This window comes from Delphinus delphis, chromosome 3, assembly GCF_949987515.2.
Source record: "Delphinus delphis chromosome 3, mDelDel1.2, whole genome shotgun sequence".
Taxonomy (NCBI): Eukaryota; Metazoa; Chordata; class Mammalia; order Artiodactyla; family Delphinidae; genus Delphinus; species Delphinus delphis.
This window is the reverse complement of record NC_082685.1, coordinates 10,340,390-10,401,837: the sequence shown is the minus strand read 5'-3', so window position 1 is coordinate 10,401,837 and position 61,448 is coordinate 10,340,390. Positions and strand designations below refer to the sequence as shown.

At 53.8% G+C, this 61,448-nt stretch overlaps 2 protein-coding genes across 4 annotated transcripts; one reads left to right on the top strand and one right to left on the bottom strand.

Moving 5' to 3' along the window:
* The first annotated feature begins 13,565 nt into the window (after positions 1-13,565).
* On the top strand, positions 13,566-21,496 carry DCAF15 (DDB1 and CUL4 associated factor 15). Its single transcript, XM_060007861.1, has 13 exons — positions 13,566-13,697; positions 15,283-15,380; positions 15,470-15,605; positions 16,244-16,350; positions 16,430-16,569; positions 16,655-16,825; positions 19,003-19,437; positions 19,543-19,634; positions 19,743-19,871; positions 19,964-20,049; positions 20,284-20,388; positions 20,466-20,581; positions 20,969-21,496. Exons 1-13 carry the CDS (start codon positions 13,566-13,568, stop codon positions 21,022-21,024), a joined length of 1,803 nt encoding a protein of 600 aa, XP_059863844.1. The 3' UTR covers positions 21,025-21,496.
* A 47-nt stretch (positions 21,497-21,543) lies between these two features.
* Positions 21,544-53,313, bottom strand: RFX1 (regulatory factor X1). Of its 3 annotated transcripts, XM_060007860.1 has the most exons (21): positions 53,084-53,313; positions 45,932-46,319; positions 38,850-38,959; positions 38,527-38,610; positions 37,513-37,620; positions 36,468-36,584; positions 35,263-35,358; positions 33,699-33,793; positions 30,109-30,475; positions 28,107-28,288; positions 26,964-27,083; positions 26,758-26,873; positions 26,413-26,531; positions 26,221-26,330; positions 25,620-25,771; positions 25,448-25,545; positions 24,190-24,339; positions 23,887-24,095; positions 23,300-23,453; positions 23,171-23,216; positions 21,544-23,021 (listed from the first exon to the last, which is right to left on the bottom strand). In XM_060007860.1, the coding sequence occupies exons 2-21, from the start codon at positions 46,251-46,253 to the stop codon at positions 22,852-22,854; spliced, it is 2,925 nt and encodes a 974-aa protein (XP_059863843.1). In that variant the 5' UTR covers positions 46,254-46,319; positions 53,084-53,313; the 3' UTR covers positions 21,544-22,851. The 3 variants fall into 3 exon arrangements, with proteins under 3 accessions (XP_059863843.1, XP_059863841.1, XP_059863842.1); XM_060007858.1 differs by lacking the exon at positions 53,084-53,313 and having other exon boundaries at positions 45,932-47,480; XM_060007859.1 differs by lacking the exons at positions 36,468-36,584; positions 53,084-53,313 and having other exon boundaries at positions 45,932-47,480.
* Between the last annotated feature and the right edge of the window lie 8,135 nt (positions 53,314-61,448).

Genomic DNA, 61,448 nt, shown 5'->3' with positions numbered 1-61,448 from the left:
GAGTCATCTCACCCGAGGGGTGAGAGAGCTGGGGTATTGATGCTCCAACTCCCTCCATCAGTCACTGGTTGAGAGCTGCCCCAAAGGGATCTGAATTCCCTGGCAGTTTGGGTAGAGTAGACTCCATCCCTAAAGAGATATTACATGCCTGCTGGTGAGGCCAGAGGGGGGCATGGTAGGCCCCAGACAGCACCAACTACAGGGGGCTTGGGGGGGGGGGTCAAGCCATGGGGTGATGGAAGTGAAGTATATCAGGTGGGAAGGAAGAAGGGACTAAGATGTGGAAGAATGATGGAGACAGAGGGTGTCTGTATTATTAATCCCTCTTCCACAGAGGAGGAAACTTGGACCCAAAAATGTACTCATTTGACCACGTTTCCCAGGACTGTGTGGCCTCAGGAGAGGGGTCCCTCAGGGCTAGGACAGAAGACGTGTCTTAGCTTTGACCAGAAGAGAACAATGGGCCCACTCCAGGCTCTCCCTGTGGGACTGACCACCACTAGCTTGGACATTGTGTAGAAGACCCCTTAATCTCCCTAGCCGCGTAATGCGGCCAGCCCCACAGAGTTACTGAACTACTGCACTGATCCTAACCCCAGGGAAGTGGCAATGAGAAACAAGCTGTGTGAGTTTCTGGCAGGCCTCTTAAAGTTGCGAAGGATAGAGAATCGAAGCCAAACTAACTAATACAAACAAGGGTACTTATTAACTCATGAATGGAAATGTTGAGGGGCTGTCCTTCAGGCATAGCTGGATCCAGGGACTCAAATGACACCTTAAGGATGGAGTCTCTCTCTACCTCTCAGCTCTACTGGCAGGATTCTCTGTGCAGTGCCAAGATAGCTCCAGCTTTAGTCCTGCTGAAAGCCCCAAGGTTATATGTCATTGGCCTAGCTTTGGTCACATGTCCATCTGGAATCAGTCCCTGTGGCCACAGAGAGATGGAATGTGCTGATTGGCTAGGAACATAATCACCACTCTTGTAAATGACCCACTGGCCTTATCTTCCTGCAACAAACTCCCTTCTCTACACTCTGCAGTGCCCAGCCCAGTCCAGCCCATCCCAGCTCTGCCCAGCCCAGCTCAGTCCTCCACTGCCCTGCCCTGCCCAGGAGGGAGTTCTGCAGGGACAGCAAAGGAGTATGGTCCACCAATGTAGAGCCTGGCAGAATCAGCATTTAGTACACCTTTATGAAATACATGCAGAATTGTGTCTGTATGTGTGGGGAAGTTTGCATGGGGAAGGGCTGTTGGTGTCTCTTGGTTTCCCTGAGGCTCTGATCTCAGAGTAGGGATGACCGTGGAGTCAGCGGGTTGCAGTAACACCGTGAGCAGCTAGTGCAGCAATCTGGTCTTATTTTGGTTGGTGGGAAGAAGAGGCAGGGTTGATGTAGGAGGGAGCAAGAAGCTGATGGAAAATGTAGTTTTTTCCCAATTAGAAGAGGAAAGGAGGGGTCTTAACTCAGTAGCAGTTAATGATCCCAAGGCACACCTTGGGCCTGCCCCTCCTCATCCTATGATGGCATCCAGCCTTGAGACACAGGCTAAGGCCAAATTCCTCAGTCAGCCTTCATCTGGCTGATAAGTCCCTCAGGATCTGGACCCAGTCCATAAAATTACTGATATTTAGACAGGCATATGGCTGTCTAGAATAAAGAACTACATTTCCTAGGCTCCCTTGCAGGTGGATGTGGCCATATGTAAGCAGAAGTGGTGTGTACAACTTTGAGGAAAGGGGGGTGCTTTTCTGTTTCCTACTGATGGAATGTAGATGTGATGGCTGGAACTCCATCAGCCATTTTGGGCCATGACATTGCCTTGGGACTAGAGGCCTTGAATGGTGGAGCAACAAGATAGCAGGAACCTGGGTCTCACATACCATGGAAGGCTGTGCTACCCATGGACTGACCAGTGTTTTGATCACCTCCTATTGACCCCGTTGGTGAAAGAGGAATCACATGCCCTAAATAATACAAGATGGCCAAACACATGACACCTAATATGGATAGACGACATCATCTGATGATTAGTTAGTCACATTCACAGGCCAGAATTGGAGGAGGGCACTGAGCCCCATGGTTGGGGGTACACTCAGCAGCTGAACCAAGAAGCAGGGGCTGTGGGAGATGGGCTTGGTAGTGACAAAAGGGAGGGGTGCCCTCTGGTTCCCATCAGAGGATGTGATTGTCTTGTTTGAATAATTTCTCAGTCTGGCAGAGAGGTGAAACCCATGGGGTGTTTCGAGGACCACATGGGGTGTGGCTGGTCTGGCTGATAGAGAAACAAGTCAGGTGGTTGGGGGTGGGGATGCATATCTGACAAAAGCAGGGAAACACAGTTAGACGTTTGAGGCCCTACGAGACTCAGAGATATCAAAGCAGCCCCTGGAATTTCAGGCTTTTCCAAACAACCAGCGCCAGTCATTTTGACCAGGCATGAAAAAGAGGTATCTCTCTTGTTTAAGCCACCATTTCTCTCTCTTTTATTTCTTCTCTCCCCCACCACCCTTTTCTTTTCTTTTCTTTTTTCTCTTTTTTTTTTTTTTTGGCTGTGCCTGACTAGGGATTGAACCCACACTACCTGCAGTGGAAGCGCAGAGTCCTAACCACTGGCCCACCAGGGAATTCCCTCCCCTCCTCTCACCTCACTGTAGAGACACGGCATGGATTATATCCACCAAGGAGAAAGTCTAGAAGGAGAACAGAAGGGAGTCCAAGGGAGACCCCCGAGGGATGCTTACGCTTGAGGGGTGGGCAGAAGAGAAGCCAGCGATGGCCATGGAGAAGGAGGGTCAGAAAGGAACCTGAAAGTATCTGGTAAAACTACAGATGTGCCTGCCGCATACTCGTTGGTGATGGTTAAATGTGTCAAATATAAAATCATATGAAAACATTTCATTGGGTCATGGGACCCCCCAGATTAAACATCCTTTCTGGGCACATCTGTGAGGATGTTTCCAGAGGAGCTTAGCATGGGTTATCAGTGGACTCAGTAAACTCAGTGACCCTCCCCAATGTGCCTGGGCATCACCCAATCTACAGCAGCTCTGAACAGAATGAAAGACGGAGGAAGGAGGAACTCACCCCTTTTCTCTTGTCCTGCCTGCCTGCTTGAGCTGGGACATCGGTCTTCTCTTGCCCCAGGACTGGGATGTACGCCATCGGCTCCCCTGGTTCTCAGGCCTCAGACTGGAATTATGCCACCGGCCTTCCCGGGTCCCCAGCTTCTAGACAGCAGCTTGTGGGGCTTCTCATCCTCCATAATCACTTAAGTCAATTCCTCATGATAAATCTCCTTTCATTTATATAGATTTTATATAAATACATGAAAGGATACACATACATATATATGTAAAAGGATATATATAGCAACTGTATTATATATGTCCATATAGACTATATATACACATATTTTATATATATACGCACGCACATTTTATATATGTGTGTGTGTATATATATATATATATATATTTCCTTGAACTGCATGCGTCCACTTATACACGGATTTTTTTTCACTAAATTTGTGCTACAGTACCACACCATGGTGGGCTGAATCTGTAGATCTGGAAACTTGGATCTATAAGGTTGAAGGGCCAACTGTAAACTTATACGCGGATTCTTGACTATGCAGAGGGTCAGCGTCCAAACCCTCACACTGTTCAACGGTCAAATGTATATACGTGTATATTGGGCAGGCAAGATCATTCCACACAGCAAACAACCCCAACAGTTAGTGACTAACATCAGAGTCGGTCATCCCCACACCGCGATCTCAATAGATCAGCAGCAGGGGCCTCGGAGCCACAGTCACTCTGCGATCCAGTCCAACAGAGACCGCACTGGCTTGAACAGCAGCCGCTGCGTGGCTGGCGCAGTTGAAGAGAGAGACTCCCCAACACTTTCTCAGGGCTTCCACTCTGAAGGGCCCCTCTACCCTCCTGCTCGCGTCTCATTGGCAAGGATTAGTCACGTGGTCCTGCGTGACCGCAAGGAAGGGAGAAATCGACGGGGGGCTGGGCGGGGCACCGGGCTGGCGAAGAGAAGCAAGTGGAATATTAGGAATATTACCCTCTCTGCGACACCCAAGGACCAGCCATCTCTTCTTACACAGCCCCAACACGTAGGCACAGGGACGTTCTCTGCAGGCGCGTTAACTGGAATAAGAATTTTCTCTTGCTCTCCATCTCACAAGGCTGGCAACTTCATTTCCGCAGAGAACCCCCCCCCCCCTCACCAAATCCCCTGATCAGAAGCAATTTTTTTGACTCTGTTTCCTCTTCCCTGCCTTATTTTTCTTCCTGGCATTTCTCACATCCTAATTTATATTTCTGCCCACTGGCCGTCTCCCCCACCTGAATATTAGCTGCATGGAGGTGGGCACCAATGTCTCCCCAAACCTAGAACAGTGCGTCTTGAGTGCCAGGTGATCCATGAACATGTGTTGTGTGAGCGAGTGAAAAAAATCCCGTAAGAGGGGAATAGATAAACAGACAAAAAAAAAAAAAAGTGTCCTATTAAAATAATAGACAGCAAGATCTAGGACGCACAAGGGACTCTACACATATTGTATTCATTTCCTGTGGCCATTGTAACCCATGACCACAAACCAGATGGCTTTAAACAACATCAACAGATTCGTTTCAGAAGTCCAAATTATTTATTTGGACTTGTGGAGGCTAGAAGTCCAAAGTCGAGGTGTTGGCAGGGTTGGTTCCATTCGGAGACTACTTTGTCTCTCTTCCAGTTTCTAGTGGTTGCTGGCAATCCTTGCTGTTCCTGAGTTTGTAGCTGCATCACGCAAATCTCTGCCTCAGTTTCCACGTGGCCTTTTCTTCTCTCTGTGTGTGTGTCTGTGTTTCTCCTCTTCTGTCTCTTTTAAGGACGCCGGTCATTGGATTTAGGGCACACCCGGTTAATCCAGGATAATCTCACAATCCTTCATTTAAGTATATCTTTTTTTCCCAATAAGGTCATACTCACATGTTCTGGGGGTTAGGACGTCAGCACATCTTTTTGTGGATCACCATTCAAACCACTATATGGATTAGTGTGAGTCGAGCTAATCTCGTGAAGAAAAAAAAAAGTTGCAGAGCCAGGCTAACAATAGCGATCATTTTCATAAACTGAACATTTTCATAAGTTGGCTGTCTCTGAGGGGAGAACTGGGTGGCAGTGCTGAGAGGAGAGGGGGCTTGCCACCAAATATCCTTGTATATCTGTTGAATAAAAAATTTGAGATATAGATGACATACAATAAAAATGAAAATATTTAAAGCATACATGAGTCAAAACTCATTTCTGCCACTGGAGACTATCATACTAAGTGAAGTAAGTCAGAAAGAGAAAGACAAATACCATATGATATCACTTATGTGTGGAATCTAAAATACGACACAAATGAACCTATCTATGAAACACAAACAGACTCACAGACATAGAGAACAGACTGGTGGTTGCCAAGGGGGAGGGGGTTGGAGGAGGGATGGAATGGAGTCTGGGGTTAGCAGATGGAAGCTTTTATATAGGATGGATAAGCAACAAGGTCCTCCTGTAGAGCACAGAGAACTATATTCAATATCCTGTGATAAACTATAATAAAAAAGAATATTTAAAAAAAGAATGTATATATATGTATAACTAAATCACTTTGCTGTACAGCAGTAATTAACACAACATTGTAAATCAAATATACTTCAATTCAAAAAAAACCTCATCATTTCGAAACTCAACATGGATGCACCTGTGATGAAACCATCACCATGGTTTAGTGAATGTTTCCATCACCCCCAAAAGTATCTTGATGCCTCTTTGTCAGCTTTCTCTCCCTCCCTCCCTTTATTCCCCACCCCAGGCAACCACTGGTCTGCTGTCACCATAGATTAGGTTGCATTTTCTAGAAATTAATGTAAATGGAATCATAGAGTGTGTACTTTTTGTTGTCTGACTTCTTCCATTTGGTAGCAAGGTTTATCCATGTTGTCAAATGTAACCATAGTGGTTTTTAAAAATTATCTTTATTTTTTAAATTAAGATATAATTGACGTAAAACATAGTTTTACGTGTACCATCGTTCGTTCTTTTATATTACGTGATAGTATCCAGTGAATGGATAGACCAACTTTTTTTAATCACATGTTGATGGACTTTTGGCTTGTTTCCCATTTTTGGATGATACAAATAAGGCTGCTGTGGACAGTCATATATGAATCTTTGAATAAACATATGTCTTTAAAAATATTTATTTATTTGGCTGTGCCAGGTCTTAGTTGCAGCACGCGGGATCTTCGTTGCAGCATGCAGGATCTTTAGTTGCAGCATGTGGGATCTAGTTCCCTGACCAGGGATGGAACCTGGGCCCCTGCATTGGGAGCGCAGAGTCTTAGCCACTAGACTACCAGGGAAGTCCCAAACATATGTCTTTTAGAAACTTCGGTAAATATGTAGGAGTGAAGTGGCTGGATTGTATGGTAAGCGTACATTTAACTTTTTAAGAAACTGCCAAACTGTCTTCCAAAATGGTTGTGTCATTTTCCACTCCCACCAGCAGTCTAAGAGAATCCTAGTTCCTCCACATCCTTGCCAACACTTAGTGTAGTCAGTCTGTTTCATTTTAGCCATTTTAGTGAATGTGTAGTGGTACATCATTGTGACTTTATTTGCTTTCCCTTAATGACTAATAATGTTGAGTAACTTTTTATGTGCTTACGGCCCATTCTATGTCTTCCTCCTGCTGAATTTTCAATCGTGTGAATATAATACTTATTAAAAATCAAATGATTGCACCCATTAAGTTGGCTTGGATCAAACAAACAAACCAGAAGATAGCAAGTGTTGATGAGGTTGTAGAGAAATTGCAACACTTGAGCACTGGGAGGAATGTAAAATGGTACAGCTGCTGTGGAAAACAGTATGGCAGTTCCTCAAAAAATTAAACATAAAATTATGTTCCAGCAATTCCACTTTTGGGTATACACCCAAAAAAACCAAAACAGAGAATCGAACAGATATTTGCACACCATGTTCATAACACCACTATTCACAATAGTCCAGTGTCCATCGGTGGCTGAATGGATAAACAAAATGTGATATATTCACACAATGAAATATTATTCAGTCCTAAAAAGGAAGGAAATTCTGACACATGCTACAACACGGATGAACTAGAGGACATTATGTTAAGTGAAATAAGCCAGTCACAAAAGAACAAATACTTTATGATTCCACTCATTTGAGGTCCTTAGAGTTTCAAATTCATAGAGACAGAAAGTAGAACAGTGGTGGCCAGGGGCTGGGGAAGGGGAAATGGGAAGAGATGTTTAGTAAGGACAGAGGTACTGTTTGGAGTGATGAAAAAGTTCTCGAGATGGCGGTAGTGATGGTTGCACAATGATATGAATTTACTTAATGCCACTGAATTGTACACCTAAAAATGGCTAAGATGGTAATTTTTTTTTTTTTTTTTTTTTGCGGTACGCGGGCCTCTCACTGTTGTGGCCTCTCCCGTTGCGGAGCAACAGGCTCCAGACGCGCAGGCTCAGCGGCCATGGCTCACGGGCCCAGCCGCTCCGCGGTATGTGGGATCTTCCCGGACCGGGGCACGAACCCGTGTCCCCTGCATCGGCAGGCGGACTCTCAACCACTGCGCCACCAGGGAAGCCGTAAGATGGTAAATTTTATGTTATATACATTTTACCACAATTTTTAAATGTGATAAAAAATTTTTTTTACTACAAATAGGCAAGCTTAAGTGGTGGTTTCTTTAATAAATTGTACTTGTTACAAATATGTGTGTAATATATATGTATACACATACACATACAATTTAAGTACAGACCTGCCTGACAGTCCGGTGGTTAAGACTCTGCACTTCCAGTGCAGGGGGTACGGGTTTGATCCCTGGCTGGGGAACTAAGATCCCACATACTGCGTGGTGTGGCCAAAAAGTTAAAAAAAAAAAAAACTTAAATACAATGAAACGAATGTATTTATATATGTATATATAAAAAACTTAAGTACACTGGAATACAAAATGTATATGAAATGTGTATATACTATATACAATATGTATACAAATTGCGTATATTTATTAAAAAGAAATGTTTTGTACATATTGTATTAGTTTGCATACAGGTTTGGCCACAGTAATTAATAGTGGCTTCATGAGGGCATCTTGTATCCTTCTTCTGATCCCATGCTTGCCACCGCCCCAGCAGGTGGACCCCTCCTCAGAAGCTACCATGTTTTTCTGTAGGTTCTACACATACAGAATCTACATATCTTAAATGTGTGTCAACCACAAGTCCATGGAAGCAGTAACAATGCCATGATGGGAGAAGGAAACACAGAGAGGGCACCAAGCTTGGGGGAGGAGGCTTCCTAAGGGAGGTCACACCTTTTTATAACTAGAATACGGATACCTTTCTTGATTGGGATACTCCCAGCAGGGATGAATGACACATCAGTGCTGTGTTTCTGACCTGGTAAAGGACACGTCTGAAGAAGTCTGACTATGTCAAGTGTTGCTGCAGATGTAGAGCAACCGGAATGCTCATACACTGTTGCTACAGGTGTAGATTGGCACAACCACTTTGGAGAAACAATTTGACACACACCAGCAACTCCACTCCAATGTATGCACCTCAGATAAAGTCTTGCACAGGTTCCCTGGGAACCCTGTGTACAAAAAGGCTCATAGAAGCACTGATCATGATAGCCCTCAAACTGGAAATAGCTGCACTTTCCACCAGCAGGACTATGACTAAATCAATCATGGGGCATTCACTATATGGTAGTGAAAATAAATGCATCCCCAACTACTCACAATACGGATGAATCATAAGAGCATATTGTCGAGTGAAAAGAGCAAGTCATAGGAGACCCCCACCATTATGAATCCATTTATATAAAAGTACAAAACAGGCAAAACAAATAATATATTATTTAGGGATATAAACATATGAGAGTGATAGAACAAAATTCCAGAATATTGTTACCTTGAGGAGGAATAAAGATAATGGAATCTTCAAGGATATTGGTAAAATTTTTATTCTTATACAAGGCATATACATGTATTTAAAATTATTATTTTGTATATTCAATATCTGATAATTCACATTTATCAACATTTGATAAGATGACTATGGCAGATTGTAATTTCCAAAGGTGGCCGTAACAATAACTCAAATGCCATGTGCTTTTAAAAAATATATTAATACTTTAGGGCTTCCCTGGTGGTGCAGTGGTTGAGAGTCAGTCTGCCGATGCAGGGGACGCGGGTTCGTGCCCCGGTCCGGGAAGATCCCACATGCCGCAGAGCGGCTGGGCCCGTGAGCCATGGCCGCTGAGCCTGCGCATCCGGAGCCTGTGCTCTGCAACGGGAGAGGCCACAACAGTGAGAGGCCCGTGTACCGCAAAAAAAAAACACACACAAAAAAAACCTTTACTGCATAGTTATTTAAATTTTGGGACCGCATGATTTTCTTACAATATGTCCTTCCATTCCCCCATTAAGAGGTGGATTCTATGTCCCATCCCCTTGAATCTGGGTGAAACTTTGTGACTAATGCAATCAATAGAGTTTGGTAGATGTTATACAATGCCACTTCTGAGCCCAGATCATGAAAGGCGATACAGATTGCTTCTAGTTCTCTCTCATAGGACTTGCCCTTGGGACCCCTCCACCATGCTGTGAGGAAGCCCAAGACACTTGGACAGATCACTCTGCTCTGTTCTGGCTGACAGACAGCATTTGCTGACAGACAGCATGAGGCATGAGAAAGCCTTCAAGGTGACTCCGGCCCCAGGTACCATCTGACTGCATGAGCGACCTCAAGTGAGAACTGCGCAGCTGAGCCCAACCAACACTTAGGACTGAGAGATGATAATACTAAATGATTATTGTAATTTTATACCACTGTTTTTGGTGTCGTTTATTATACAACAATGGATAACGGATACAAGGTCTCGTCCATTGGGGCAGGTGGGACTCTGGAAAGGGGATGAGGGGGACTCCCTGTCTGGTTTCCTTCATCTTGCTTAAGGAAGTCACTGACTTAACTCCCTTCTCGCCTCCACCCCAATATCCAATCCATGAGCATTGCCCCTCATCTCTGCATATGACCACTTTTCTCTTTCTGCTACTACCATCTGAATTCAAGACACCATCACAGCCATAATGACCTTTCCCCCTTTAAAAACTTTTAAACTCTTTAAAAACATTTTATTTTGAAGAATTTTTTGATTTACAGGTCTGTGCTATGGACTGTGCTTGTGTCCCCCTGAAATTCAAATGTTGAAGCCCTAACCCCCCCACAGTTTGATGGTATTAGGAGTTGGGGCCTTTGCAAGATAATTAGGTTAGGCAGGTGGAGCCTTTATGAATGGAATCAGTGCCCTTATAAGGGAGCTTTCGAGCTCTTTGTCTGCCTCTCTCTCTCTCTCTCTCTCTCTGTCTCTCTCTCTGCCATATGAGGGTACAGCAAGGAGGCACTGTCTACAATCCAGGAAGTGGACTCTCACCAGATACCAGATTTGCCAGTGCCTTGATCTTGGACTTCTCAGCCTCCAGAACTGTGAGAAATAAATGTTTGTTGTAAATCTACCCAGTCTATAGTATTTTTGTTATAGCAGCTCGAACAGACTAAGATAATTGCAGATAATTTGTACAAAGAATTCTTGTCTACCCTTCACCCAAGTGCCCCAAATGTTAACATCTTGCCTAGCCATGGCACATTGTCACAACTAAGAGATTAACCATTGTTGGTATAATACTATTCACTAAACTGCAGGCTTAATATGAATTTCCCCAAAAAAGGACACTCTGATGTCCTTTTTTTTTTTTTTTTTCCTGCGGTACGCGGGCCACTCACTGTTGTGGCCTCTCCTGTTGCGGAGCACAGGCTCCAGACATGCAGGCTTAGCGGCCATGGCTCACGGGCCCAGCCGCTCCACGGCATGTGGGATCCTCCCGGACCGGGGCACGAACCCGTGTCCCCTGCGTCGGCAGGCGGACTCTCAACCACTGCACCACCAGGGAAGCCCTGATGGCCTTTTTTCATTCAGGATCCCATCTAGGACATCAAATTTCATTTGGTTATCATGTCTTCTTAGACTCCTCTAAACTGTGCCCGTTTCTTGGTCACGCTTTCTCATGACCTTAACACTTTTGAAGTATACTGGTCAGGACTTTTGTAGAATGTCCTGTCCCTCCATTTGGGACAATCACTTGATGTTTCCTCATTAGATGGAGGTTATGGGTTTTGGAGACGATGCCAGAGAGGTGCGAGTGTCATCACATCACATCAAGAGCCCGTGACATGCACATGACTTATCACTATTGATGGTAAACTTGATCACTTGATTGAGGTGGTATCTGCCAGGTTTCTTCAGTGCCAGTTTACTTGTCCCCTTTCCATTCTTTCTTCCTCATAAGTGAGTCACTAAATCCAGCCTACACCCAACGAGGGGAATTAAGCTCCACCTCCTGGAGGGAGGCACATCAAATAATTTGTGGACATATATTTAAAAACTGCCAGTACTGAATAAATATTTTAGGAGAGATACCTTTAGGGTAGGCAAAAGTCCTATTTCTCCTTCAAGTTTCATCCATGAATTTTAGCATCCGTTGGTAGATCTTGCTTGCTGCAATGATTACTGTGGTAATTGTGTGATGATGATTTTCTATTTCCCTCCCTCATTCCTTCTACCTTTATTATTTTTATTTGTTTGTTTATTTATTTCTCTGCATCAGGTCTTAGTTGCGGGGTCTTCGTTGCAGCACGTAAGATCTTTCATTGTGGAACGCAGGCTCTTCGTTGTGGTGCGCAGGCTTCTCTCTAGTTGTGGTGCACAGGCTCTAGAGCATGCAGGTTCAATAGTTGCAGAGTGCGAGGGCTCAGTAGCTGCAGAGTGCCAGGGCTCTCTAGTTGTGGCGCATGGGCTCTAGAGCGGGCAGTCTTAGTTGCCCCATGGCATGTGGGATCTTAGTTCCCCCAAGAGGGGTCGAACCTGTGTCCACTGCATTGGAAGGCAGATTCTTAACCACTGGACCACCAGGGATGTCCCCTACTTTTATTATTATTCCCTCATCTTCTATAAGGAAGATTGGTGCCTTCCCCCCCCCCAATTATTTATTCAATCATTTATTTATACCAGTATGGACTCATGGGTATTTAATTCTTTGGATCACAATGATCTTTTAAAGTTCATCTCAGATTCCATCATCTTCTATTAAAAACCTTCCAGAGACTTCCTTTTATGCCTTCCCTCTTCCTTAAGAGTGAAATCCAGGTGTCTTTCTTACCTACAAGCCTCATACACTCCCTACCTGCTTCCTCCTTGTCTGTTTTCCTTTCTTACTTTCTTCCTTGCTTATTCCTGCTCTGGCCCAGCTGGTCTTTTTATGGTCTCTCAATCTTGCCACCCTGAAACCTTTGTTTTTGCTGGAATATTCCTCCTCCTCACCTTCACAGGGCCCCTCACTAACTGCCCTGTTTAAGCAGCCTTCTTCCTTCCTCTCTAATCCTAGCTGGAATTAGATAACATAAATTAATTTCCTTGTTTATTATCTGCCTTTTTTACTGCTGTATCCCCAGTGCTTAGAACATAGTAGGTGCTCAATAAGTATTTGTTGAATAAATGAATGTGAGAGGCTTGGAAGAATATGAGAGCCAGATCCATTTGATTCTTCTCTAATTATAGTAGCAGTTTGCATCTGGGGTATATATGTACCATTCAGGAACGCTACACTGTAAGGCTCAGTTTCATCATGTGTAAAATGAAGATAATAAAAGGACCCATCTCCAAAACGGTTTTGAAAGTTAAATGAGCTAAAAGCACAGGAAGATGATACTCATAACAGACATTAAACAATTGTTATTACTATCATCTATAAAAGGGGCATAACAGCGACCTACTACATAGAACCGTAAGCTCAGAACTGTTTCTGGTAAGTGTAAAGTGATATACAAGTGATTAATGTTGTCATTATTACCATCATCATCATCCAGTCAGGTCGCCCCCCAGACCATCTGAAAGATGTTTTAATCGAATTTCTTCCTTTTATTTTGCAAATCCCTTCCTTCGGCCCGGCCCGGTGGCCCCGGGATGCTCGCCAGGCCTCCGCGCACCCGGACGGGGCGCGGAGATCCCTGGGCTGGGAATTCTGGTCCTTCTGGACCACAGGCTCCCATCGCCCCGCCCACAGGCCTGGACCACCTGGGTCTCCATGGAAACCCACCAGCCACAAGGGGGCGTGACGCCGTGGGGACTGATGGGCGCCTCTGCCTATTGAGTCAAAGTCATCTCGGCGAGGGCCGCAAATGGGGCCTCTGACGGGGGCGTCCTTGCGGGAAGGCGGGAATACGGCGACAGGCCGCGGGGACTGTACCGTCTCTACCAATCAAGGGCCGAGATGGCTGTGATGGACAGGCGTAGCGGGCAAAGGCCCTGAGTGAGGGCTTTCACCCAACCCGCGGGCGGCAGTGCCGAGAAAGGGCCAATGAAGAGGCGGAGGGGGTGGGGCTAAGAGGCCGGTTGCTCCGGAAGTGGAGGGAGGGGGTGAAAATGGCGCCCAGCTCGAAATCGGAGCGGAACAGCGGGGCCGGGAGCGGCGGCGGCGGCCCCGGGGGCGCCGGGGGGAAGCGGGCAACGGGGCGGCGGCGGGAGCACGTCCTCAAGCAGCTGGAGCGGGTCAAGGTGAGGCCTGGAGTCTGGGAGGAGCGCGTCGAAGGGTGGGGAGGAGGGACGAGGGAGGCGGAGGGAGGGAGGGCGTTCGCGGGGTGAGGGGTTGGGGGCGGAGCCCCGGGGGAGGGGGGCTCGGAGGAAAGGGGTTGGGCGGGGCCCCGGGGAGACGGCTTGGATTGGGGGGGCTGCTGCGGAAGCTTGGATGAAGGGGGTTGGGGGCGGGGTCCCGGGGATGGGGCTTGGATGGAGGGGCTGGGGGCGGGGCCCCGTGAAGGGGACTTGGATGGAGGGGGCCTTAGAGGCCGCTGGGGGAGTAAGGAGGAAGGGGGCGATCCAGGGTCAGACTCATTTTTCAAAACCCTGCTCCCACGGCCCTTCCGTTATGGAGCCTTACCGCCCCCTTGGCAGAGCCCTTGCTACCGGCTTTGGGATTCCTCCGCCTGGGGTTCCTCTCTCTGTCCAGCTCTGACCACAGGGGAGCTGGGAGTTCCTGTAGCTGCGTCTGCCTCCCGCATTGAATGGGAGGGAGCTCCCTGGAGAAGGCCTGATCTTCAGCTACCTGAGCAGGGCTCTGTCTTCCTATGATACTGTAAACTCTCAGTGTGCTGGGATCTTTCCCCCATCAGTTTGGGAGCTCCGGGAGGGCGGACAGTCTGCTGTCAGGTCAGCAGCAACTGGGGCAGGTCTGTGTCTCCATGGATTGGGAGTAGTGTGCCTTGTCCATTAGGCTGGGAACTCTGTGAGCGCAGGGCTGTGGCTTCTCCTTTTGACTGGAGTTCCTTGGGCAGGGACAGTCTCCACCCTCAGCTTGACTGCTCCTGGGTTGGGCTGTGGCTCCGCCCTTAGCTTGGAAGCTCCCTGGACAGGGATTGTGTCTCCCCAGCAGCCTGGGCCTCGCTGACAGGGCTGTTCCACCCTGGGATCTCCTTGAGGGCTGGGTTGTATCTCCCCCATTAGACTGGATAGCAGGGTCCAAGGTGCTCTGATCCCCCAGTGCCCAACTTGTGCCTGCCTGGCCCCCCAAATCCGTCCTTGGTGAAGTTTTTGGGATGAGGGAGTCTGTTGGAAGGGGGAATTGGGCAGGAGTTGGAAGGTCACTGGTCAGGTTTACCCTTCTGTCTGCCTCAGCTGGCCCCCGAGGGGCCTGTGCGCCCCGTGTATGGGCTAGTGGGTCGGGAACAGGTGAGTGTAGTTGGTCAAGCCCCCATGCCAGGCTCCTTAGCGGTTCTCGAGGCCCACAGCTCACTGTGCAGTGAGGCAGCCTTCAGGAAGGCAGCTCCGTGGCCCAGTGTGGGCCAGGGGTGACTGGGGGCGGTGATGCCAGTCCTAGTCCTCAAAGGTTGGGGGCTTAGGCAAGAGGAACCCTGAGGCTATGGAGGTGGGAGGATGGCTCGGGTCCCTGGTGGAGAGTCAGGCTCACGCCGTTTGCACCTTCCAGAGCTTGGACCTTCCTGGAACGTTACGGTTGTCAGGGAGTAGGCCTGCCTGGCTGGGCTGGACCCCGAAGGTGCTGCTCGGCCTTGGGTGAGGGGACTGGGGGGCTGTAGGCTGTTTCCGCCACGTGGCGCCTCAAGAGCCCTGGCTGCCCCTTCCTCAGATCAGTGGGCAGCTCTCTCCTCGCCTCTTCCGGAAGCTGCCACCCAGGGTCTGCGTCTCTCTCAAGAACATTGTGGACGAAGACTTTCTCTATGCAGGGTGAGGCTGGGGCCAGGCAGGGGGGTGGCTGGGTGGGGCGTCAGGCTGGCCCTGACCTGGTTACTCTGCCCCTCTCCCCATCCACACAGACACATCTTCCTGGGCTTTTCCAAGTGCGGCCGTTATGTTCTCTCCTACACCAGCAGCAGCGGGGACGACGACTTCTCTTTCTACATCTACCACCTGTACTGGTGGGAGTTCAACGTCCACAGCAAGCTCAGGCTGGTAGGGCCAGGCCTGGTGCTGGGTGTCCCTTCCAACAGCACGGCTCCCACCGGTCACGGCACCCCTCTGAGCCTCGGGTTTCATGTCCGCAAATGAGAACAGCGTACTCATGGGGCCATTGCTGAGACTCCAGGTGTTAGGTCGAAGTGTAGGAAATCGCCATTTTTAGAGTTGAAAATGGGTAAACGGCAGCCATTTCATATGGTTTGAGGGCTCAAGCCAGGAGGGACCCATTAGCTTTGTTAGGACCCAGCAGGCTGCCACACCCAATTTAGGCCCTGACCTCGACTCCTCAAATGCCCCAGCCCAGGAGGTGAGTGCCATTAACCCCAGTTTACACACGAGCTCAGAGAGGAGAACAGGTTTCAGGGTGGGTTGGGCTTGGAACCGATGTGTCTGGCTGAGCCCCCTCTGCTGGTGAGCCCCCTCTCCTTGGCCGTGTCCTTTCCTGGGCCCGGCCTCCCTGTGTCCTCCACTTGTGAGGGGAAATGCTTGTGAGTCTCCTCAGCCTGTCCTCAGGAAGGCAGAGGGGTGCTGGTGGGGGCTGTTTGGGGCTCCCTGGCCCGGTACTGCTGGCTGGTGCGGCCTCGGGTGGGCCTTGGGCCCGCTCGGACCCCCGACCCAAACATGCCTCTCAGGTCCGGCAGGTACGGCTCTTCCAGGATGAGGAGATCTACAGTGACCTGTACCTGACCGTGTGCGAGTGGCCCAGTGACGCCTCGAAGGTCATTGTCTTCGGCTTCAAGTGAGACTTAGGGATAGGGTGGTCAGGGGTGGGTGGGACGGGCGCCTGGGCCAGGCTCTGAGGCTGTGCTGGCCCCCAGCACTCGCTCAGCCAACGGCATGCTCATGAACATGATGATGATGAGCGACGAGAACCACCGGGACATCTACATCAGCACCGTGGCCGTGCCGCCGCCAGGACGCTGTGCTGCCTGCCGGGACGCCAGCCGCGCCCACCCAGGTGAGGGGCCGGGGCCTGGGGCGCAGGCTGCCTGCTTCCCCGCCCTGGGGCCACAGCTGAGCCTGCGTGGCCTGTGTCGCTGCAGGTGACCCGAGCGCGCAGTGCCTGCGGCATGGCTTCATGCTGCACACCAAGTACCAGGTGGTCTACCCCTTCCCCACTTTCCAGCCCGCCTTCCAGCTCAAGAAGGACCAGGTGGTGCTGCTCAACACCAGCTACTCCCTGGTGGCCTGCGCCGTCTCGGTCCACTCGGCAGGTAGGCCCCCAGGTCTGAGGACAGGCCCTTTGCGCGTGCGCTGTCAGCCTTGGGGCCCTGTGACCTAATGACTTGGCCAAGCGGCGCTGCGAGCTCGGTGCTGTCACTACCCCGCATCACAGATGAGGAGACCAGGGCCCTGGGGAGGTGAAGTCCCTCATCCAAGGTCACACAGCCAGGAAGTGGGAATGTGGCATCCAAACCCAGCCACTCCCCACCCCAGCGCTGTCCAGTAGAACTTTCCACAGGGCTGGGATGTTCCAGATCTGTATCTGCTATAGCTGCCACCAGTAGCCACTTGACCGTGGCTCATGTGACCAAGGAACTGAGTTGTTCAATTTAGTTTTAGTCATGTTAAGTTCAAGTAGTCACGTGCGGTCAGTGGCTACCATGCTGGACAGTACAGTGCGTTCTTCTCCGCAAAAAGAGAAATGTTGATTAAAAATTTCAGGGAGTGGTTAGTGGACAGATGGCCTTCTTACATCTTTGATGATCGCAGAAATGCCAGTGAAAATCAGGTGATGTCCCCCAGCAGAGTGGCAGATGTTAAAAGGCTGGATAATGCCACTGGCTGGTGGCAGCGTGGGGCCCTGGGGGCTCTCCCGCTCTCCCAGGGCCTTATGGCAACAGACGTGCCTGTGGCCCAGCAGCGCTGCACCCAGACCTGTCTGAGTGTTTGGTGGCAGGAGCCAGGGGCTGCCTGGTGTCCATCGCTGGGGTTTGGGGAGGTAGGACAGGGTGGGCGCTTCCCTTGGGTCAGCAGGGAGAGCCCCAACGTGCACATCTGTGGAGAGTGTACCTTAAAGACATGTTCAAGTGCAGAAGAAACACCAGAAGACCTGTCACCTGATACTGATACCACTTATATTTAAATTTAAGACGTGTTCCAATTTTGCCAGAATGCAGTCAAATAAAGATGCCCACTGCGAATTCCCTGGTAGTCCAGTGGTTAGGACTCTGTGCTTTCACTTAGGGCCTGGGTTCAGTCCCTGGTAGGGGAACTGAGATCCTGCAAGCTGCGCGGTGCAGCCCAAAAAAAAGAAAAAGAAAAGATACCCACTAACTACATTTAAAATGGTTGTCCCTAGGGGTGTGGGAGGGTAATGGACATGAAAAGAGGATTCTATGTATATAACTAAGCCCACGGACCAGCAAGGGGCAGGGTGCTTGTCCTCAGGCCTGTCCAGGGGGCTCCCACCCCTGCCCTGGCCACCTGTGCCGGCATGGGCGAGACCCTGCTTCTCGCCAAGCCGTGAGCCCCCAACAAGCCAGGCCTGGATGGGGCTGCCACCCCCTGCCCCGTTAGGAAGGACCACATGGGACCGGGTTCAGCCCGTGTGCACACAGCCCAGGTGAGGGGCATTGTCATCAGTGGTTAACACTCACCTCACCCTAGGAGGGTATTCACACAGAGGGGGAGTTTTGACTTGAACATTTTCCACTCACTCCCCCTCCCCTCCGGAAGAAGCGCCGCCACTCTGGCAGACAGGAGTTCGTTGGCAGACTTGTATTATCTCTCAGTGCGACCTTGGACAAGTTTCTCTGAGCCTCAGTCCCGAGTTTGAACTGGGAGGACAGTTCCCCTCTCCAAGGGTTGCTTGAGGGGGGCCCAAATGAAGCAGGGCAGGCAGAGCCCAGGGCCTGGCCATGCTGCTGCTCATGAATGCGCTGGGTTCTCCACACTGACGTTCCCCAGAGGGGGATCTGCCTCCCAGTCAGATGGGGTCATAGAGGCCTGGGATTCGGGCAGTCTGTGCCTGTGCTGGTCTGGCTCGCGTTGGGAAGGACAGAGGGCTGTGTAGTAAACTGTCAAACTTAAGTGGCTTTTATCTGGTATGATGATGACATGTCAGCTTACCAAGCGCAGGGATTTTTGTCTGTCTTGTTCACTCCTCAGTCCTCAGTGTGTGGCATACAGCAGATGCTCAAGAGGAAGGTTTGAATGAACATGATGGGGTGTGTGTGTGTGTGTGTGTGTGTGTGTGTGTGTAAAAGTCCTTTTTCCCTTTTGGGTGTTTCAGACTGATCTCAGAATATGTACATCTTCTAGAGGGGTCTCCTCATGGTGGATTTCTAAGAACCCCCCAGCATAATGAGGGAGATCGGAAGAGCATTCTGGACTTGAACTCATCTATTGACCCCTTTCCCACATCCATCACTTTATTTTTATGTTCCAGGTGATAGCAGCTTCTGCCAAATCCTGTACGACCACACCACCTACCCCCCGGCCCCTCCCAGCCCCCCTGGGCCCCAGAGCCCAGAGATGCCCCCTGTCCTCCCCACCCTCTGCCCCGAAGCGGCCCCAGCCCGGCCCTCTGGGGCCCCCGAGCACTCGCCTGCCATCGCCAAAGCCAAGGAGTTTGTGGCTGACATCTTCCGCAGGGCCAAAGAGGCCAAGGGTGGGGCCTCGGAGGAAGTCCGGCCACCCCCCTGCCCGGGGCCCTCTAGCAGCCGCTGCCGCCTGCCCTCTGAGCCCCTGGCCCCAGGTGGGGAGGCGGTGCCCCGGGACAGCCCCCTTGCAGCAGAGGTGCCCGCCTCCGAGCCTGGATACGTCAACTACACCAAGCTGTATTATGTGTTGGGGTCCGGTGAGGGGACGGAGCCAGAGGATGGTGAGCGGGAAGCCCACCTGGTGGGGTCCCAGGCGTGGGAGGCTGGCCTGGAGGGGCCTCTAGGCCTCCTACCGCCATCCCTACCCCCACGTCCTGCCCCCTCAGAGTTGGAGGATGACAAGATCTCCCTGCCCTTCGTGGTGACTGATCTCCGCGGCCGCAACCTACGGCCCATGCGGGAGCAGGCTGCCGTCCAGGTTGGTGCTGGCAGCGGGCAGGCCCAGGGGCAGCTCCCGGGGGACCTGCTGGGATGGCAGTTGGCGCAATCCTCCCCCTCCCCCTCCCCCTCTGCCCACTGTCCACAGGGTCAGTACCTGACAGTGGAGCAGCTCACACTGGACTTCGAGTATGTCATCAACGAGGTCATCCGCCATGATGCCACTTGGGGTCACCAGTTCTGTTCCTTCAGCGACTACGATATTGTCATCCTGGAGGTGGGCCCAGGTGTCGGGCAGGGCAGGCCCAGGGCCTCCCAGCTCTGGGCAGCACTCTCAGTGTGTGTCACCATCCACACCCCGCCCCCCAGGTCTGCCCAGAAACCAACCAGGTCCTCATTAACATTGGCCTGCTGCTCCTGGCGTTCCCGTCCCCCACCGAGGAGGGCCAGCTCCGGTGAGTGGGCAGGGACCCCACCCTCACCCTTGCCCAGCGGGGTCCTGCACTCAAGACCTCTCAGTGGGGGGAAGGGGGGATGTGAGAAGACTTCCCCCTGCCCACCAAAACTTGGACTGGCCGCTCCATTACTGCTTCAAAGATAAAGGCCCTTCTGGGTAGCCTGGGTTCAAGCTCAGGGACCCTGTGGTCCCACTCCCTTTCTCCTCTGCTCACCATCCCTCCCCGCTGTAGACCAAAGACCTATCACACCAGCCTCAAGGTGGCGTGGGACCTCAACACGGGCATCTTTGTGACAGTCAGCGTGGGCGACCTCACTGAGGTCAAAGGGCAGACCAGGTGAGGCAGGGCCGGAGGCCAGGGCTGGGGGTGGGTTGGGCCAGGGTGAGGAGAACTGCTCACCCCCTCTCCCTCAGCGGCAGCGTCTGGAGCTCATACCGCAAGAGCTGCGTGGACATGGTCATGAAGTGGCTGGTGCCCGAGAGCAGCGGCCGTTATGTCAACAGGATGACCAACGAGGCGCTGCACAAAGGTGGGCCCCGTGACCTGACGACAGTCCAGGACTGAGGTCCTTATCCTGGGGCCAGGCCAGGCCCAGAGCACGCACTAATCCCTAAGTGTTGCTGAATGGAGGAGCACATTGGCTGAGCTAGTGGACACCGTGGCATTGGGTGAGGGGAGGGCAGCCCAGGCCAAGGCCAGGGGGCCAGCTCAGGTGTGGCACCTGGGGGCCCCCGGCCAGTCATTCAGTCATTCAACAGACATTTTATTGAAAGGCTGCAGGCAGGAGGCAGACATAACTTTGCAGGGTGCCTGCTTTCCAGAACCTTTTGGGCCCATATCAAGTCAGGGAAAGAGGCCTCTCCTACAGCCTGGGCAGGCCAAGGTTCCAAGGCTTTGTCCCCACCCTTCCCTGCAGGGTGCTCACTGAAGGTTCTGGCAGACAGTGAGCGATACACGTGGATTGTGCTGTGAGGGCCCGGCCGCCCTGGACACTGACTCCAACTACCTCCGCGGCCTGGGAGCTGGCCGCCTTCCCGGCAGCCCCTGCCGACCGACCGATGACCGGCACTAGTGTTAGGCTGCGGGAAGGGGGCTGGGCGGGGCAGCCCCTGGTGGCCTGAGAGTCTGGACGCTTCTTATTTATGCCTATTTAAGTTGGAAAGGGGCAGAGGGAGGGAGCCCCCTGCCCCACCAGCCTTGAGCGCCCGCCTTCACCCTAAGCTGGGCGTGGGCCTCGTTCCTCACGAGTTTGCCCCTTTTCTCGGCTACAGGTGTGGACGTTGCCCCCCTACCCACACCCCAGGGAGGCCAGATGGATCCCATACCCCTGCCCTGTCCACCCCCAGCCTCTCCCCCGCCCTGAGGTGGTGAACCTCGTGGCCATCACACCTCCCCTTCCCGGCCCTGTTGTTCCTCTTCACATAATAAATGTTTTATTTCTGAACCTCACTGAGTTCCCTTTACTGCCTGCCACTCAGGTGCTCGGGGCCCAGCTGGAGCCCCCAGCCCCAAGGTTCCCACCAAGGCCGGCAAGTCAGCAGTAGGCAAATATCACAGCGGAATTTATTGTGTTTTAAGAAAGACTACAAAAAGGTAGAAAACAGCTCGGCACACTAGACTACCACACGCGTGGACACTTCCACCACCAGGAGAAGGGAGGCCCCGAGGGGTAAGGAGGGGGAGTCGGCAAGCCACCCCAAAAGCTGGAGCACACGGAGCACACAAAATAGTGATTTTTATACAGTAGATCAGGTTTGTTTTTTCTTTTTTCTTTTTTTCGCTTTTTGCCATAAACATCTATCTCACAGGTTGAAAACACTGAGAAAACCGGAACAGATAAGGCCATGATGGTTGGAAAAAAACCCAACAAGTTACCGACTCCGCTCAGGCGGCGCTCACAAATCGCACAATAGTCATGTGGAGGGCGGGGATCGCACGCATGGAGGAGAAGCACGGTCTCCAGGGAGAGTAGGAGCGTAGAGATTCCATTACAGACCAGCGGCGAGGAGGGCCCAGGACTCGGGGTCCAGGATCTGAGCGAGTGGAGCACCCAGCCCTGGCTGGGGCAGGCGTGGGCACTTCCGGGCCCGCTGCCTGCAGCAGGTCCCTCTGGGCTTGGCGCCCTGTCCAGCCTGCTGCTCTTTGGAAGCTGGAGGTGGTGCCCCTTCTGCCCTCCCCCTATCCAGGCCGGGCAGTGCCCCCCTCTAGGGCTGCGGGGCAAGGGAGGGCCCAGCTCTGGAGAAGATGCGACACCCACAGCTTTAATTGCACTTATACCAAGGAGTGGGAAGCGGTGGGGCTGCTGGGGGAGGGATCCCGGGGCTGCTGCTGACAGTGGCGGGTCCCCAGGTGATGCCCACCTGCGCCCACCCGGGGCTCAGGGCTGGGCCTAGGACAGGCTGTGCAAAGCCAGCGAGCTGAATAAGTTAACAGTTCTGCAAGGGAGGGGGCCTGCCTGCCTGCCCCCTGGGGGGGGGTGGGGGAGGGAGATGCTGCGGCCTTTGGGGCCAAGGGCCAAGCTGGCTGCCCCAGGGGGCACCTGGGCACGTCGGCGGGTTCCTTAAGGCACGTCTTTTGTGTCAGAGTTTGCAGCTGCGGCTCCGCCCGGCCCTGTGATTGTGCCCGCTCCATCCGGGGCAGGGACCCCCTTACCTTCCCTGTCTCGGAGGCCCCCTCCCGGCCCCGGCCGAGGCTGGAGCGGTGACAGCGAAGCCACAGAAGCTGTGAGGGACCCTGGCGAGGAGGGGCAGCAGGGTAGGGCGGGCGGGGCGGCGGGGTGCGGCGGGGGAGGCCACAGGCTTAGCTGGAGGGCAGCGCCTGCACGAAGAGGCCACGTGCGTCTGTCCGCGCCAGCTTGGCCGGTGGCTCCAGAGCCTCGGGGCCCAGCGCGGGTGACTCGCCACCGGCCGCGAGCGAGATGTCCTGCGGCAGCTCGTCCTCGCTTTCCTCCTCCTCTTCCTCCTCCTCGTCTGGGGTACACGGACCAGGCCTGGCTCAGCGCGGGGCGGCGGCGCCACCAGGCCGCCACATGGCTCCCCAACCGCCGCCTCCTCCACCCCAGCCTCGCTGTACGCCACTCCCTGGACTCTGGCCCTCGGTAGGGGCACGCTTTACCTACCTTTGTCCGGGTCCAGGGGGTTCAGCGTGGTGGCCAGGTTGGCGAACTGGAAGGAGGGGAGAGTAGAAGGAATGAGGGTCCTGCCTAGGGGCACCCCTCCCGTGCCCTCAGCGGACCCGTCGTGCGCACCTCGCCCATGACGGCAATGGGGGTCTCGCCCTTGGCCTGGGCCACGCGATGCTCGATCAGGTAGTACATGTACTCATCGTAGAGCAGCCGTATGAGATGGAAGGAGCCGAAGCTGGCGGCGCTGCGCAGAGTCAGGTCCCGGATCACCATGGAGCTGTGGGAGGCGACAGAGAGGAAATCCTCAGGCCGGGACCCGCCCCGCGCCCCTCTTCCCTGCCGTAAGGACCCCAGGCCCGAGCAAGCCCAGCTACCACCGCCCGGCCCCGCACAGGCTTTCCGGTCAGAGAGGGAAGGCGTCCCTCAGAGAGGGAGGAGGGCCCGAGCCCCGCCCACCACCAGCAGGACCCTCGACTTTCTAAAAGGCACCCGAGTCCCCCCAGGCGGTGGGGCTTTCTCTGGTCCAGCCAGAGAGGGTGGGGCTGGGGCGCTCATCCAGCCCCACCCTCCTCGAAGAGGCGGAGCCTTCACTGGTCCCATTTTCGCCTGATCCCAAAGCAAAGGAGCCTTCTCTGGGTCCGGCCCTGGTGGGAGGATCGTCCTCCCACCCAGCCCCTTCCCCGCCCGCATCCCGCCCAGCCAGCGCGCACCTGTAGAAGGACCACTTGAGGAGGAAGAGCTTAGCAGCCTTGGGAAAGCCGGCGCTGCCCTGGTAGGGCTTAAGCACTTGGCTCACGACGCCGTCCAGCCAGGCCGCCCACTGCTCCAGTGAGTTCTGCTGCTGCAGAGTCACTTTGAAGTCCTGCTCCAGCCGCTGCACCACGCGGTCCTCGCAGCGGCATACCCACGAGGCCTGCTCCTGGGACACAGCGGGCGGGTGCCCGGGGCTCAACCGCCGCCCCGGGCCCGAACCGCCGGGCCGCCCCGCGCTCGCCTGCCCCGTCCACGCTCACCTGCACGTTGGCGAAGTCCACGCGATTGAGATCGCTCAGCATCTGGTTGATCTGCGCGGTGTTCTGCAGCACAGCACGCGCCGCCTGCGCCAGGTGGTTGAGCGACGTGTAGCGCCGCAGGGTCTGCGCGAAGGCGCCGGCCGCTGCCACCTGTGGGGCCCAGGGCTTGTGGCTTCCGCGGAACCCACCCCGCACAGCCCCCTGCCCCACCCAATGCGACCTCTCTGAGCCTGTTTCTTTCTCCTAAAAGGGAGGAATGTACCTTGTTGCTTTCGTTGGGAGATCAAAGGGTCGGGGTTTTCAAACTTTGGGAGACCACCCACCCAAAGAATGCCTCCAAAAAAAATCAATGTATTGTATCTGAACAGCATTATTATTTTTCATCAAAGGACAGAAGTAAATCTCGGAGGGCATTGCCCAGAAAGGGCACTACTTCCATAACCTTCGGTTTCATTTTGTTTGTATTATTATTCCCTTGAATGTCAGCTCCGGGAGGGCCAGAGTTTTGTGCATCTTGGTCATTGCTGTGCTCCCTGCACTCAGAGCCATGCCGAGCACACAGCAGGTGCTCAATAAATGCGTGTGGAATAAATGAATGAATACATAAGTCTTACCCGTTCTGAAGGGCTCCCCGGGATCCAGCTTCTACTCTCTCCACAGGCCCCCAACCCCAGCCCTGTGTCCAGCGTACCCAGGGGTCATTCCTCAGACATCCCTTTCTGTTTAGCTGTCTTGTTGGCATTTTCGGGACTTTGAAAACAAACTTCTTTTTTTTTCTCTCTCTTTTCTTTTTTTTTCTTTTTGCTCAAGAGCAAGCACACCCCATCTAATTCCTCACATCTTGGTAGTCAGTGAATGTGCAGCATTGACAAAGAGGGCTATTCTGTTTCCTTATAGATGTTTTTGGTTTTGGTTTTTTGGGTTTTTTTAAGATTTTATCTCTTTCTGAACACCTAAAGCACTTTCTGTTGAAGCTCTCTGAAGAGAACTACTTCAAGTGTGCATTTGGTTTTAATTTTTTTAAGATGCCGTGTTGCATACAAAACACCACACACAGGTTGTGTTTCAGAAGTGGGCTCCTGAGGAAGCTGGTTTGTAAAGACAACGCCCAAAGCTCACTCTGATGGGACAGACACGGGGACAAATCTTACCGCCTCTGTCAGGCAGAGGAGACCGAGGCCCCCAGCCCCCCCGCAGCCGGGAGGGAGGCCCCGGGCTGTGGGCCAAGCGGGCCCCTCAGCCCCCGTCACGCCCTCACCTTCACCCGCAGCATCTCCTCAGGTATGTTCACCATGGCGTGGGTGAGCCAGCTCTCCAGGCTCTTGGCAAAGTTCCGGATCGCTTGGGTCAAGGCACCTGTGGGCGGTAGGGGGGCTGGTCAGGACTTAGGGGTGGAGTGGGGTGCGGGGACCGGGGGGCCGTGCACTTACTGGGGATGGGCCGCAGCACATCGGGGATGAGGATCTCCACCAGGCCCTGGTACAGCACGTTGTCACAGTGCTTGGTCCACTGGAGCACGGGCTCGAACTTGGAGAGGAGCACCAGGCTGGCCTTGGGCAGCCGCTTCTCGGCCTCATCGTGCCTGTGGGCACCCACCCCACCCGGGGGTCACAAGGACATTCCATGGTCCTGTACCCAGGGTCAGAAGGGCACAGCACCCTCACCCCACCCTGGGGTCAGGCAGGTACTCTGTCTCTGGAAGACTCCTGGGGTCAGGCTGACACAGACCCCACTGCCCCCAGGGTCAGACAGGGATCTTAACACCCTGCACACTGGGGCACAGGCATCTACCCACCGCAGGGAGGAAATGGCTTGGTGGGGCATGCCATCCCAAACACCGAGCATCAGACCGGTACCAATGCACACTCTGGAGGCGGGCTCAGAAGGCCATGTGCACCCCACAAACTGCAGGGGTAGAGAGGAGCCCCCCCTCCTGCATGAAGTCTGAGGTCTGGCCACCCCAGCCTTGGGGGCTGACTCACATGGTACCCAGCCTCCTCCATTCCTCCCCCCTCCCCCAAAGGCACTCACACAGCCAGCGGCGGTGCCTCGCTGGGCTGGCTCAGGTTGTACCTCCAGAAGGTTTTCCACAGCGTCTCCACCAGGGTGAACTGCAGGTTCACCATGACATCGACGATGGCCTGTTGGGGAAGCTGGATGCTCAAGGGGGCTGAGCAGCAGCGTGGCCCTCCCTCGCCCCTGCCCACTGCCCAGATGCCCTACCTCACAGTGTTCCCGGTACAGGGCCTGGAAGGCCTTGATGTCCCCAGGCCCGATGCCTTCGGGCAGCACTTTGCCCTGGAGGTCGAGCTCTGAGAAGGCAGGAAGGCTCCTCGAGGCATCTGGGGGCAGAGGAGACGCCGTGAGCCCCCTCATCCCCCAGCTGCCTGCCCCCTTGAGACCCATCCTGGGACCCTGCTAAGTTGGCACCACTTTGCTACCAAGCAGAAGTTCCCCCGTGTGCACTGGGGGTGAAGAGGTTCCGGGAGGACAAGTGAACCATCTGCACACTCTCCGGGGGCCACAGACCCTGCCCTGGGCCCACCCCAGAGTCCAGGGAGCCCTCACCCAGAAACTGCTGGTACTGCTGGACCTGGGCGCTGATGTCCGACAGCCCAGTGGCCTGCTGTGGCCCCACGGCCACACCGTTGGTCATGCCCTCCATCTTCTGGATGGGTTTGAGCCTGGAGAAGGGATAGGCAGAGGACTGGAGTGGAGATGGGCTGCCATGCCTTTCCCTGCCCGCCAGCACCGGGCCAGCCCTGCCCTCCTACCTCTGTTTTTGCGAGAAGGGTTGGCCCCGCATGGCCATGTGCTGCTGGTCCTCCATCAGCCGCAGCAGGGGTGAGCTGGCCTTGATGCGCAGGCCATAGTAGTGGTACTTGGAGTTGCCCCTGGGAGGGAGGCAGAGGATGAGGGCTGGGCTGGGGGTGGTCACCGATCGTCCACCGGGAGCTTCACATCACACCTGCCTCTCCTCTCTGCTAGGGGGCCGAACAGAGCCCAGGGGGCTAGACCCATATTTCCACAGAGCCGGGGGTGCTGGGCTGGGGAAGCCACAGGGACTATGGGTGCCAAGGAGAGGCCCCCAACTGCAGACTGAGCTCTGTGAAGACAGGGCCAGAGCCAGGGGCAGGCACTTAGCAGGTATTTGCTGCCTGCTAGTCATAACAATCTGCCAGGCACTGTTCTGAGCACTTAGCATATTCGAATCCACGTGCTCCTCATCCCTACCCTATGAAGGGTACTCCTAGCATCCTAGATTGACAGCTGAGGACACTGAGGCACAGAGACATGCAGTACTTTGCCCAAGGTTCCGCATGTACACACGCATGAATGCATGAATGAGGTGATGTCTAAGGCCTAAGCTGGGAGCTGGAACCAAGAGAAGAGCGGGGCTCAGACTGGAGAGGTGTGGGGGATTGCAAAGGAGAGGCAGGCAAGAGCGGGTTCATGGGAGGGCTCCTTGCTCCTTCCTACGTGAATTCACTGACTCATAGGCCCTGATTAAGCACTGACTGTGTGTAGCCCCTGCACTCTCAAGGGACGTGCATTTCAGCACTGGAAGACAGATCAGAAAGGAGAAGTAACGTAAGAGGCATGCTGGATGGTGCTCAGTGCTAAGGAGAATAAAGTAAGGGGGGTGGATGCCAAGGAGGTGAGGGAAGGCTGGAGTTTTAGTTAAGGGGGTCAGGGGACGTTTGAGTCAGGAGGTGGGGAAAGGGTACGTGAGGCAGAAGGCACAGGCAGTGCAAAGGCCCTGAGGTAGGAGCATGCAAGTGTCAGAGGAGCTGTGAAGAGGTCAGTGGGGCTGGAGTGGAGTGAGCGAGGGGACAAGGGGAGCTGAGGACCTCGGTAACTTAGGGTGAGGTTGGGCCTTGTGGCTGCTAGGGACTGTCAGGGGCAGGTGGCCCCACCTGGTGCCGAGACGTCGGGTGCGCAGGCCCATGAAGACAGAGCGGATGAGCTTGCCGAAGGAGGCGGCGTTGACGGGCTCCAGCTTCTGCTCCTGGCAGTGCAGCAGGTAGTGGCAGTAGAGGGTGCTCCGAGGCAGGCTCACACCCTCGGCTGTCTCATAGTTGTCCAGGAGCCACTGGACCTGGGGCCCGAGGAGGGATGGAAGAATGCTAAGAATTGCTTCCATTTCTCAAGTGCTCGTTGCTAAGTGCTCTCTATATTTATTTCTGATTGTGATCTTGACAACCGCACTGGAGAGGGTGTCATATCACAGTCACCCATGGGAACTAAATCCAGTGGAACTCTCTAGAACTGCACTGTCCAAATCAGTCACCACCAGCCACACAGAGCTGTTAAATTAATTTACACCGAATGGAAAAAGCCAATGTCAAAAGGTCACGTAAAGTATGAGTCCATTCATAGAACATCCTCGAAATGACAGCATTAGAGAAATGGGGAACAGATTCATGAGTGCCGGGGGTTAGGGATGCTGGGAGGGAGGAAGGCAAGGGTGACTACAAAGGGTTAGCAGGAGGGGTGTGTGGTGACGGAACAGTTCTGCATTTTGACTGTGATAGTGGTTTCCCAAACCTACCCATGTGATAAAAAGACACAGAAGTAGACACCCTCACGTTGTACCAATGTCAGTTTCCTAGCTAGATACTGTACTACGGTTACGTAAAATGTAATCAGTGGGGTAACCTGGGTGAAGGGTCCACAGGGATCTCTGTACTATTGTGCAGCTTCTATGACTATAATTCTTTCAAAATAGTTTTTTAAAAAAACAACTCAGTTCCTGGGACCTTGAAACTCACATTTCAGATGCTCAATATCCTCATATGGCCAGAGGCCCCTGCACTAGGCAGCACAGAGAGAAAATATTTATCACTGGAGGATGTTCTATTGGACGGCACTGGTCTAGCGAAGCATGTTTTCAGGACCCATTAGGGAGTCATGAAATCAGTTATGTGGGTTATGACCAGCATTAAAATATTAGACTTAGAAGCCAGGCTGCATGGGTGCATAAGGGAGGTCCTGTCTTCTGAGAAACCTTCTGTCTTGGTTATGGGGTCCACAATGGGTCGCCATGGGAGAGGGCGATAGTTAAAACTGAGGGGAAGGGACTTCCCTGGTGGTGCAGTGGTTAAGAATCTGCCTGCCAGTGGAGGCGACACGGGTTCTATCCCTGGTCCGGGAAGATCCCACATGCCATGGAGCAGCTAAGCCCATGCGCCACAACTACTGAGCCTGCGCTCTAGAGCCCGTGAGCCACAACTACTGAAGCCCGCACGCCTAGAGCCCGTGCTCCACAATGAGAGAAGCCACCGCAATGAGAAGCCCACGCACCGCAACAAAGAGTAGCCCCCACTCACTGCACCTAGAGAAAGCCCACGCACAGCAATGAAGACCCAACACAGCCAAAAATAAATGAATGAATAAAAAAAAAAATGAGGGGAAGCCATCGCACCAGACGTCAAGCTCCAAGAGGACGGGGACCACCCCAGGACAACCCACCACAGTCACAGAGCTGGTGAGGGGCCCAGTCAGGATTAGGATCTAGGGCTGCTCCACAGAGCCACGCTAGGCAGAGGAAGGTTATCTCGCTGCCTTCGGGATGGACACAGAACCTTGCTCGGGGCAGCTTCCTGCATGGTGGTGCCTGCATCTCCCTCCCCTTGCTATCTACCCGCCATCACCAGTTACTATCAGAGTAGATGACACTTCTTGGACAACAGCTCCAAGAGCGTCATGCATATTAGCTGAGGCCCAGAGAGGCTGAGTAACTTGTCTGAGGCCACACAGCGAGGATTCAATCCAAGGCCATCTTCACCTGAGCATCCTGACACCAGGCTAACCAGGCTCCTGCTGACGGTGGCCAGCAACCACCATCCACCACCCACCACTCCCACCCAGGGTCCCCCTCCCACCCCCATCTCCCCTGGGGCCTGGGTTGGCACTTACAGTGGCTGGTGAGGCACGGGTGGTGTGGGAGTAGGACTGGCTGGCACTGCCCAGCATGTAGCCGCCTTGGATCACATAGGTGCCTGCTCCGCTGCCACTGCTGCTGCCACTGCCACCGCCCCCGCCACCGCCTCCCCCGCCGCCGCTGCCGCCGCTGCTGCTGTTGCTGGCCCCACTCCCACTGCTGGTGGAGCTGGCGACGACCTGGCTGCCGGACACGTACATGGGCACAGAGCCACTGCTGGCCACCGCCTGGGAGGTGGCAGGTGTGCTGACCTGGGCAGCCGTGCCCGCGGCCTCGTAGTAGCTGGTGCCTGCCGTCTGCGTGTACAGCGGCGTCTCGGGGTAGGGGTAGGTGCTGGAGCGGCTGCAAAAGAAGTAGAGGGAGGGAGTCAGGGGACAAGAGCTGGGTGGCACAGGGGCATGACTGAGGGGGGAGAAGGAGAGCAGGAAGCAACAGCCCCGTGCATCACCCCAGGTGCATGATGGCCAAATTTTCACTTAATCCTCAAAGTGGCCCCCTGACTTGGGAGTCCCTACTTCAGATGGGAGGAAGTGGAACTGGAAGAGCTAAGTAACTTGCAATAGGCTACACACTTCAGTAAATCATAAAAAGAACTACTGAGGGAATTCCCTGGTGGTCCAGCGGTTAGGACTCACGCTCTCACTGCCAGGGGCCCGGGCTCAATCCCTGGTCAGGGAACTAAGATCCCACAAACCACGCACTGCAGCCGGAAAAAAAAAAAAAAAGAACTATTGAGTGCCTGCTGTATGCTGGGCACTGTTCTAGGTACGCTGGACCCAACAGTGGATGAGAGAGACAAGGTCCCCCACAGGGGAGTTAATGCCTTAGCGAGGGAGCCAGAGGAGAGGCCAAGTGCAAAGGTAAACTGAGGGCACTTCAGAAGGTGGTACACACCAAGGCACATGAGGCAGGAAGACGGTGCTGGAGAAGCGGGGGCTCTACTTCTAAATCCAGCAGCCGTCACCCTGAGGGGCTGGTCAACAATGACTATCGGGGTACAGATGTGTTTCCCTTTGACCCAGAAACCCACCCCACCCCGGAGAGTTCTCCAGCTATCCCAGGATCTGCATCAGGTCACATGAGCTCAAGGCTGCAAATCATAGCAAGAGAGTAAAAATGACTGGCGGGGGCGGGGGGGGGTGGTGGTCCATCTTTAGTGGGATGTCAAGTTAAAAGGTGATGGAATCTTACACAGGGGTGAGGGAGGAGGAAGAAGGTCTTGGGGTCCTGCCAAAGAACAAGCTCCAGAACATTCGGTTAGGTGAACAAAAGAGGCAGGGAAGGGTGCAGAGAGTGGGAAGAAGGGGGAGATTACATGGCATTTCGTATCTGTATCTGCCGTCTGTGAGGGTGGAGGGCCCGCGGACTGGGGGCAGGCGCTTCACCACACGTGGCTGGACACAGTTTTGAATTTTGAGCCCTCTCAATGTATTAGTGATTTAGAAACATAAGTTAAATTTTTAGAATCCAGAAAGGGAGGGAGGCCCGTCAGGAGCGGCCTGGCTCAGAAGGTGCTGAAGGATGCAGCAGAGGGCGTCTCGGGGGCCTCTGCGGGCAGCAAGGAGAGGGACTGGGCTGGGGGATGTGATCACTTGAGGTGCGCAGCATTGCCCATCAGACACCAGGATGCAGCTCTTGATCACTGTGCCCTGGTTCGCATCAGTTCACATCTACTGCACGAGTGACACCCAGAGTGCGTGACCTGAGCAGGGACTGGTAAGTGCCCATGCCCACCTCGGCAGGAGCCAAAACCAGCCCAGCACCCTACACGCGACACGTGCTCCCAGAAAACACTGCTTTGGTAACTGTTTGCTGAATGACTGAATAAATGAATGTGTATATCTCTGGACAGAAGCTGGACAGGGCCACGGACAGAGGCCCAAGGGCTGTGGCTTTGGTCAGCGTGGGGATCTGGACCAGCAAAGGGCTGGGAACATGGTAATGACCCACTATGAGGGAGAGATAAGATACAGTGTCCTCAAAAACTTCACACAGCAGAAGAATCTGATGGCAACAATGGACTCTGTGTGATCAAACACATAAACACAGAAGGAAGAACTGAACGGGAAGCAAAAGACAGACCAGGACTTCCCTGGTGGTGCAGTGGTTAAGAATCCGCCTGCCAATGAAGGGGACATGGGTTCGAGCCCTGGTCCGGGAAGATCCCACATGCCACGGAGCAACTAAGCCCTTGCACCACAGCTACTGAGCCTGCGCTTTAGAGCCCGTGAGCCACAACTACTGAGCCTGTGTGCCACAACTACTGAAGCCCGTGTGCCTAGAGTCCATGCTCTGCAACAAGAGAAGCCACCACAATAAGCCCGTGCACCACAACGAGGAATAGGCCCCGCTCACCGCAACTAGAGAAAGCCTGTGCGCAGCAACGAAGACCCAACGCAGCCAAAAATAAATAAATAAATAATTTTATTAAAAAAGAAAAAGAAGCAAAAGACAGACCAGGAGAGGCAGAGGAGCCCCTGGGGGCCCTCGGGAGCCCAGCTCCTCTTTGGAATGTCCTCTGTGGTCCCTGCCAGCTCTGGTCAACTGCACAGATAAGAGAGACTGGCAGCACTGGAAATAAATCAACAGAACTATGAGGTAGCTGCATGCTGTAGACCACGACTCAGGTGCCAGGGTCACACCCTTTGGGGTCAGCCACAGCATCAGGGCCGAGAGATCAAGTCATTCCATGAGCTAATCCACCCCCAGTGTCATGCCCACAAGAACAGGTGGCAGGGACATAAGAAGAAAATCAGGCAAATGCAAAGAAAGCCAAATGAAGCTTCCAAAAACTGAAACAACAACTAGAGACTATAAGCCCTGGAATTATTCCCATGGAGAAGGGGAGATCCTTCTCCATGGGAATATATATGGAGCATCCCCAGCAAGGAGCCAGAGCCGGGGTTAAGGCAGGCCTGGGGCTGACATCTGCCTGATGTGGCACATGCTGACGCTGAGCTGTGCGCAGCACCAGTGAGTGGAAGTCACCTACGTGTTGGCTGGGTGGGGACTGGCTATGTCATTCATGCTGTGGCTGTGTGGTGGAGTATCACACAGCAGTTAAAGAGGGTGACTGGGACCCACATGGTCGAAGAGCTTCGAGCTACAAGGCAGGAGAAGAGATAGGGGACAGAACACGCTGCCTCTATTTCTGAACAAAGAAAGGGGGTAATTTCTATTCTCAGAGTATCTCTGGGAGGAAACAAAGAAATGGGCCACAGCCTCCCCTCTGGGGCAGGTTTGGGGGTCAGGAGTGAAGGAAACTTTTTTTTCACAGTTTAACATTCCCTATTCCTTAGAAATTTTTATCTTATAAAATTAAAAAAAAATTTTTCCCATTTTTGTTTTCTGTTTTTTTGCATAGAACCAGACCAACCTGATTCCAAAGCTCTTATGCCTTGCTGGGATGCCCTTCCCAACTTGCCAGGGTCCCCTCTGCTTTACCGCCACTTGAGGCCTTGAAGGCTGGCTGGTCCGCTGGGGGCTGGGGCCTCAAGTCCCAGGGGGTCCTGGGCAGACCCATGCCCCTCCTCCTGTCCCTTCCCCCAGTCTCCTCCCCACTCACATGGCGCTGGCCGTGTAGCTGGCATCACTGCCCTCCACATACTGCACTTGGCTGGAGTACACATGTGGGACTGGCACCTGCTGGAGCTGCTGCACCTGGCACAGGAGGAAGGGTACACAGAGGGTCAGGGGTGAGCCAGCTCCTCGCCTCTGCTTCGAAAAGTCTGGCAGCTCCCCAGCTGGAAGGCTGCACTTCTGGGCTCTCTGAATACCCTGGACGGGGCCAGGGCTGGGAATCAGCTGTGTCAGGAGAAGCCAGGACTCTCTGCTTGGGCTGGGGACAGTAAAGGTAGGGCCTGAGGTGCACAGAGGGGACCCCAGACAGGGTCCTACCGTGGGCGTGAAAGTTGAAACCCAGCGGCAGAGCCAAGTCCTGGTACAAGGCTGTCACTAAAGCCGGAGCCTGGAACTACAGACATGGCTTCAGGGTTGGAGCCTGCATCAGGGACGGACCCCTGTCTACAGGGACGGGGCCTAGAAACCTTGAACCGGATGCTAGGGGCGGAGCCGGGGCCAGGGGTGGGGCCCCGTTTGTGGGCCAAAATCTGAAACTACTGACAAAGTCTTAGGGGCGGGGCCTGAGTTCCCCACCCCATCCCCCACCCCAGTCTGTAGTGGCAGAGCCTGGGACCTGGAGCCCGATTTAGGGGGAATCAGAGGTGGGTCCCCAGACTGGCTGGGTGGAGGTGGGGTCTACAGGGCCTGCGGGGCCGGGCGCGGGCCGGGGCCGGCGGATCCCGCCCCCGCCCGCTCTTTGCACCCCGCCCATGCGTCCGCCACCTACTTTGAGGGCCGTGGCGGCCGTGCCGAACACTAGCACTTGGGGGACTCTCTGGATCCTGACCCTCTGGTCGGGGCTGGCTCGGGCCAGGAGCCCGGGCCGTGGCTCGAGGACCACTCTCTGCTGCGGCAGGAGCAGGTGCGGGGGCAGCACGCCCACCAGCTCCACCCACTGCTCGGCGCCCGGCTCGTAATGGGGCGTCGGCGGCTCGGGGCTGCCTAGCTGCGGGGCCTCCCCGCTGCACGCTGGCGGTTCCGGGACCAGCACGCCCGGCCCGGGCCCAGGCGTGGGCGGCCGGGGCGGCGGCTCCGGTGGCGGCGTGGGCCGGGGCTCTTGCTGCTCTGCCTTCCTAGCGGGAAACTGACTGCCTGAGCTCTGGAGGACAAACAGAGACACTGGGGGGTCACCGGGGGCAGCCGCGGGTGGGGCTCCAGGCCTCCACCGCCCACGAGGCTGCTGAGCTCACTCAGCAACCCGACCAGAAGATCCCCACCCCGTGTGAGGGAAGGGAGAACCAAGATCTCTCTCAGCAAAACCTGGGCCTTAAACTGCCAGGTGCCCGGAAAGAGTAAGGCTCCAGGATCGCGTCCGCAGCCCAGGGCCAGAGGTGGAGCCCAGGATGGGGCTGGGGTTCTGAAGGCTCCAGCTGCCTCCCCACCTACCCACCCACATCCCCCCAGGGGAGCTCCACTCCCTCCCTGCGGCCTGAGGGGCCTGCACCCCGCCCCAGCTCAACCCAGGCCTAGCCCCAGTTTGCCCAGAGGTAGGTGGGGGAGACACACACCTCTTGAGCCACGTGGACCGGCTGGAGCCCTTGCACTGTGAGCTGCTGCACGGGGCCAGCTTTGGGCACTTGTGGAGTGGCCTGGACCACGGACCTCTGGGGAAGGAAAGGCAAGTCAGACTATGGTAACGATGGCGATGATGGCTGCCCACCTGCCCCTAAGCACCACCCCCCGCCCACGTGAACTCATGTAAGCCTCACAGCAGCCCCATAAGGAAAGACGCCACCTTCCTCCAGCTTTTCACTGCTGGCCCTGCACCTAGTGCCTTCCAGGTTCATTATCAGGTTGCCTCTGGGCGCCATGTTACAGGTGTGGAACCCAGGCTCAACAAGGCGAGGCTGATGGGAAGTAGCACCGAGTTGAACTTGGGGCTGACTGAGGGGTTCCCTGCTCTCTACCCCACTCCCTCCATGGGTTACCCGCATGCCCATGAACCTGGCTGTCCTCACTGCCATGCCATGGAGGGCATGCGGCATTATCCTCAGGGCACAGTGAGGGACAGAGGCTGGGAGGCGGGAAGCTGCTGAGGGATGGGGCCAGGACTTGAACCCAGGCCTAGAGGTTCAGAGGGGCTCTGGTGCCAGGCAGGAGAGTATCTATGAATCCTTCAGGGTGGGGTTTCTGCTTTCCTCCAGGGAAAGGGTCTATGGTTTCACCTGGTTCTCCAGGGGATTGGGAACCTCCTAACCTGAGTGGTAACGACCAGACGGCAGACAGCCCTTGCCTCTTAACCTGCTCTGGCTGCCGTGGCGGGCAGCTCAGAGTGAGGCCTCCTCCAGAAGACTGGGCATGGTTTTGGAGGCTGAGGCCTCTCGCTGAGCCCCCTAGGGGCGAGCCAGGACTTGGCCTTGGGGTTTCCTCCAGGCAAATGGGCCCAGAGAGGCCAAGGCTGTTTCTCGAAGCTGTTTCCAGTGCCTGCTCGGTGTTAGGTGCTTTCCACGAGGACGCACTTCATCCTCACGGCGGCCCCAACCGCCCTGCTCCCAGGCCCTCGGGGAGGAGCCGTTATTTAGGTGAGAACGCGGAGTCTGGAGAGAAGCAGAGGTGCTTGCCAAAGGCCTAGGTGGCAGGCTGGGGCTGGACCCCCATCTGCTGGTCTCTCACAGGCCTTCGCCACTGCAACTCCCACTGACAACTGAAGGAGGATGCAGAGGCCGCCTGGCCAGCACCCTCGCCCCTGCCACTGCCCGCCTTTGCCTGGCACCTCTTGGGTGACGGGGACACTCTGCTGGACGCCGTGGACTTGCAGCTGCTGAGGCACCGTGCCCGTGGGGGCCCCAGCCGTCTTGCTGGAGGAGCTATTGGCCTGCACTGGCGACCGCTGCAATGGAAGGAGACACGGTGTGTGTGTGGAGCAGCCGGGGCCTGACAAAACCCTGCTCGGAAGGGCTGTCCAGAGAGCTTTTAGGGGAGGGCAGCAGCCAGAGGGGACGTAGCCAACCACCTAAGCTGGTAACCATCCTTTGCATCCAAATGCCTGGTCCGCACCACAGTCCCAGTCATCCCAGATGCAAGGCTCAGAGTTCAGACCCATCTTCCCCAGCGAAGAGGGCTGGGACTCGAGCCTCAGCTCATGGGCCACCTGCTGCCTCCATCATCAGATGGGCTGCAGCCCTGAAGTGAGGAAGGATAGGTGAGGGCACCCCTGCTTTCCAGATGATTTGCTGACGCACAGATGGGAAGGGCCACAGAGTTGTGAGTGGTGGCACCAGGTGCTGACCCCAGGTGGGCTGGCTGCAGAGCCCGCCAGCTGTGGGCCGTGCTGTGTCACAGTGGGTATCATTAACTGTTTCACACATTTCTAACTCGGGGCTCAGTAGGCTCTGAGGGCCTGCCCAGAGTCCCCAGGACTGAATGGCTGAGCCAGGGATCTGCCCTGGAGCTGTGATTGCTGACACCCATGCTCCCGGCCACCCACGGCTTGCCTGCCTCCACACCCTCACTGGTGTTCAGGGGTCCCTGGATTCCATCCTGTGGTCGGAGGAGGAACCTCTACCCACCCTGTCAAGGGAAGAGGGGCCCACTTTGCCTCCTGGGATGCAGTGCCCTGAGCTGGAGCTTCAAGGCCCATCTCGACCCAGGGGAGAAGCTGCCTCCTCCTCCTGGAGCCGGGCTCAGCTCAGAGCCAGCAGGGGTAGGATCTGGCGGCCGAGCCACCCCAGCCAGGGTCAACAAGGACTTGGGAGGAGTGAGTCCTGACTCCTCTGGGGAGAGGGGTGGGGAGGGTGGCCAAAGGGGCCGCCACCTACCTCAGGAGGTGAGTGCGCCTGCTGCGTGCCATGCACCGTCAGGGAGACCTGGCCACTCTTGCCGCCCGGGACTGTGCTCTGCACCACCAGACGCTGTGTGGGGAGAGCCTGGAGCCAGAAGGACCACAGTTCACTGACAACGGCCTGTGGTTTTTTTTGTTTTTTCTGTTTTTTTTTTTTTTTTTTTGCGGTACGCGGGCCTCTCACCGTTGTGGCCGCTCCCATTGCGGAGCACAGGCTCCGGACGCGCAGGCTCAGCGGCCATGGCTCACGGGCCCAGCCGCTCCGCGGCATGTGGGATCTTCCCGGACCCGGGCACGAACCCCTGTTCCCTGCATCGGCAAGCGGACTCTCAACCACTGCCACCAGGGAAGGCCCGGCCTGTGTGTTTTTAATGAGCACCTGTGCCGTGCCAGGCGCCGTTCTAGTGCTGCATGCCTGCTAGCTCACAGAATCGCCCTGACAGTCCTGATGCTGTAGTCACTCCCCCACTTCACAGAGGTTTAGGAGAGTGAAAGTACCTGCCTGAGATCCTGGAGCCCATGTGCAGCAGAGCTGGAGTTTGTGTCCAGGGAGCCTGGCTCCACAGGGCACATGAAATGTGCTCTCACCCTTGAAAGCTGACAGGGCTTTGTCCCGGTCCACGCTGGACGCCAGCACCCGGTGTGCAGCCTTCCAGGCGACAGACCACCATGCACTCACGCCCGTGCTGGCTATGGGTTCCTGGTTCCTAACCGGCTTTGGCTTCTCTGCTTTGGGACACTGGGGCTGGACCCACCAGCCACGTTCCTTACTGTCAGTCCTCAGGTCTCTGTTAAGATGACTCCTGCAGCTCTTCCTTCCCCAATGGGCCCTGACTGACACGGCCTCACCGGCTGGAGGCAGCAGGTAGGGCAGCCCCTGGATAGGCCCCATAGCCTTGATGCTGGTAAGGGTAGATAAGAGCAGGCCACAGGGGTGGGTTCTGCACCCTGGGGAGGCTCTGAGGGTGGGGGCTGGATGCAGGGCGCTTACCTGTTGGGGCACTGGGATGTTGGTGAGCTGGAGGGGTGACACGTGGCCCGGCTTGGTCTGCACACTCGTCTGGACCAGCAGCCGCTGCGGGGGAAGGAGGAGGGACCTGAGCAGCGCTGGCTTCCCCAGGGAGGCCCGGCCCGGGGCAGGGGCGGCGGGGGGGATTTGCTGGGGCGGCAGCAGTGAACATCTTGATAAGAACAGGTGAGCAGATGGTTCGGGCAGCAGGACCAGGGGGGAAGCAAGGTACCCACGGCCACAGCCTCGCTGCCCCCCTCAGGTGCCCTCTCTACACACCCCTGGGGGAGGGGTGTGTGTCCTACCTGCTGGGTGCCCTGCACCTGCTGCACCACCTGAGTGGGGACTCCAGTCTGGCTGGCCGTGGAGCCCGGGCTGGCCTCTGACACAGTCTCGCTGGCCCGCATGGCACCTTCTGTAGGGAAAGGTCACCAGGTCAGCTCTGCCTGCTGCCACTGCCCCCACCCTGAGCCTGAGCCCGCTGGGATGCGACAATGCAGCCTGAAGCTAGCTCTGGATGGGGCTAGGCTCTCCAAGAATCCTGCCTGGCCCCTGGTCAGCCCCAACACTGCCCATTGGGGTGGGCTGGGGGCCCCAAGGGCCTATAATCCTTAACACCCAGAAGCAGCCTCCCTCCTCGCCCCCACCCTCACTGTCCCGAAGTCAGACCTGAAGCGGTGACTGAGAAGCCATGATGCAGCGGAGGCTTGGAGGGACGGATGCCTCTGCCCAACAGGCAGGACTGTGGACCGTGACTGACCCCGCCCCCCGCCCCCCCGCAGGTCCCGCAGCCTTGCAAGGCGTCGGGGCCACCTTCCTTGAAATGACCCCTGGCTTCCCAGGGATGGAAGCTGGTCAGAGGAGTTGCCCCAGAAGGTCTCACAGGCCTGCGGCCAAACACCCCCTCCCTCTCCACCGTCCCTGCTTCCCGGTCCTCACTGGGGTGTAGGGGGGCAGAGGGCTTGGAGCTGGGCGGGCGGGTACTCACGCTGACAGGCAGCCAAGAAGAGGCAATCATAGGACATGGTGCCCACCTGCCCCACCGCCCCGGGGGAGCCTGCCCAGCACTCCTCGCCCACCTCTTCGGGAACAGCAGGCTGTGCGGGCGGCTTTATACCTGCAACCTTGGGAAGCTAATCCCCCCAGTGGATGCAGAGTTCCTGGCTGTCCTCTTAGGATAAACACACTTCCCTCCCAGCGGGCAGAGCCTGAGTGGGGCATTTGTGGGGCTGGGGCACTCTGTGGGGTCAGGAGGGAGGCTGGTACCCAGAGATGCTATCAGGAAGGCACGGGTCGAGTTTCACGCACATCTCGCTAAGTGATTAACAGGGGAGCTGGGGGGGAGGGAGGGGCGTGGAGCACGAGTGTCCCTGAGAGGCACTGGTTGGGAGACCCTCACCCCAGCTAGGACACAATCCACCCCACCCCCTCTGTGTCGCCTGGTTGCTCCCAGCAGTTTCAGTTGTGGGGTAGGGCTGGGGGCACACATGCACCTGCCCTTCCTCCAATGTGCTGCCAGAAGGAGCCAAGGTCCCAGTCCCATCCCCTGGGAGCCCTCTGGTGGGATTGGAGGGCAGTGGGCAAGGAATAATAAAAGTAACTATAGCACTTCCGGTGCCCCAGGCACTGCAGTAGCATCTTCCTGGGCAGCTGGAAATGGAAAGAACTTTTATTACCTCTGTTTTTAGAGAGGGCAACAGAGACCAGAAGAGGGCAAGTAACTTGTCCGAGGTCGTCCAGCCGGGAACTGGCAGACCAGAACACAGGCTCGTGTCTGTGCCCACATGAATGTCACACCATGTGTGGAACCCAGAGTCAAGGGTCAGGCCCAGGCTGAGGGCCCAAAGGCAGTGGTGTGCAGACTCAGGCCTGTGGGTACCGGAGGACAGTGAGCCAGGGGCCTACGGGGACATCACGAGGTCCAGAGCATCCCTTTGGGGCTCAGCCTCCAAAGCGGGGAGCTGGGCCTCAGCTGCTGTGGGGAGACATGGAGAAGGGCCTGACCGGGACAGAAAGGTCACCCTAGGTAGAAGCAAAGACCTCAGGGGCCAAGTCTGGGGCAGAGCACATGAATGTATGTAAGTTGGGTGTGGGGGAGTGGTAGCCAGATGTGGGGCGGACAGTAACCGCAGGCCTGCTTGGCCAGCTGCCTCTGCAACCAGTTCCAGGGGGCACCGATTCCTATGTTTTGCTGGAATTGTCCCTCGCATCTATTGTACTTAGGCTTCCCTGAATGGTAAAAGAGGAGGTCCTCCCTGAGCTGGCCTGCTGGGAGGAACCCGAGAAAGCCCCAAGTCATGTGAGGGGCCTGGCACACCTGGGTGTCCGTGAGGCACCGGAAGCCAGGCACAGCCCAAGGGATAGTGCCTGACAGAGGAGGCCCGTGGCAGGTTTGGCCTGGCTCAGGGTGGGCAGCGAATGGGGGGCTGGCCCCAGCCACCTCCTAGGCCCCGGTGCCCTGATGAAAATGCCAAGGCTGATCCTTAAGCGGGCCCCTGAGCAGCTGGAGGCCTGGGGACTTGCTGAGATCAAGCATCTGCCTGGGACAGGGAAGCCCCGGGAACCAGTGCTGTTGCCCATCTCCTGCCTCTGGGGTAGCCCTCAAGGCCGGAATCCCCATCTTTGCCAGGCAGGAGGGCATGCCGGGCAGGTGAGGCACCAGAGTCTACTCTTTGGACGAGGGGCTTCCGATGCGTGAGCCCCCGTCTGCCTGTAGCCAGGGCAGGCTCCCTACCATTGTGTCTAGCCCTGGCTCTGAGTGAGTGAGTGAGTGAGTGAGTGAGTGAGTGAGTTAGTGAGTGTGTGTGTGTGTGTGTGTGTGTGTGTGTTTGCGCGCGCGCGTAGGGGGTCACTGAGTCTGCGAGCATCTGCATCTGTCTGCAAACTCCATTCTGGGCATGTGCACCAGACCAGAGAGGGCCCTGCTGTCTCAAGTCTCCAGTCAGGAAGCGGCAGCTGATTTCCTGTCCCTCAGTCTGATGAGTGTCTCTTCCTCCCTGGGCCTTGCACTTCCTCACTGAGACCTACTCAGGTCTCAAATGTCACGAGCTACTTAGGGGAAGACAGAGGGAAACCTGAGGCTCGACTCCAAGCTGGGACCCAGTTCACCACGGACAACAGATGGGGCAGTCATGGCCCTCTCCCTCCTGATCCTTTGCTCCCATCCTGCAGATGATTTCAGTCAAAGGTTCTTTGCGGGGCCTGTGGACTCCTGCTGCCCCCAGCGTCCTGAGTCCCTTGTCTGCCCTGACCTCTGTTTCCCCATCTATGCTTGGGGACACTGACAAACACCCTCCATGTCCCTCTCCTGGACACAAGTCTTGTTGGACTCCCAAGGACTCCAGGTCAGAAGCAGGGAAGAGAGGCTGGACATGGTCCCTCCTTCAGCCCAGCCCTATGCCCCTTCCACAGGCTCACTTTCGCTTTCCTAGGGACAGCTGGCGGGACCCTTCCACCCGGGTTTTAGGTGAGAGTCCGGTTACCTCTGAGGACAGGGCTTTATGGATCTAGAGGACTGCTCCTAAGCCGGGAAATTTGAGCTTCCTTCCCATCACCTCCAAAGTCACCTTAGGGCAGAGCCTGCAAGGATCGGGTTAGTTGAGCTGCTTCTGGTGCTGCTCCTGGCTGGCTCCCAGCCTAGGCTCCAGGTCTGGCTCCAGGGCCCCTCCCTGCCTCCTCCCTGCCACTCCCTGGGTCTCTGCTCAGCTCAGATTGCTTCTGGCTCTGGAGGAACCCCAGGCACCTTGCTGCAGCCTTTGCTGGTGTCAGTTACACCCCCACCTCCACCCCTAGGACTGGCTCACATGGCCCAAGGGCCACCCTTAGATAAAAGGGACACTAAAACTGGGAGAGGGTTATGGAGGAACCCTAGGAAATCACGGCAAGGGGATGGGGGAGGGGTGAACGGAGCAGCACAAGTTCAGTGACAGGGCGCAACCCAACCTCCTCTGAGAACAAATCAAGGAAGCATTGCCCAGTAAGCCTTCCGGGGACAGGCTTGCTCCCGGCAGAACTGCGAGCAGAAGGGAAATGAAATTCCCCAGGACCGCTGTGGAAGACAATTAAGCCACTGCTTGACCAAAGAAGAGAGGTTAAGATTCACGCCAACAGCCATTCACGCCAACACTGCAACCCGTCCACACTGAGTGCCCCACAGCAAGATGGGGGGACAGGGGAGGAGGGAAAGAAAGGCTTTGACCTGTAAGCACCAGGGACTCCCTGGGGGAGAAGACAAGGGGAAGAGAGGAGGTAGGCTGGGCCATGGGGTGTTCTGGGGTCTGGAGATGTGCATCCATTCCAGACCCTTGTTCTGGGGACCCTGGACACCTGAAGCAGCAAAAGCCAGCACTCAGGAGGTTCAGGGCCAATAAGATGCCCTGTAGGCTACGAAAAGTCCTCCAGCAGTGACAGACAAGCCCTCCTACCTGCTCTTGGCTGCCCAGGGGCTGATGGGGTATGAGGACCGAGCTGGGTCAGGCCAGCATTCACGAGGGATGAACCACCAGAAGGTCTGGGATGGGAGTGCTCCTGGCAGAGGGCAACGTGAGTGCAAAGGCCCAGAGACGAACTAAGCCTGGAAGGTTTGAGGAGCCACAGGAAGACCAGTGGGGCTGAAGCAGGTAAGCCAGGGGGCAGGTTAGTACCAGGTAGGGCTGGGTGGCCAGCAGGCCTTGAAGGCCAGAGTCAGGAGGTTGGACACTTGTCAGCAGGGGCACAGGGAGTGTGGAGTTTTTTAAGCCCCTTCCTGCGAGCCACAGGGGGCCAGATCTCCTAGGGCCAAGACAGGCCAGGCCAAGGTTTCTCAGAGAGTGCTCCCAGGGCCACCTGCCTTGGAATAATCTGGGTTGAGCTGGGACATGATGGAACCTAATCAAGAGCTGGCAAGAGGCTCCCTCTGGTTGCTGTGGGGGGAGGACTGTGAAGGGTATGAGCAGAGGCTGGACCAGGGTAGGGGGCCGTGGAGGTGGGAGAGGGGGTGGGTTCTGGCTGCATTCAGGAGGTGGAGCCAAGAGATCTTGCTTGCTCAAGCGGGGGTGAGACAGGGAACTTCCTTGGCGGTCCAGTGGTGAAGACCCTGCGCTCCCACTTCAGGGGCAAGGTTTCGATCCCCGGTCAGGGAACTAAGATCCCACGTGCCGCACGGTACAGCCAGAAAAAAAAAATAAAAAAGGATGGGTAAGACAGGAATGAAGGCTGACCCAGACCTGGGGGTGATATTTACTAGGACAAGGAAGTCTCAATGGAGGCCAGATTTGAAGAAGGAAACAAATCCAGACTTCTATTTGGCCACGCTGGTTTGAGAGGCCCCTTTGATGGCTCCCAGGTAGCTAGGGCTCAGGGCTGAAGCCCAGGATGCAGACCTCAACGTGGCACTGTCAGCGTAAGAGGTGGCAACGCAAGCTGAGACACTGGACAAGACCACCGTGAAGGGAGAATCACTGGAGCAGAGAGGAGACCTCAGACCTGATGAGGTCATTGCTGACAAAGTCAGGGAGATGAGGAGGAAGGAGGGAGGTGGGCAGAGACCAGGGCAGGAGGGCAGCTCCGGGAGGAGGGGGACCAGTGTGTCAGGCGCTGCCCAGAGGCTAAGGAAGAGAAGAACAGAGGGTGGCCAGTGGATCGACAAGACAGGGGCCATGGGTGACCCTGACGAGGACTGTGGCGAGGGAAGGTGCAAGTGGCTGAGGTGAGGGAGAAGAGACTAAGGAAGGGAGCGTGAATCCTTTGAGGAATTCTAACTTAAAGGGAAGAGAATCGGGCAGCAGCTGAAGGGGGTGCAGGGCCTGGGAGGCCCGGTTAAAATGGGAGCTGTTACATCTTTTCAAGCAGGTGGAGAAGATCAGCAAGAGAGGGACCCAGTGAGGAGGCCAGGATGGCGGAAGCAAGTCTTGGAGGGGGCAGCCTGGAACAGGCAGGGGGCCGATTCACCCTTCCAGAAGCCAGAAAGCAGAGCTGGTGGGTGCAGATGGACCCCGGGTGCGGGAGGCTGGCTGGGTGGGAGAAGGGGTCCTTCTTGTCATGTGATGATGCCTTGTCCCCAGAGAGGTCAGCAGCAGGGTCGGGGTCAAAAGCACAGAGTGAGAGGGAGGTGACAGAGGTGAGAGATGCGGGAGTGGGTTTCTCGGACAGTGAGGGCTATGCTGGCTAGGAAGTGTAGCAGGATCCCTGTGCAGCACCGAGAGCCCCCTGGAGATCTGTGGCCCGGTGACCTGGCCACGTCCTTGGCCTGGCCTCACTCTGCACTCAGCTGACTCTTGTGTACCATCCCTCCACACCAGTCTGTGTGTTAAAGAGTCACTGTCCTGAGCCCCTGTGTGCCCCACCCCCTGGCCCTCCCTGGGGACCCCGACACAGCCAGGAGCCTCCAGGATGCTGCTGGGGCCCAGCTGCTTCTGTCCTGGTCCTATGGGGCCATGTCAACTGCCACAAATTTTGACCCTTTATTGTCCTATGGTCCTAAACGCAGTCTTGACCTGCTCCTTCCGCAGCCTCCCAGGATGCCCTTAGGATCCCCACCGCTTCCTTTTCCACTCTGGGAGGACCAGGGCCAGCCTCAACATGAGGTTTCGCTGCATCCTCCCCTCTACACAGAGCACATCAGAAACCACTAATGACGCCGAGCCCTGTTCGGAGCTCCACATTCTCCCTTGGGGAGAGACTGCCTGTCGTGACCCTGTGCTCCCACTTCCCTCTGCTCAGCCCATCCCCATTCTAGAATAAGCGGGCATGGGGAAGATGCTCTAGGCAGGAACCATGGGTGCCATGACCCAAGCTTCCTGGTCATTTGCTCCACAGCCTCAAGGGGCGGCCACAGTGACAAACAGGAGCCCTTGGCCACATCACATGCTCACGAACTCGCCCAGCCAAGAGCCCCGCTTGGCCTGAGTCTTGCCAAAAATGAAATGGGAGGGGAGGGGAAGTGGTCCCTCAGGCCTCCCAGCGGACCTCCCTGAACTGCCACAGGGAGCACCTCACACGCAGCCCCTGAGCGCTCGAAGCTGTTATGATCCCTTTACGGATGGTGGCTGTGTGTTCACCCTCCATCTCCAGCAGGCGTTTGCAAATTAACTCCACTGCCCAATCCTTTCTTCAAGTGACACCTTACTTGAGGATAGAGACAGAAACAGCTCTAAGAGCTGTCCCGGTGGGGAGGAGTTTGGGGGCACAGAGGCCTCCCTGCTTGGTCTGACTACTCCTTCCCCAGAGGTGCCCCCCAGATCCCACCTGGGAACCCCAGAGAGTTTAAAAGCTGCCCTCCTGGTAACAGGCATAATAAGTGACAATGGGAGGGCGCCAGGGTGCCTCCACAACCAGGATGCTAGGCTCCCCAAAACTCCCTTTGGGGTTGTTCACTGAGTGCCCTCGCTCTGAGCACGTGTCCACTTACCGGAGACGGTGACCACGATGTACTGCTGGGATGCCGGGGACGGGGCGGGTGTGCCGGCCGGCTGCGAGGGCGTGGGGGTGGCCGGGAGCTCTGTCACGTACTGCTTCTGGCCGCCCGGTGGCTGTGCCTGAGGCTGCGGACTCTGCAGCTCGGTGACATACTGGGGCTGGGGGGTGGCGGTGGTGGCGGGGGGCTGGGGAGGCTGGGGTGCTGCTGAGGCTGGTGGTGGCGGTGGCTGGGGCTGGGCTTGTGGAGGGGCCTGTGGCGGCTGGGATGGTTGCGGGCCTGCCTGTAGCTCAGTAACGTACGCCTGTGTTGCCATGCCAACAGTGGGGAAAATGATAATAAATAAGGCTTTTCTTTTTTTTTTTTCTTTTTTTTTTTTTTGCTGGCTTGGGAAGAAAGGTGGGGCGGGGGAGAAGAGGAGGAAAAAACAAGAAGGAAAAACAAGAATTAATCTACAGGCAGAGGAAACCAGGGACAGCTCCTGGCTCCCTAGAGACACATTTGAGTTCATCAGTAACTTAATTAAATCCTGAGGCTGGTGGCAAGATATAACGAATCCATCGTTACTGCAGGGCAACTAAGTATGGACTGGAGCTGGTCTGTACCTCTTCCACTCATCCCTGCCCAGGATTCCTGCCTTCTTCCTTCCTAGGCCCCAGCGCCTGGGGGACCCCTGTGCTGGGAGAGCTCCGGCTCTCACCCAAAAACAAATAATACAGTTCTCCTGAGGGCTCCTGCAGGCTGGGCACTGTGCTGAGTGCTTTCTTTACATTACTCAATTTTAATTTTTGTTTTTTGGCCGCGCCACGTGGCACGTGGGATCTTAGTACCCTGACCAGGGGTTGAACCCGTGCCCCCTGTAGTGGAAGCGTGGAGTCTTAACCACTGGACCGCCACGCCAGGGAACTCCCTACATGACTTTTTTTGTTTTTTAAGCTTGTGGTTTTCTTTTTTTTTAATTAATTTATTTATTTATTTTTGGCTGCATTGGGTCTTCGTTGCTGCGCACGGGCTTTCTCTAGTTGCGGCGAGCGGTGCCCGGGCTTCTCATTGTGGTGGAGCATGGGCTCTAGGCACGCTGGCCTCATTAGTTGCGGCACGCGGGCTCAGTACTTGTGGCGCACTGGCTTAGTTGCTCCGCGGCATATGGGATCTTCCTGGACCAGGGCTCGAACCTGTGTCCCCTGCACTGGCAGGCAGATTCTTAACCACTGCGTCACCAGGGAAGTCCCCCTACATTACTTAATTTAAGACTTTGCAATGATCACATCTGAATTTGGGTTCCTTCTGCCAGAGGAGGAGCTGAGGCTCAGAGAGGTTGAGATTGCCCCAGGCCACACAGCAGGGAAGTGGCAGGACCGAGTCTGAACCCTGGGCATTCTAAGCACTTGACTAGTCGGCTAATTGCCAGAAAGGAAAGTCATGGGGAAGCTACCTCCCAGCCAGCCCGTGCCAGCTCCCTAATCGCCTGCCATCTGGGCTTGGATTCTTGGCTGAGTACCATTCCCAGTGGGGTGCCAGACACACAGAAGCTGTTTGAGTCCAAAAAGCCTCCCGAGCTGCTTGCTGCCACAGAAGTGAGGGCAGTTACGGGTGGTGACACCAGATGTGAGCTCCTCAAGGAAAGTGGCCTTCTAGGACCAGGGGCAGCTGGGCTGGGAACAGGTCCTGGCCACAGGGCAGGCCCAGCAGCCCCTGCTGACCTCAGGATGGGGCCCACCTGACCAGGCAGAGGCAGCTTTTGTGGCTGCTAAAAGGTTGTGGTCCCTCTCCCAGGAGCTGGGTGAGGCACATGGTCTCTCTTGCCAAGGGGGAATGGGCCCTGGTTCAGGTCCAGGGGCGCTGTTCTGGGCTTTCCCACTGGGCAAGACGGAAGGGTGGCCTGCCAGGGACTCAGGCAGCAGGGGGAGCTTGCCCACCGGGAGAGGGAAGAGGCTACTGCCTGCCATGCACACAGAGAAGACATCTTCCCCCAGCCCCTGCCCTTCCCCAACTCTTCTGCCAGCATTAGAGAGGCCCACCTCCTCAGGTCTCATACTACTGGGTCCAAACTCTGGACCAGATCAGGTGCTCAAGTCACTGCAGCTAATCAGCACCTGTCTGCCCAGTGTCAGACCCACCTCCACATGAACCCTGGCCTGTCTCTTAATTCATAAACGTGTAACTGACTTTCCTCTGGGCCTCAGTTTTCCCATCTGTCACCTGGGGATGATGAGAACACCTGATTCATAAGGCTGTTGTAAAGATCCAATGTGATCAGCCCAGCACCCAATAAGCACTGAGAAATGGAAGTTGCTATTATTATTATTCATTCAACAAACATCCATGCCAGTTGGGGCTGGATGGGAGAGAGAGACACAGTCCTCAAGCTCTTGGAAAGAGGTGCCAAGGGGGACTCTGACTCTGGTGTTCATCAGCCTCACCTGGGGAGTTAGTTAAATGCAGGTTCCTAGGCCCCACTGCCAGAGTCTGGGATGACCCTGGAGTCTGCTGTTTGAGCTAGTCCCCTGGATGATTCAGAGGCAGGTGGTTCTGGGGGCACTGAGAAACCCTGGCTTGGACTTTCCCAGCCCTAAGAGAGCTGGCCCCTAGGGGCCCCTCCCACCACAAAAGGGCTTTAAAAGCTCCACACTTGCTGGTGCTTTCTCCTCCTCGAGGTGCCAACCCTGCAGGCCTCCTCCCTTCCCCTCAGGGGCAGAGGAAGGTGGCGATGAGACAACTGAAAGGCTGAGCTCAAAAAGGGGAAGGGGGCTTCCCTGGTGGCACAGTGGTTGAGAGTCCGCCTGACGATGCAGGGGACACGGGTTCATGCCCCGTTCCGGGAAGATCCCACATGCCGCGGAGCGGCTGCGCCCGTGAGCCATGGCCGCTGAGCCTGTGCGTCCGGAGCCTGTGCTCCGCAACAGGAGAGGCCACAGCAGTAAGAGGCCTGCGTAACACACACACACACACACACACAAAAAAAAAAAAGGGGGGAAGAGGAGATGGATAAAACAGTTAAACCAACTTCTCTGTTGGGAGACCTTCTCAGCACTGTCATTGTTAGTCTCTAGGAAGAATGATACAGAATGACATATTTCCCATAACTATTTCACCAGGGAACCCCCATTTTTTTGCCATTTGTGGAAGACTAGGTTAAGCAGAGTTCTGTAGGGTGTTCCCTAGAGAGGAATAAGTCACAAATATTTATACAGGATGAGGCATTCCCGGTCTATCTGAGCATGACTCAGCAAATCTGTTCCTTAGCAACGAAACTGCCAAAAAAAAGCACCAATGGCTGCACCTATCTTCAAAGCTAACACCTGTTTTTGGAGAAAGTTTGAATCAATTCTTTAGGTCAGGGGCTGGCAAATTTCTGTGCAGTCAACATTTTTGGCTTTGAAGACAGACAGCCTATTGCAATGACTCAACTTGGCCGCTGGAGTATTAAAGTAGCCATGGACAATATGTAAACAAACAAGTGTGGCTGTGTGCCAATAAAAGTTTATTTCTAGATACTTAGATTTGAATTTTCATAATTTTCACATATCATGATATATTAATCATGTCACAAAATATCAGTCTTAAAAATGTAAAAATCAGTCTTAGCTCACAGGCCATATAAAACAGGTGAAGGCTGTAGTTTGCCAACTGTTTTAGATGCCAGATACTTAACTGAATGGTTTACATCTTGGACAAGGCCCTCCCAAGGAAATGGAAAGAAAACCTCACTTCCCTCACCTGTAGACTGGCTTCAAAAATGAACTTTTGGGGGAATGGGGAAATTAGATATAATAATGTGTGTTTCCTTCATCCTCTATATCCAGTTTTCTTGTTTTTTGTTTTGGCTACACCATGTAGCTTGTAGGATCTTAGTTCCCCAACCAGGGGTTAAACCCGGGCCCCAGCGTGAAAGCATGGAGTCCTCACCACTAGACTGCCAGGGAATTCCCTAGCCACTTAGTTTTTAAGACTTGTCAATAATTCCTCCAAAATAGATCCTAGGGCTGGGCATTTCCCTCCATCTTTATCAATACCATGCTAGTCTGGGCTACCATCGTCTCTTGCCTGGACCCTCTCATCACTGGCTCCTGGCTTTACTCCTGCCTGTATAGTCTATAAGATCCTTTGAAAACACAAACCCTATCGTGTCACTTCTCTATTGAGAAGGCTCTAAGGCTCCCATCACAGAGAATAAAATCCAGAGCCCTCCCCATGACCCATAGGGCCGTGTGCGATCTGGCCCTTTCCCCTTTCTCATTCTGAATGTTCTAGCCACAATGTGGCTTCCCAAATGCTCCAGGCCTCCTCCTGCCTCAGGACCTTTGCACCAGCTCTTCCATCTACTGGCATGCTCTCCTCGCCTCCAGCTGCTGGCTGCTTATCACTCATGTCCTAGTTCATATGCCACCTTCTCAGGTCTCAAGTAACCCCCTTCCAAGCCCTCTGGAGTACATACTCCTGTTTTATTTTTTTCCTGGCCCTGTATCCTGTTTATTTTCCTCTTCCCTCCACGACCAGGAAGGTAAGCTTTCCCCAGGGGTGGAGATGTGACCTGCCTTGCCCATGACTCTATCCCCAGCTACTAAAACACTGACAAGCACAAAGCTGGGGCTCAACTTTTACTGTCAAATGAGTGTCCACAATGCTGGGAACACACTGCTAGTGACTGTCAAAAGCCGGTTCAAATCTGCCGACTGGTAAGACCTTGTGAAAAAGTTACTGCCTCCTGCCAGCAGCAAGCTTGTGCTACAGGGGCAGGTGATGTCTCCTGGTCCAGAACAGGCCCCTTAGGCCAGGAAGACTATGTGCTGTGTGGTTGCTATCTGGAGGCCGTGTCCCTAGTAGGTGGTGATGGGGAGTGGGGTGGATTCTGCCTAGCCTATCCCGTCTTCAGCCCCAAAATGCTGGGGCATGTGGCAGGAAGGGGAGGGAGAGACCCTTAGCTCCAGAGACACCCTTCCCAGGTCCCCACCTTTCCCATGACACCCACAGCCCCAGCTCATCCAGCTGCCTCCCGGAAGGTTGAGTCTGAGCCTGGGCCCAGGGAAAAATTTTCTTTCTGGCTACCCTCCTAAAGCTGGAGAAGGGCCTTAGGAGAGTGACACTTTCCCACTAGAAACTAGAGTCCTAGCACTCAGCTTCCCGGGATCCCAGTCATCGGCCCACACAGCAAGTAAGTCAAGCCTTAAAGCCACTAGGCTGTCACCCGATTCAAAATGATAAAAATAAATGCGAATGGTATAATTCCAAAGGCTGAGCAGGAAGCAACAACCATCATAATAACAGTAGCAGCCAACATAGTTTGAGCGATTACTATGTATTTAATGCTCAACATGTATTCTTTTATGGGATCCACAGCATAGTAATATGAGATTAAAATCATTACCAATGATCACTGTCCCTAGTTTAGATGGGAGGAAACTAAGGTCCAGAGAAGTTAAGTTACTTGCCCAGGAGCATACAGCTAGAAAGCAGTTGATTGTTTCAAGGACAAGTGACCAAAGCCAGTGTTCCCTTCAGGAACCCCTCTGGGCTTGGGCCTTTCAAATGCATAAGATATAAGAAGGGGGAGGGGCAGTTAACAAGACTAGATCACTTTCTGCTCAGAGCTCGCCTTTCTAACAGGTACCGATGACCTGGCAACTTGGTTATTTCTAGATTTTGGAAATATTTCCCAGATCAGGTTATTTCCTGACCTGGGAAAAATCCCTGGAGAAGTGACACTCCCAAGCCTTATGTCAAATTCTTGAGGGAAAGTTTTGGGAGAACCTGAAACGTTCCTTCTCCCTGAAGTTTACTGATTGATTTTAACAGAAAACGGCTGCAGAATGCACTCGGCTCTGCTGATGCCAAGCTCCAAAGCAAGACGGAGAATAAGCACAGTGGACTTGGCCCAGCTGCTGTTTAAAAAAAAAAAAAAAAAAAATTCTTCCCCAAGCTGGCAGATCTTGTCCCGGCAAAGCAGTCACTCAGATTCTCCTCTAACAAATGTGGAACACTTCCCCTTCCCTCTGATCTCGGTGTCCCAGCTCCCTGCCCACGTGGCTCTGTAAGCTGGTACCTCCTCAGCGACATGTGACCCAGTTGACACCAACTTGACTGACACAAAAACATGTGTCTAGCCAAGAGAAGCAGCGTCAGAAACTTCCTCAGGCGCCCTTTACTCCATCATTTACTTCCTTCCCCAAAGGAAGACCAGGATGGGCAGAACAGCTAGGAATGGTCCCATCTCCAGGAACAAGCCCCCTGCCCAGGGACAAGACGAGATCTTAGACCTTAGAGCTGCCCACATAGAAGCAATCAAGTTTCTGTTCTTCTAACTCAGTCACCCAAGATCACTCCTCTCTGCCATGGGCTTCGCTTTCTGCGAACCAAATCGTCCGGACTAAAGCCATACCCCTATCCCACAGCTTCATGAAATTGTCTACCTTCATCTCTTTTCAGAGAGAAGGCAGATTTAGGAGCGAACAGCAATGTTGAAATCAAGACTAACAGTTAATCTATAAAAAACATTCAGAAAAAGTAGATAGGAGTAAAAAGTTCAAGAATGAGCCCTAGAGAAATTCCTGAAAGGAATTAGGAGTCCCTGAAATGCAAAAAAGAGGCGATGGCAGTGATTCTCCCCACTTTACAGGATAGAAAACTGAGACCTCACATGTGGTACACACTTGAGTCCTGGCAGGTTCTAAAGTGACAAGGCACAGGTGGCTTCCGTCGCTTACGCGAGCAGGAATGCCTAGGGGAGAGCTGCCCCACCCGGTTCCCGGGGCACCGGCCGGTCCCGCCCACACCTTATGACCTGGCCCCGCCCACTCACTTCGGTCCCGCCTCGCCCCTCCCTCGTTCCCATTGGCCCAGCCCTCCCAGTCCCGCCCCCTTGTGCCTCCCGACATATAAAAGCCCCCCGCCCCGGCTGGCCGGCCTACCTCCACTCGCCGTCTGCCTGCGAGCGCCCGCCCCTCGCGGGGGCCGGGCTGCGGGGCCCGGGGGCGGGTGGTGTAGCCCCAGCCGGGCCCCAGCCCCCTCCCCCACGGCCCCGACAGTCGCCGCCGCCATTTTGACCGCCCGCCCCTTCCCCCAAGATTATGATTACAGAGACACCCGCCGCCCGGGCCTCGCTGTCCTCCCCGGCCCGGACCGCCACCCTGGGGCCGCACGGGTTACCTCGGCTTCTCCCTACTTCTGTCCGCGGAAGGGCTTTCCACAGGTCTCGGAGGCGATGTTGGGAGGGGGACAGAACGTGCCGGGGTCCCCGGGCCAGGCCGGGGGGGTGGGGGTGGGGGTCGGCCGGTCGGTTGTTGTTGTTGACTCGCGTTGCCGGGTTGCTTGGTCGCCACGACTACCGTGGCTATGGCGCCTCCGTTTCCCTCACCGGGGCAACTGTTGCTACCCACCCTACTTACGTCACGCGCCGGGGGCGGGGTCCAGGGTGATTGGCGGCACTGGGAAAAGTGATTGGATGGCGCCAGGCCCTGCCGCTAAGCTATTGGCTCCAAGGCACGTCTTTCAACATCCTCTCGACTTCCCGACGCTCTGATTCATCGGTGTGAATGTCCATCGAGGGAAACTAAGCCTTCAAAGGCAGAGGAGCCCGTCACTCCCTCAAGGAAGCTGCGGGCTAAGAATAAAGGGGTGGGGCCTGTAAGGTCGGCACTGGTTTGCGGCCGTAAAACTTGCCTTTTGGTTCGACTAAAGGGACGTCAATCTAGCCCAAAGGTTTGCCGCGCTCTCTCGCTGGAAGCTGTGCGCATGCGCAGCACGCAAGGCCAGATGGGAGTGGTAGTTCGTTACTGCGTATTTTAAACGCCTTACCAAATACGAAGTGCGAGAAAGTAAAGATCTTCCTTCAGACTTCTCCCTTCCCGTATGGGCCAGTTCTTGGCCTTGCGCGCTGACGTCACGGGAGGAATGCGGTGACGCTGCGCTGCTTGTCTGTGACGTTGGCGGCGGAGGCCGGGCTCGGGGTTCGATGACGTCACCGGGCGCGCTTTCCCTCCCCCTATTACCCTACGGTGGTAGGATGAACGTGGGGAGTCGAGGCGGGCGGGGTTCGATCCCAGGGCCGCGATACCCACCGCCACCATTTCCGCCTAAATCCATCCCGCTCTCTCCCGCCTCCCCGCCCCATTGGACCTGTAAAGGTCACCGCTGCCGGGGCTACCGCGGCTGTCTCGGCCCTGCAGGAGGCGCGGGCCGACCTGGGAAAGGTCTCCCGCAGGCGAGGGAGACTTAATTAGCTGCTTATTCCGCGGGCGATAAGCAAAGGTCACCGTCCAGCCCCTCCCGGGGCAGCTCGGGTTGCTCAACCGACTCCACACAGCTCCCCCATCCTTCCCCCACTCCCACCCCGAGTCCTCCGTGCCTCAGTTTCTCTAGGGGAGGAGAAGAGACAGAAGCGGGACTTGTACTAGGGTGAGCGTCTTGGGGGGAAAAACTCAATCATCAAGATGAATAACATTCTAATGAAGTATTGCAATAGTTTTTAAATATCAAAATTAATGGGAAAAAAATAAATCCATGGTGAACAGAATAGCAAAATTTTAAATAAAGACGGGATCTGCCAGGACTGGGATTAGGGCGGGGTGAGTCATGCGAGTGCAAGGTCGAATCTTATCTTTTGCTTTTTGTTGACATTAATTTTTTTTTTTTCCTGGCAGCGACACACAGCTTGCTTCTTTATACTTTTTGTTTTTTTCCTGGCAGCGGCACAGCTGGCCAGGATCTTAGTTCCCAGACCAGGGATTGAACCCCGGCCCTCCGCTGTGAAAGCGCAGAGTCCTAACCACTGGACCGCCAGGGAATTCCCAATTTTGACTTTTAAAAATATCTCGATGACTAATTTTTTTGACAACCCTTAAGTTTTGTGTCCTAATCCCCACCAAAGAGGGAGGGAAAAGAAAGCAAAGGCTCAGAGCCTGAAGTTCTAATGCAGATTTTGCTGTGTGACAAATGAGAAAGTGGCTCCACCTCTCTGGGTTTATGTTTCCTAGTTCAACGAACATTACACTTTCCTCAGGCAAGGCCCTGCCTGTAAAAGTGAAAAAAGCAGACAAGTCCCTAGACTCTGCATTCTACTACAGGAGGAGACACAATAAGCAGTGAAATTAATACTCAAGATAGGTTCGTAAGAGCTGTGAGGCGCTACTATGTAGAAAATAATCAGAAAGGACTGATAATATAGCACAGGGAACTATACTCAATATTTTGTAATAACCTATAAGGGAAAAGGATCTGAGAAAGTGTGTATATATATATATATATATATATATATATGAATAACTTTGCTGTACACCTGAAACTAACACAATATTGTAAATCAACTATACTTCAATTTAGAAAACAACAACAACAAAGACTCTTAAAAAAAAAAAAGCAACATTAGAGTGTGCGTGATAAGAGAGACCGCTGTAGCCCACGTAACCTGAGGAGGGGCTCCTTCGAACTGCGCCTGAGTTGTAGAAAGCAGGCAAGCCCCACAAAACGGAGGTGGAGGGAACTGCAGAAGCAAAGGCCTGGGGACTGGAACAGACATCTGGCAGGGGTGGAATTAGCAAAGAGGAACGTGCCAACAGGTGAGGTCAGAAATGTAAAGGTAGTCTGATGATTCTGCCGAAATCCTCCCAAGAACCCAGCAAAGCGGAATATTCCCCCCACTTGACAGGTAAGCAAACAAAGGCTCAGAAGGGAAAGTACCTCCTCTAGGATCATGTAACTGAAGGCAGCAGAACCCAGACAGCCTGTCTCCTTCTCTGGGACTTTTCAGTGTGCTTTTCTGCCCCTGGGTGTGACCCTCGATGGAAGACTAGAAGGGGCAGTCCCCGTCTGCTTGGAAATACTAGCTGAGCCCCAAGAATTAATGAGACTTCCAGGCAGGAGGTGCCCGAGATAAACCCTGACTGGCAAAACAAGTCGCTCGACCCTTGCAGCTACTTCTGTGAGACAGGTTTGGGTGCCAGAGCCAGCCATGTTGGGTGGGGGAGTGCCAAGAAGCCCTATTTTTACTTCTCACCCATTTCCCCACCTTCCTGAAGTCCTTGAACCCCCAAGATGGGTACAATCAAGCCTGGAAATCATTTCTTCAATTAAAATTACTCATTATAAAACTTAATGGCAGGGAAGGCCGTGTGGGATTAGAAATGCTCTATATTTTTATCTGGTGGTGGTTGCACAGGTATATAGCTGTAAAAATTCCCTGAGCTCTCCCTTTAAGATCTGTGCACTTTATGTATGTTATACCTCAATTTGAAAGTTAAAACACACACATACTTATTAACCCATTGGAAGTAGCTCTCAACCAACTCCTTTCCGAAAATGTTGGTAATTAAAAGTAAGGAATTAAGCACGATCTTGCCTTCCCAGTAGTAACTTTTCATGGTCACCAAACAGTCTAAGAATGCCAGCTAAAAAATGTGGAAGGAGAGAATTCCCTGGCGATCCAGCGGTTAGGACTTCGCGCTTCCACTGCAGGGGGCCTGGGTTTGATCCCTGGCCCCATCCCTGCTTGGGAAACTAAGATCCCTCAAGCTGTGTGGCATGGCCAAAAAAACTGGAAGGAATGAGAGAATTAGAACAATCACCATTTTGCAGAAGCCAATGAAATAATTGATTTGGGCAGTATTCATCGATGGGTGTTCTCAAACATCGGGTGAGAAGATGTTGGGGAGCAAGATACGCCCAGGGTTCACCAGGTGTAGGGATGCAGACTTCATCACAGAGGCCAGACTGTCACCAGTGTTAGCTGCAGTGAAGCTGAGCATCACAGTAGAGGGACCCTTGGGCCTCCGGGGCCTCCTGATGTGATACCAATGGAAGTTCACAGCTTCCCCTGGGACACATCTTGCCAAAATGTTAAACTTGACTCTGATCAGGTCTCTTGACCTAACATCCAGTTTGCAGGAAATGGGAAGCGTAGAGGAACAAGTTAAATGACATCAGGAAGCAACTGACAAACCCCAAGGGTGGAGTGTGCTACAGGACAACTGTCCCGGTGTCTTCAACGCGTCAGTTATGACAAAAAGGAGTGGGGGACTTCCCTGGTGATCCAGTGGTTAAGACTCCACGCTCCCACTGCAGAGGGCACAGGTTCCATCCCTGGTCGGGGAACTAAGGTCCTGCATGCCTCGCAGTGCGGCCAAAAAAGAAAAAAATAAAAGAGTGGGGACTATTGTAGGGCAGGCGACATCATTGACGTTTGAGGCCAAATTGTTCTTTGTCGCAGGGGGCTATTCTGTGCACTGTAGAGTAGTGAGCAGCATACCTGGCCACCACTCACTACATGCCAGGAGCACACAACCTCCCCAACCCCTCCCTTTGCCAGGTGTGACAACGAGGATGTCTCCAGACACAGCCAAATGTCCTTGGAGATACTGCCCTGGAGGATGGTGGAGCAACCGACAGAAGGACCAGGGTCCCCAGGCTGTCTGCCAGCAGAGACAAACATTCTCTCTTGTTTAAGCCAGTTATTGGATCCCTGTTAAATTGAGAGGGAACTACAACTTTGGTAATTCTCTTCCAAGTTTTTATATTCACTGAGTTTTGCACCAGATAAGAATGCTCATTGAAGCAGGAAGTTGGAAGCAATGTAGGTGTCCATCCCTCAGGGACTAGAAAGATGAAATAAGAACGCTGAGTGATAGAGTACTAACCTAACAGTGAAAGCAACAAAGTAGCTCTTAAAAAATGTGATGCTGTTGCGGTGAAACTCAGACACTATAGCATTTTAAAATAAGGCAACCTTGCTCCTGACCCACGAGTGAGAGGTCTTCATGGAGTTTTGCTAAAAGAGAGAAAAAAAGAAATTAAGAGCCATCCATTAATGTGCCAGTGAGTAATGAAATAAGAATCTGACACTTGGTGCATTGAAATGCAAACAAGATGTCCTTCTGTTATGCTGGAAATTCATCTTAAAAGCCTGTGCATTTCTGCTTATTAAACATGAGGTGTAGTGAATGATTAGCAGGCTGGTTCTTCTTCTTTTTTTTTTTTTTTTTTTTTTATTTTTTTTTTTGGCGGTACGCGGGCCTCTCACTGTCGTGGCCTCTTCCGTTGCGGAGCACAGGCTCCGGACGTGCAGGCTCAGCGGCCATGGCTCACGGGTCCAGCCTCTCCGCGGCATGTGGGATCTTCCCGAACCGGGGCACGAACCCGTGTCCCCTGCATCGGCAGGCGGACTCTCAACCACTGCGTCACCAGGGAAGCCCTCTTCTTCTTTTTTTTTAAATTTTTAGAATTTATTTATTTTTGGCTGTGTTGGGTCTTTGTTGCTATGTGCGGGCTTTCTCTAGTTGTGGTGAGCGGGGGCTACTCTTCATTGCGGTGAGCGGGCTTCTCATTGCGGTGGCTTCTCTTGTTGCAGAGCGTGGGCTCTAGGCGCGCGGGCTTCAGTAGTTGTGGCACGTGGGCTCAGTAGTTGTGGCTCGCGGGCTCTAGAGCGCAGGCTTAGTAGTTGTGGCACACGGGCTTAGTTGCTCCGAGGCATGTGGGATCTTCCCGGATGTGCCCTGCATTGGCAGGCGGATTCTTAACCACTGAGCCACCAGGGAATCCCAGGGTGGTTCTTCTAACTTTTCAAACTATGTACACAGTAGGGTAAAAGAAATATATATATATATATATTTATTTATTTATGTTTGATATATAAACACTGTGCAGATATATCCATGAATCTGATGCATGAAGACAATCTTCACGCATGGAAGATTTCTGGAGGCACTGAAAAGAAGATTTGTAAAAGAAAGGAATGGACTGAGATTTAAAAATAACAAAGATCTGAGAGACAATGCCCTAAATAATTGGGCTTTTAGAGAAAATACTTGGGGTGTATGCATATCTACATGAACCCGTCCCCCCAACTCTGGGAAGACAACTTTTTGTTGGGAGGAGGCTGAAGGAAAGAAGTTAATAAATGCTTTCAATCTGGTTAAAAAAAAGAAAAAAAAAGTAAAAACAAAATAAACAAAAAATCCCACAATGTATCCCTGAAAAGGATACAGATGGAGATCTAGTACACAATGTCATTTTGCAAATTGCAGCATACTTGTATAAGCATATAAAGTAAAAGTATAAACACACAAAATGATACATCCTATTATTTAAGACTATCTACCAGCTTAAGAACACGTAGCAAATGCCTTAGGGATGCTGGCAAAGGTTTGGGAAGGGCAAGGAATTGGGGATCTGGGATGGAGGGGACAGAAATTAAACTGGTGAGGGCTTTGCATGAACCAATGAAGGTATGATAGAATCTGGGGAGAAGCGGGGCTGGGGTGAGACCTGGGTTCATGGCAATTTGCCGGGGGGCAGATGTCACACTGCAAAAGGCTGAGGGCCAAGTGGGAGGGGAATAATGGAGAAAGTGAGTACAGGTGAGATGTATTTGGGTGAGGAAGTCATATTCTACATCTGCACTGTCTTATATGGTAATTGCTAGTCCTGTGTGGCTATTTTTACGGGAGGGGATGCCTTTTATTTCTTTTTCTTGCCTAACTGCTCTGGCTAGGACTTCCAGTGCTATGTTGAATAGAAGTAGTGAGAGTGGGCACCCTTGTCTTGTTCCTAATTTTAGAGGAAAAACTTTCAGTGTTGAGTATGATGTTAGTTGTGGGCTCCTCATATATGGCCTTTGTTACATTAAGTACATTTCCTCTGAATAGCAGTTTGCTGAGAGTTTTTATCAGGAAAGGATATTGAATTTTGTCAGATATTTTTTCTGCATCTATTGAGATGATCACATGATTTTTATCCTTCATTTTGTTAATGTGGTTTATCACACTGATTAATTTACAGGTGTTGAACCTCTTTGCATCCCTAGGATAAATCCCACTTGATCATGGTGTATGAGCCCTTTAATGTATTGTTGAATTTGATTTGCTAATTTTTTTTTTTTTTTTTGGCCGAGCCACAGGGCATGCAGGATCTTGGTTCTCTGACCAGGGGTCGGACCCTACTCCCTGCAGTGGAAGCTCAGAGTCTTAACCACTGGACTGCCAGGAAGTCCCTGATTTGCTAATATTTTGTTGAGAGTTTTTGCATCTAGCTTCATCAGGGATATTGGCCTGTAATTTTCCATGTGGCTATTAAAACTTAAAGAAAGTAAAATAAAATACAATGAAGAATTCAGTTCCTCAGTCTCACAGGAAACATTTTAAGCACTCAACAGCCACATGTAGCTAGTGACTACTATATGGGAAAACACATTCTCATCATCAGAGAAAGTGCTATTGGCCAGCACTGCTCTAAACCAACTCTGAACAGATATTTCAGAGACTCGGGGAAATGTTACCATTCGCTTTGGTGTAAGATGATACTGAAGAATGACTGTATATTTTGTTAGGTGTGAAAATGGCATTATATTATGTAGGAAAATGTGTGTTGGAGTATTTAGAGATGAAAAATGGTGTCAATAAGGTTGAACAGAGATGGTGTGTTTAAAGAACCAAAGCCAGACATGTAGCAAATCCTCAATAAACGTTAGTGGTCAGTAATCGTAAGAGTTTAGAGAAATGACAAATCGGGAAAAAATATTTACTACACATTTCATAACCATATGGTAAGCTTCCTTAACATATAAGAACTGCTAGGGGAGTTCTGGTGGCCTAGTGGTTAGGATTCCGGGCTTTCACTGCCGTGGACCGGGTTCAATCCCTGGTCAGGGAACTGAGATCCTGCAAGCTGCATGGAGTGGCCAACAAAACAAAACAAAACAAAACAAGGGACTTCCCTGGTGGCGCAGCGGTTAAGAATCCGCCTGCCAATGCAGGGGACACGGGTTTCAGCCCTGGTCCAGGAAGATCCCACATGCCAGGGAGCAACTAAGCCCGTGCACCACAACTACTGAGCCCACATGCCACAACTACTGAAGCCTGTGCGCCTAGAGACCGTGCTCTGCAACAAAGAGAAGACACCTCAGTGAGAAGCCCACGTACTGCAACAAAGAGTATACCCTGCCCATGGCAACTAGAGAAAGCCGGCTCGTAGCAACCAAGACCCAACGCAGCCAAAAATAATTAATTAATTTTTTTAAAAAAGAAAAAAAATTAAAAAAAAAAAAACTCCTAGAAATCAGGAAGGAAAAGATCAACAACTTGAAAGAATAATGGACAAGGAAGGTGACCAGAGAGGAAAAAGAAAACTATAAAAAGCTCTTAAACACATGGAAATATGGAAACATGTTCTGTCTTGCTTGTGGTGAGGCAAATGCAAATTTTCTCTACTCTGAGATACCACTTTTCACTTGTTCTTTTGGCAAAAATCCAAAGTTTGATAATATTCTGTTGGTGAAGCTGAAGGGAAACAGGACTCTTATCCATTGCTGGAGGGAGTGTGAATTAATCTAACCCTCAAGGAAGGAAATCTGGTAATATCTGTAAAAATTACAAATGCACATAATCTTCGAGCCAGAAATCTCACATTGCAGAATTTATATACAGATACACTTGCATACGTGTGAAATGACATTGGTGCAAGGTTCTTCACTGCAGTGTTAACCTAAGAACAAACGAATGAAAAAATGTCTGTCTCTGGCAGTGAA

Bases quoted from the DNA above. Each gene is read 5' to 3' on its own strand.
- DCAF15 (XM_060007861.1), top strand. From the start codon at position 13,566: ATGGCGCCCAGCTCGAAATCGGAGCGGAACAGCGGGGCCGGGAGCGGC. The intron at 19,438-19,542 runs GTGAGCGGGAAG...CTGCCCCCTCAG, and splicing joins GGGGACGGAGCCAGAGGATG to AGTTGGAGGATGACAAGATC. The intron at 19,635-19,742 runs GTTGGTGCTGGC...CACTGTCCACAG, and splicing joins GGGAGCAGGCTGCCGTCCAG to GGTCAGTACCTGACAGTGGA.
- RFX1 (XM_060007858.1), bottom strand. From the start codon at position 46,448: ATGAACTCAAATGTGTCTCTAGGGAGCCAGGAGCTGTCCCTGGTTTCC. The intron at 26,532-26,757 runs GTGAGGGCTCCC...CTCTGCCCCCAG, and splicing joins GCAGTACCAGCAGTTTCTGG to ATGCCTCGAGGAGCCTTCCT. The intron at 26,331-26,412 runs GTAGGGCATCTG...CTTCCCCAACAG, and splicing joins TGTACCGGGAACACTGTGAG to GCCATCGTCGATGTCATGGT.